Source organism: Triticum aestivum, chromosome 1A (assembly GCF_018294505.1).
Source record: "Triticum aestivum cultivar Chinese Spring chromosome 1A, IWGSC CS RefSeq v2.1, whole genome shotgun sequence".
NCBI classification, from domain to species: Eukaryota; Viridiplantae; Streptophyta; class Magnoliopsida; order Poales; family Poaceae; genus Triticum; species Triticum aestivum.
In genome coordinates this window covers 449,605,549-449,677,637 of record NC_057794.1, presented here as the reverse complement: position 1 = coordinate 449,677,637, position 72,089 = coordinate 449,605,549, and positions in this window count along the sequence as shown.

The following is a 72,089-nucleotide window of genomic DNA, read 5'->3' as shown; positions in this document are numbered from 1 at the left end:
AAGATGGCCAAGATGGGCAAAGAATTAAAAGCCGCCGCCGATCGTTGCCGGGTTCTTGAAAAGGAAAACCAGGCGAAGGCATTGTACCTTGAGAAGGCTGCTGCGACGAGAAAAGACCACCGCTCTGCTATGAGGGCAAAGAAGGAGGAGCTGTGGGAAGCCGGGGATATTGAAGCTGGGAAATCTTTTATGTTGCAGAGGAGGTTCGTAGATCCACGGTATGCCCCTCTGGATCGGCTGTGGAGTTTGGAGGATGTGTATATGGATTTGGCGGCGAGCGCTGCCGATGCGGCCAAGTACTTCCAGGGTCAGACGGACCGTGAGGTAGATCAGCTGTTTTGGAGACAATTCCATTCTCCCGAGCGTCCGCTGTCATTGACTGGCCAATTAGCCGAATGGGCCGAACTAAATAGGTTGTCCGGACTCTCCATGAGGTCTGTTGTGGATCAGTTATGGCCGGAAGGGTCAAAACCGAACAACTATTTCAGCTTGGCGCAGCAGTTACTTGATGTGGTGCCGCGCATTGATGCGATGAAGAGGTCGGCGTGCATAGAGGCCGCACGGATGGACTTTGCCCGTGTCAAGGCATACTGGGCGGAGATGGATGCTACCAATGTTGGAGCGCGGGATTTGGCCATAGGCCGAAAGGCTGCTGAGCACTACTTTGAAGAAGTTCTTGAGGATGCCCGTTTGGTAGAGGCCCAGTGCTCAAAAAATATTATGTTTGAGTGATATGTAATCTCACTGTAAGCGAAATGCTTTTATAGAGTTTGATAAGGCTATTTTTATACTTTTGCCTGAAAGTAATATGATGCCTCCTGGGTGGCCATTTTTGTATACGTGTGTATAACCTGAAAGATTGCAGTCGTCGGCTTCAACCCCCACACATATAATGCAGAGGTGCTAGCAAAAACATGCATTCACACTTAACCCAACGTCTTGGTCCTATTAAGGAGGTGATAGCGGAGCGAGCGAGGCAACCGGACTATAATGCTTTAACACTTTCACTTAGCCATAGGAGTTTGATAGTGGGGCTACTAGATAGCCCCTGGTGGCTCCGTACTCTCCCGATCTCGGTGTGCGCACATGCCTGGCCGGAAAAACGGCCCTTCGTTTAGGCGGAGGAATTCTAGCATTCCCATAGGTCATCGAGTGGTTGACCAGTCTCACGCTATATCATGACAGTCGGTCTTCGGCTTTCTCTACTGAGGTGCTCGTCCGGATGAACCAGGGCACAATCACAGTAGTTCTCCTGGTGCTACCTTAGCCGGTAAAGCGGAACATAAGGCACCAAAACACAGGAGCCAGGCAAACCCAACATTTGACCAAAGACAATGATTCGAAGCTGATGCATATAGGGCCAAACTCGCGACGCCGAACACTCCCTAGGGTATTCGGTCTTTGTGGTATAAACCGGGCCTAAATAATGGCCTTTGTAAGAAGCCCCTTGTGTCCAGGTACGTGCATTGTTCTGGCGTGGCCACATGCCAAGACATCAGCATCCTTCACAACGGTGGATATGTATCAACAAGAGACAGTAAAAAAGGTTTACGCAGGGTCTTAATCTAAAAAGAATCCTTTGAGCGGGTCCCTGCTGCACGTCTGCGCCTATGTCTCCGTTGTGTCGTATCCTGGACGGGTGTAGCACGATGATCGTCTGTAAAAGAGAGGAAGTTAAGTGAGAAAGTTGTCGTGCAAAAAGGTGGTTTTTAAAGAAACCATGTATAATTGAAGATGATAAGAAATTGCCACTTGTCTGTGCGCGTTGAGCCCCTTGTATTGACAAATAGGGGTCTGGTCACTTATTCGGTGTAAATAGCGGCGCCGGACTCGATCGCTGGTCTGGACGCCTTTAATGTTCGGCTGCCAAGGCAGCCTCACTCTCTTCGGCGCGCAGAGAGCGCTTGATATCTCCGTCAACTGTAATGATGTCACGTGGACCGGGCATCTTGAGTGTGAGGGAGGCATAGTGTGGTATTGCATTAAAGCGAGCAAAAGCTTCGCGTCCGAGCAGTGCTTGATAGCCATTTTGAAATGGAGCAATGTGGAAAGTTAAATGCTCGCGACGGAAGTTACCGGAGGAGCCAAATGTAACTTGTAATGAGAGGGAGCCCGTACAATGGGCCCCTGGGCCTGGCGTTACTCCTTTAAAGGTAGTATTGCTATGGCGAATTTGTGTTGGGTCTAACCCCATCCCGCGGATTGTATCCTGTTATATTAGGTTTAGGCTACTGCCGCCGTCCATCAAGACTCGTGTGAAGCGATATCCGGCAATTACTGGGTCTAATACCAAGGCAGCCCATCCTGCATGTCGGATACTTGCTGAGTAATCGCGATGGTCGAAAGTGATCGTTTGAGACGACCAGTGGCAGGACTTCGCGGTGACAGGCACTTGGGTATATGTTCCTTTGAGTGCCGCATTGTTTTCTTCCCTTGATCACGTCTAACACATTTACTGTTTTGACTTCTGGTGGAAATTTCTTTTGCTCCGCCGCGTCTTGTTTGGGAGGCTCGTCCTCGTCTTCACTTGGTGTATCCTCCCCCTTGTGTACGGCGTTGAGTTTGCCGGACTGCTTGAAGACCCAACATTCTCTGTGGGTATGATTAGCGGGTTTACCAGGGGTACTATGGATCTGACATACTTGGTCCAGAATTTTGTTGAGGCTGGACAGTTCATCCCTGGTGCCTTTAGGGGGCGGCTTTTGACCTGGCCGAGAGCCTTTGAATCCGGCATTTACTGCCGTGCCCTTCATGCTGTCTTCTTTAATCCGGTGCTTGTTATTGCTGTTGCACCGTGATTTCCCGTTTCCATCTCTAACTTCAGATGTACTGGGGTCACTGGTGCTGCATCTGGCTAGCTAGTTGTCCTCACCCGCGCAAAAGAGGGTCATGAGGTTTGTTAATGCGGCCATCGTTCTCGGGTTATTTTGGCCGAGGTGTCTGGCGAGCCATTCGTCACGGACGCTATGCTTGAAAGCTGCCAAGGCTTCAACGTCCGGACAGTCGACGATCTGGTTCTTTTTAGTAAGAAACCTATTCCAAAGCTTTCGGGCTGACTCTCCGGGCTGTTGAGTTATATGACTCAAATCATCCGCGTCCGGAGGTCGGACATAAGTCCCTTGAAAATTTGCTCGAAAGGCGTCTTCTAGCTCTTCCCAATTTCCAATGGAGCTTTCGGGGAGGCCTTTGAGCCAATGACAAGCTGGCCCTTTGAGCTTGAGGGGTAGGTACTTAATGGCGTGGAGATCATCTCCTCGAGCCATATGGATATGAAGGATGTAGTCCTCAATCCAGACCCCAGGGTCTATTGTTCCGTCGTATGCCTCTATGTTTACGGGCTTGAATCCCTCTGGAAATTCATGGTCCATCACCTCATCGGTGAAACATAGGGGGTGTGCGGCACCCCTGTAGCTGGGTGTACCACGTTGTTCGAGTGTTTGTTGTGTTGCATTGTATGCTGGGGCGCGCTTGCGTGGTCCATAGATGGATCTTGTTGCGCCGTCCTTTGGGTGCGAGCCCTCGCATGGGTCGCGTATTGTATTGTGAGCGGCGTTGTATGCCGCTCTGTGTTGGTAGAGGGATTGTCTATCCGACCAGGTGGCTGCTTTGATATTTGGTTGTGGGGGGTCTGAGGCCACCTCATCGAATTCGGGTAGCAGCTTCCGCTTTGGGTAGTTCTTGGAGGGGCGATTGTCGCCATACCTCGCTGCTGTGTTGCGTATTTTGCTCCATCTAATGTGGAGTGTGTCTTGCGCGGCCTTGAGCCTTTGCTTCTGCTTTTTCAGACTCCTCGCGGTGGCAACAAGCCTTTTACGAGCAGTCTGCTGCTCCGGGTGTCTGTCCGGCGTTATGTCGTCCGGACCATTATCCTTGATCGGATTTGTTTGTTCGGTTTGATTATCCGGATTACCGTTGTCCGGCAGCGGTTCGCCCTGCTCCAACGCTGGGTCTGTGTGATCGCTATTTCTGTCGAGGCAGGATTTGGGGCGGCGTTTGCGTCGCCGCTTTGACTGCTTTTCAAGGGAACAAGCCTTCGGTGCGTCCTTCCGCTCCTTTTCGTCATCTTTTGGCGCGTCCACCATGTATACGTCATATGACGAGATGGCGTTCCAGGGCCCAATAGGCGCTGGTTCTTCCTTGTCTCCTTCATCGGCGTCCATACCGTCGATGTCTTCGGAGTCGAAGTCGAGCATGTCGGTTAAATCATCGACAGTGGCAACAAAGTAGGTGGTGGGTGGGCTTTGAATTTCTTCATCGTCCGCATCCCAATCTTGCTGACCGTAGTCCGGCCAGGGCTCTCCTGATAAAGAGGGAGACTTCAGTGTCTTCAGAATATCGCCAAAAGGCGAGTGCTAAAAGATGTCCGCGGCAGCAAACTCCATGATCGGTGCCCAATTGGATTCGATTGGTTGGGGCGCGGAGGGTTCGGAGTCCAGAGAGGAGTCCGGCTCCTTGGAGTCACGAGTCTCACGGAGTGCAGGGCCGGTGTTCGGCTAAATCACCGTGGGGATCGCAGCCCCCGACGCGGTGTCCAACCGCCCATCCTTGATCGGCGCAGTTGGCTCCGAATTAAGGATCGGAGCCAATGCGGGTGCAGCCTCCAGGGCACTGTTCGGCGGCAGAGCTAGATCATGCTCGTCGGGACAGTGCGGCGCACTCGGCAGTGGCTCGAATCCGTCGAAGATCAAGTCCCCGCGGATGTCAGTTGTGTAGTTTAAACTTCCAAATCTGACCTGACGGCCAGGGGCATAGCTTTCGATCTGCTCTAGATGGCCAAGTGATTCGGCCCGCAGTGCGAAGCCGCCGAAGACGAAGATCTGTCCGGGGAGGAAGGTCCCACCCTGGACTGCATCGCCATTGATGATCGTTGGAGCCATCGAGCCTGACGGCGATGACATAGAGGAACTCTCAATGAAAGCACCAATGTCGGTGTCAAAACCGGCGGATCTCGGGTAGGGGATCCCGAACTGTGCGTCTAGGCCGGATGGTAACAGGAGGCAGGGGACACGAAGTTTTACCCAGGTTCGGGCCCTCCGATGGAGGTAAAACTGTAACGCCCTCGATGCGGCTATACCTCCCACGTGTCGAAGCACGACTTAGAGGCATAACCGCATTGAAAGCAATGTCGCAAGTGAGGTAATCTTCACACAACCCATGTAATACATAAGGGAAAAAATATACATAGTTGGCTTACAATCGCCACTTCACACAATTACATGAATAAAGCATTACAACATCCAAATGCAATCAAGGTCCGACTACAGAGCCAAAATAAAAGAAGACTACCCCAAAAGCGACAAGGTCCCTCGATCGACCCCAACAGGGCTCCACTAGTGATCAACTAGAACGAAACAACACAAAGGACAAGAACTTCATCGAGCTCCTCCTTGAGCTTGGTTGCGTCATCTGCACGGACTCATCGGCACCTGCAAGCTGGTTTTGGAAGTATCTGTGAGTCACACGGACTCAGCAATCTCGCACCCTCACGATCAAGACTATTTAAGCTTATGGGTAAGGCAAAAGGTATGAGATGGAGCTGCAGCAAGCGACTAGCATATATGGTGGCTAACTTACGCAAATGAGAGCGAGAAGAGAAGGCAAAGCACAGTCGGTAAAAGTATGATCAAGAAGTGATCCTAAAACAACCTACGTCAAGCATAACTCCAACACCGTGTTCACTTCCCGGACTCCTCTGGAAAGAGACCATCACGGTTACACACGCGGTTGATGCATTTTTAATTAAGGTCAACTTCAGGTTTTCTACAACCGGACATTAACAAATTCCCATCTGCCCATAACCGCGGGCACGGCTTTCGAAAGTTCAAATCCCTGTAGGGGTGTCCCAACTTAGCCCATGACAAGCTCTCACGGTCAACGAAGGAATAGACCTCCTCCCGAGACATTCCGATCAGACTCGGTATCCCGGTTCTACAAGACATCCTCGACAATGGTAAAACAAGTCCAGCAAGACGGCCCGATGCGCCGACATCCTGATAGGAGCTGCACATATCTCGTTCTCAGGGAAACACCGGATGAACACTACGTACAGCTAAAACCAGCCCTCAAGTTTCCCCGAGGTGGCGCCGCAAGTGGCTCTAGTTTGGACCAACACTTAGACAAGCACTGGCCCGGGGGGTTAAAATAAAGATGACCCTCGGGATGCGCGACTCCCAAGGGAAAAAGGCTAGGTGGCAAATGGTAAAACCAAGGTTAGGCCTTGCTGGAGGAGTTTTATTCAAAGCGAACTATCAAGGGGTTCCCATTATAACCCAACCGCGTAAGGAACGCAAAATCCGGGAACATAACACCGATATGACGGAAACTAGGGCGGCAAGACTGGAACAAAACACCAAGCATAAGGCCGAGCCTTCCACCCTTTACCAAGTATATAGATGCATTAATTAAATAAGATATATTGTGATATCCCAACAAGTAAACATGTTCCAACAAGGAACAACAACTCCATGTTCCAACAAGGAACAAACTTCAATCTTCACCTGCAACTAACAATGCTATAAGAGGGGCTGAGCAAAGCAGTAACATAGCCAATCAAGGGTTTGCTAGGACAAGGTGGGTTAGAGGCTTGGTTCAACAATATGGGAGGCATGATAAGCAAGTGGTAGGTATCGCAACATAGGCATAGCAAAAGAGCGAGCAACTAGCGAGCAAAGATAGAAGTGATTTCGAGGGTATGATCATCTTGCCTGAAATCCCGCAAGGAAGAATAACGAGTCCATGAAGAAGATACACGGACGTAGTCGAATGGATCCTCACACACACGACGTTATCGGAACCAACCCGAAGAAGCAACACCGGAAAGAAGCAAACAACATAGTAAATAACCAACACATCAACATGGCATGATGCACAATCGAGTATGATGCATGTCCGGTTTAATGAAGCATGGTATGGCAAGAGATGAAGCATAAAGAAACTATCTATCTAGGCAAGTTTAAATGAGGCCGGAAATAACAAACAACAATTCCGGAAAAACCTCATGTGCATATTTTACGGTTATGGTACTGTTCTGCCCTAAACACAATTTTAGAGTTGTTAAACATGCAAAGTGATGCCACCATGTTAAACTAGGCATTTTTCTACCCCATTTACATATAAAGTTTATTAAATTCCGAGTTACGATTATTTAGTTATGAAATAAATCATTTTAGCAAGTTATTTAAGCAAATTTAAACAAACATCATTTTAAACATTTATAACATAGATGAAAGTGGCATAATATGAAACTAGATGAAAATCTAAGCAAGTTTTATATATAATTTATTTAGATCCGATGCACGGTTGTGGAGTTATTATATGCATGATCTAGGTGGACTTTTCTGCAAAACAGGCAGCATCTGGAGAATTAGGAAAATCGCTGGACACAAAAAAAACATGTAACAGGCTGGATCTGGAACAGAGCTGGGGAGCTGCTCACATTGGGCCTCGGCCCGTTCGGAGAGAAGACCGGCTGGTGGAGAGGCGGGGCCTCAACGTCTTGCTGGGCCGCGAAGAAGCACAAGTCGAGGCCGGCCCAGGCACTCGATCGGGACGCAGTGGCGGCTGGCGCACTGCTGTAGCTGCTCTTCGCGTGAAGGAGGGAGCTGGGCCTCGGGGATTGCGGCTGGGCCGGTCGCTGTCAGGCTAAGGAGGCTCGCTAGGCCTTGGAGGCGCGGGAGGGGTGGCCCAGGCGATCGACGGGGAGGGCGCGGTCGATCTAGAATCGGTCAACGAAGGGCAGGGACGCTGCACTCTGCTTGTTTCTGAAGGAAAACGGCAGCGACAGGTAAACAGTGGCGCGAGCGTTGCCTCCCGGTGATGGTGGTGGAGCAAGGACGAGGCAGCACTGGGAGCTCGCATGGGCTTCCATGGCGCGGACGCGGGGCGGCGAAGGAGCAGGAGGCTGACGAGGTCCTGTACGGGCGGCTTCGCGGATCCATCGGAGGCGAACGGGTGATGGCGCGCACGGCTGGACGACGGCAAGGCACGCTCGGGGAAGGAGCACGGCTGCGACGACGCGGGTCTCAGGGAAGCAGGGGCGCGGGACTTGGCGACGGGGAGCTCCGAGTCGGCGGCCGGGGTCCATGGAGGTTCGCTGCTGCGGCTGTCGATGGCGATCCCCTACTCACAGAAAGAGAGAAAAGAAGGCTGATGAGAGAAGGAAACAGAAGGAGCCTGGGAAGATGAAGAAGAAGCAGGCATCGGCACTCATCTTGCTAGCTGATTCGGTCCCTGGCGGTGGCGCCGGACGACGAGGCGAGGAGGAGGAGCACGGGAAGGCTCGGGGCAGGGGCTTGAGGACGGGCGTGCTGCGGGAGGAGGTTGCGGGATTGGGTGGATCCAGCGGAAGAGGAGGTTGGCCCGATGCTGAAAACAAGGGAGTTGGTCGGGATCGGCTGGGAATGGGTGGATGGATCTGGGAGGATCCCGATGGGGATGGTGAGTGGGTGGCGGCGGAGAGGAGAGGGATCTGGTGGATGGGACAATGTCCCTAGATTTTAGGGTTTGCCCTGTATATATATATATATAGCAAGCCGTTTAGGTTTAGGGGTAAAAGGTCCCTCCGATCTTAATTGGACGGTCGCGAATAAATAGGTTAGGGAGTCCAAAAGAAAAACGGAGATGTTTTGTAGATGTTTGGGGATGATCCGGACACAACGGTGACGACTGCTCGGGTCGGGTCCGGGAGAACTTTCGGACGCGCGCGAGGGGGACCGCGGGCTGATGAGATAGGTTAGGTTGGACCTGGCGGTAGGTAGTGGACTGTGCGGAAGCCTCAGGCTGAGAGAAGAGAGAGAGAGAGGCCCGACAACCGTTTTCGGAGACCGAAAACGTCCCACGTTTGCCCAGCTATAATGCCGCTATAGTTAACGGTTGGGCTATCAAACAGACTCAGAATGCGATGAAACTTGACAGGAGGTCTATCTACACTAAAATAAGACCGCACGCCAACTTTCAACCCATTTCGAGAACATTTTCCAGCCACTTATAAAATACTATTTCGGACGTGCCACGGGCGCGTGCAAATGTGTTTGGGCTCAGAACGGACAACGGAAAGAACGAGGAGACCGGGACGCATGCAAGTTTCGAAAACATGATGATGCAATGCACATGATGACATGATGAAATGCAACACACAAGCAAATGACATTGCAATGACGGTGAATAACTGGAAGACACCTGGCTCAACGGTCTCGGGGCGTCACAACACTCCACCACTACAAGAGGATCTCGTCCCGAGATCTAGAATGGCACCGAAGGGGAAAGGAAGCGGAAGAGGTGAGGTGAAACTATGTTGCTTCTCTAACAAACGAGTGAAACCAAAGAACCTTGCGAGGTTGAACAAATTCGAGAAAAGAATACAACGAAGGTGAACAAAGTCGAAAACACTCCGTTAGAAAAGAGGGACAAAGAACATTGCAAAAAAAAACCTTGAGGTTGAAGGGCAAGATATATATTGAAACCACTCCGGTTGAAACAAGATAGAAAAGGATTAAGAATGATATAATTTGGGCAGCACTCCGACTGTAAATGGAAAGAATTGAACATGAACTTGAAAAGATGAGAGGATACTTGATGAAATCACAATACACTGCCTCCGTAACTATTGAATGAATGGAACAAGGGGTAAGAAATATCTCGTACAGCACTCCGGTTGAAAAGAGATGAAAAACTTGATAAAATGAAAGAACTTGAGAAAAGGAACACAATACTCCAGTTAAAAGGATAAGCACGATCAAAACATGGTTCTGACAATCCGAGAAGATGGGTTGAGGAGAGCAACATCACAATGCCTCCGGAACGGAAGAATAGAAGATAGATAATTGTCATAGGAGAATTGAGAAGAAAATGCCAACTTCTGCCACAAAAGAGCTTGAAGAGGCATCTTCAGGGGAAGGGTCAAACAGAATTGTTGGAAAACCAACAATGAGGAGAATAAGCTTGATATGGTCTTATGGAATACATCCCAAATTATGAGGTGACAACCTGCCACTCACGGGAAAAGAATTGGATTGATAAGAACAAGGAGACGAGAAAGCTATTTCGCCGGGAGGATAAAATAAGAACTTGGGTCACTTATGAGCACCATAGATAGCAACAATCCTTAGGGAAGGCTTTAGGTGAAACATGACACAAGATGACTCCAACGAAGAGGTTGATGGATTTAAAATATCTCATCCTTGACAACATGTGAATCATGAAACATAAACTCAAATTATCAAGAATGACATAATACCACCTCCAATAATATGGTAGAAAGAATAGCACTCCGGATAGCAAGAAGAAGAAAAAACTTGAACTCCTCTGAAAATAATCTTGCTGAATGTTTCGAGAGCGGATTAAGTCCTATATGGACCATCATGTAGAAACTTCATGAGAACTCCGGTAAACAAAAGAATGATCAAACGAAAAGAAAGATGAGAAGAGTAAGGTTGAAGCCTTGCAATGATTAGATGAAGCTTTGCGACGAGATAAAAAGAAAACTTGGAACTCCGGAAAAGAAAGATGGACAACTTGAATCGAGAATTAGATGAACCTCCGGAATAAGGAATTAAATCACTTGGATGAAACAAGAATAAGAATTACATTATGCTTATCCTTCCCCAATTTAGATTGATGAGAAGCAATGGATTTGGCGTACTACTTATTCTCGTAGAAAGGATTAATATAGATATAGCGCAAACTTGAGAAAAGACTTCAACTAACCACCGTTAGCATATGGAAAGCACGAATGAATTGATATGAAAACCCAGAAAGAGAACTCTTGTATGAACCACCGTAAGAATTGAAAATGATCGAAGTAAAAGGATGAATCACCGGTAAGAATTAGCAAATGAACGAAGATACATGAGAGAGTTTAGGTGCAAGTGAACGAAGAAAACACGAGCTGATAAGAGAATGTTTGCACGATGCACCGGTTAGATTTGGAGAATGAGAGCTGAAAACTGGAATGAATAATCCTGAATTGATGGCCTTCAGATAAACAAACTGAAAAGACTCCTGAATTACTCCGGATGGGTGAAAAGAATTCTCATAATCAAAACAATTATGAGGGGATGGCAACAAGCTAGAATCACGAATCTTGAAGAGAATGGAGCAGGATTGAGAGAAAATCTTCTTTAGTCTTCAAAATCTGAGAATGATGATGAGAAACACCACCATGAATTGTTTAGACGCTCCGGAAGAATCAAAAGCAAAGAGATTTAGCCAACGATGAAAAGAATTGTGAAAGATCTAGGAGAAGACATTTGACTGATGATAAATCATTCTTATGTCAAACTTTGAAAAGAAATATGAGGATAGCTCCGAGAAGATTGGAAGAGTCAGGTAAGATCCTGGGAAAAGACCTGTGGGTTAGGGCCCACTCAAAATAAACACCATTGGAATGATTACTTGAAAGATATTGCACCGGTTGAATTAAATGACTTGAAAGAGATAACAACCTCGAAATAGATTGAACTGATCTTGAATGAAAAAACGAGCCTTCTGAGATATCTTGAGCACTCCGGAACAATAGAATAACAAGCGTAGAATGACTGAGTATTAGGTGCACCGACATGAGAAGGCATTGAAACGAGGAACAAGGGATATGAGATCAACACCGAAGGCTTGATTTGAATCCACCGGAGAAGAAAATGAGTGAAGGGTGACGAACTTGAAGCTTCGTTGGCATCTTCCTGAGAAACAACGGATAAGAACATTGACGTAAAAGAATGGAGAGACTTCACCTGAATAAAATGGATATTTGATTAAGAATTCCGAGTCCTCGAAGGAAACAAGGGAGGGAGGGCGGGAAAAACAAAGGCAACTTGGGATGGATGAAACGAACACCATTGAGAAAGCTGAGATTGAATCCTGCGGATATTGAAAAGGTCGGATCCACTTGAAAAGAAACAACACCAGTTGAAAAGGATTGACATGACAATCTCGATTATCATGAAGGATTGGTATTTACATCGGAGTATGAGAACACCAATTAGGAAAGGTATGGAATCGACATTTGACTTTGAAGCAACTCGAATACCACAACTCAAAACAAAACAAAGGGTTGGCTTGCAAAACAAGCCAGAACAAACATATGATAGAGATTTCGTCCGAAGTTTTCGTGGTGGGGCCTACACGGGCTTGATCGTACATCACCATCATGTACAAGGCAGTGCACATGACATATGAAGCATCCCCGAGTCGGCATAGCCAAGGACTCTTTAAGACACAACGAGACCACTGTAAAACCGATCGTGGATAGGCGGACCACTAGACGTCGAACCCCAATTTCAAATCATACATCCGTCAGAAAGATATCCTACGAACTACTTGAATTCCCACATATAAACTCCCGAAATTTTCTGGTTATGCAATCAGGTGTTGGGGATACAGGGGAAGAATAATATCTCACCCAAATCTAGCAAATCCTACATCCAGCTGTATCCATCCTTCAACACATAACCAAGAAACCTTCGGAAATCGTCTACCTCAACCTTCGAAAAGCATCCGTTATACAAGTTATGGCAATACTCCCGAACTCCCGCCCCAGTACTGGGTGGCGTCGAGGTTATCTCACCACAAACTGCATAAAAGAGATTTTTGATGTCGGCGTACTAAACTCAGGTATTCCAGAACTGCAACGATAAAATTATGACGACAACACCTCAGAGCTCAACTCCCCGGGACACTTCCACAAAACCCCTGACAGGAGGCACCAAGACAATGTTCTCGTCACAAAACCATCGGAACGATTCCAAGATACCCGCGTGATCCTAAATTTTTTTAGTGAAATTTGAGAAGAGAATAGTCAAAACTCTACGTCAGGATGCCTTACCAGAGCGATGAAGAGACTGGGAAGTAAAAGAATTCCTAAACTCTCCGATATATAATTCCTAAATGACTCAAAACATTTTTCTAGACACAACTCGGCTGGTAAAAACGATCAAGCAATGGGGCTCCTAAGGTCGGGGAAGGCTCTGATTACCAACTTATAACGCCCTCGATGCGGCTATATCTCCCACGTGTCGAAGCACGACTTAGAGGCATAACCACATTGAAAGCAATGTCGCAAGTGAGGTAATCTTCACACAACCCATGTAATACATAAGGGGAAAAAATATACATAGTTGGCTTACAATCGCCACTTCACACAATTACATGAATAAAGCATTACAACATCCAAATGCAATCAAGGTCCGACTACGGAGCCAAAATAAAAGAAGACTACCCCAAAAGCGACAAGGTCCCTCGATCGACCCCAACTGGGCTCCACTACTGATCAACTAGAACGAAACAACACAAAGGACAAGAACTTCATCGAGCTCCTCCTTGAGCTTGGTTGCGTCATCTGCATGGACTCATCGGCACCTCCAAGCTGGTTTTGGAAGTATCTGTGAGTCACGGGGACTCAGCAATCTCGCACCCTCGCGATCAAGACTATTTAAGCTTATGGGTAAGGCAAAAGGTATGAGATGGAGCTGCAGCAAGCGACTAGCATATATGGTGGCTAACTTACGCAAATGAGAGCGAGAAGAGAAGGCAAAGCACAGTCGGTAAAAGTATGATCAAGAAGTGATCCTAAAACAACCTATGTCAAGCTTAACTCCAACACCGTGTTCACTTCCCGGACTCCACCGAAAAGAGACCATCACGGTTACACACGCGGTTGATGCATTTTTAATTAAGGTCAACTTCAGGTTTTCTACAACCGGACATTAACAAATTCCCATCTGCCCATAACCAGCGGGCACGGCTTTCGAAAGTTCAAATCCCTGCAGGGGTGTCCCAACTTAGCCCATGACAAGCTCTCATGGTCAACGAAGGAATAGACCTCCTCCCGAGACATTCCGATCAGACTCGGTATCCCGGTTCTACAAGACATCCTCGACACTGGTAAAACAAGTCCAGCAAGACCGCCCGATGCGCCGACATCCTGATAGGAGCTGCACATATCTCGTTCTCAGGGCAACACCGGATGAACACTACGTACAGCTAAAACCAGCCCTCAAGTTTCCCCGAGGTGGCACCGCAAGTGGCTCTAGTTTGGACCAACACTTAGACAAGCACTGGCCCGGGGGGGGGTTAAAATAAAGATGACCCTCGGGATACGCGACTCCTAAGGGAAAAGGCTAGGTGGCGAATGGTAAAACCAAGGTTGGGCCTTGCTAGAGGAGTTTTATTCAAAGCGAACTGTCAAGGGGTTCCCATTATAACCCAACCGCGTAAGGAACGCAAAATCCGGGAACATAACACCGATATGACGGAAACTAGGGCGGCAAGAGTGGAACAAAACACCAGGCATAAGGCCGAGCCTTCCACCCTTTACCAAGTATATAGATGCATTAATTAAATAAGATATATTGTGATATCCCAACAAGTAAACATGTTCCAACAAGGAACAACAACTCCATGTTCCAACAAGGAACAAACTTCAATCTTCACCTGCAACTAACAACGCTATAAGAGGGGCTGAGCAAAGCGGTAACATAGCCAATCAAGGGTTTGCTAGGACAAGGTGGGTTAGAGGCTTGGTTCAACAATATGGGAGGCATGATAAGCAAGTGGTAGGTATCGCACATAGGCATAGCAAAAGAGCGAGCAACTAGCGAGCAAAGATAGAAGTGATTTCGAGGGTATGATCATCTTGCCTGAAATCCCGACAAGGAAGAATAACGAGTCCATGAAGAAGATACACGGACGTAGTCGAACGGATCCTCACACACACGACGTTATCGAAACCAACCCGAAGAAGCAACACCGGAAAGAAGCAAACAACATAGTAAACAACCAACACATCAACATGGCATGATGCACAATCGAGTATGATGCATGTCCGGTTTAATGAAGCATGGCATGGAAAGAGATGAATCATAAAGAAACTATCTATCTAGGCAAGTTTAAATGAGGCCGGAAATAACAAACAACAATTCCGGAAAAACCTCATGTGCATATTTTACGGTTATGGTACTGTTCTGCCCTAAACACAATTTTAGAGTTGTTAAACATGCAAAGTGATGCCACCATGTTAAACTAGGCATTTTTCTACCCCATTTATATATAAAGTTTATTAAATTCCGAGTTACGGTTATTTAGTTATGAAATAAATCATTTTAGCGAGTTATTTAAGCAAATTTAAACAAACAGCATTTTAAACATTTATAACATAGATGAAAGTGGCATAATATGAAACTAGATGAAAATCTAAGCAAGTTTTATATATAATTTATTTAGATCCGATGCACGGTTGTGGAGTTATTATATGCATGATCTAGGGGGACTTTTCTGCAAAACAGGCAGCATCTGGAAAATTAGGAAAATCGCTGGACACAAAAAAACATGTAACAGGCTGGATCTAGGGGGAGCTGCTCACATTGGGCCTTGGCCCATTCGGGGAGGAGACCGGCTCGTGGAGAGGCGGGGCCTCAACGTCTTGCTGGGCTGCGAAGAAGCACAAGTCGAGGCCGGCCCAGGCACTCGATCGGGAGGCAGTGGCGGCTGGCGCACTGCTGTAGCTGGGCTTCGCATGAAGGAGGGAGCTGGGCCTCGGGGCTTGCGGCTGGGCTGGTCGCTGTCAGGCTAAGGAGGCTCGTTGGGCCTTGGAGGCGCGGGAGGGGTGGCCCAGGCGATCGATGGGGAGGGCGCGGTCGATCTGGAATCGGTCAACGAAGGGCAGGGACGCTGCGCTCTGCTTGTTTCTAAAGGAAAATGGCAGCGACAGGTAAACAGCGGCGCGAGCGTTGCCTCCCGGTGATGGTGGTGGAGCAACGACGAGGCGGCACTGGGAGCTCGCACGAGCTTCCATGGCGCGGGACGCGGGGCGGCGAAGGAGCAGGAGGCTGACGAGGTCCCGTACGGGCGGCTTCGCGGATCCATCGGAGACGAACGGGTGATGGCGCGCACGGCTGGATGACGGCAATGCACACTCGGGGAAGGAGCACGGCTGCGACGACGTGGGTCTCAGGGAAGCAGGGGCGCGGGACTTGGCGACGGGGAGCTCCGAGTCGGCGGCCGGGGTCCACGGAGGTTCGCTGTTGCGGCTGTCGATGGCGATCCCCTACTCACAGAAAGAGAGAAAAGAAGGGTGATGAGAGAAGGAAACAGAAGGAGCCTGGGAAGATGAAGAAGAAGCAGGCATCGGCGCTCATCTTGCTAGCTGATTCGGTCCCTGGCGGTGGCGCCGGACAATGAGGTGAGGAGGAGGAGCACGGGAAGGCTCGGGGCAGGGGCTTGAGGGCGGGTGTGGTGCGGGAGGAGGTTGCGGGATTGGGTGGATCCAGCGGAGGAGGTTGGCCCGATGCTGAAAACAAGGGAGTTGGTCGGGATCGGCTGGGAATGGGTGGATGGATCTGGGAGGATCCCGACGGGGATGGTGAGTGGGTGGCGGCGGAGAGGAGAGGGATCTGGTGGATGGGACAATGTATATATATATATATATATATATGTATATGTATATGTATAGCAAGCTGTTTAGGTTTAGGGGTAAAAGGTCCCTCCGATCTTAATCGGACTGTCGCGAATGAATAGGTTAGGGAGTCCAAAAGAAAAACGGAGATGTTTTGTAGATGTTTGGGGATGATCCGGACACAACGGTGATGACTGCTCGGGTCGGGTCCGGGAGAACTTTCGGACGCGCGCGAGGGGGACCGCGGGCTGATGAGATAGGTTAGGTTGGAACTGGCGGTAGGTAGTGGACTGTGTGGAAGGCCTCAGGCTGAGAGAAGAGAGAGAGAGGCCCGACAACCGTTTTCGGAGACCGAAAATGTCCGACGTGTGCCCGGCTATAATGCCGCTATAGTTAACGGTTGGGCTATCAAACAGACTCCGAATGCGATGAAACTTGATAGGCAGTCTATCTACACTAAAATAAGACCGCACGCCAACTTTCAACCCATTTCGAGAACATTTTCCGTCCACTTATAAAATACTATTTCGGACATGCCGCGGGCGCGTGCAAATGTGTGTGGGCTCAGAACGGACAACGGAAAGAACGAGGAAACCGGGATGCATGCAAGTTTCGAAAACATGATGATGCAATGCACATGATGACATGATGAAATGCAACATGCAAGCAAATGACATTGCAACGATGGTGAATAACTGGAAGACACCTGGTTCAACGGTCTCGGGGCGTCTCAAAAACCCTACGTCCTGCTTGATTAATATTGATGATATGGGTAGTACAAGAGTAGATCTACCACGAGATCGAAGAGGCTAAACCCTAGAAGCTAGCCTATGGTATTATTGTTGATGTGTATTGTTGGAAATATGCCCTAGAGGCAATAATAAAAGCATTATTATTATATTTCCTTGTTCATGATAATTGTCTTTATTCATGCTATAATTGTGTTATCCGGAAATCGTAATGCATGTGTGAATAACAGACACCAACATGTCCCTAGTGAGCCTCTAGTTGACTAGCTCGTTGATCAACAGATAGTCATGGTTTCCTGACTATGGACACTGGATGTCATTGATAACGAGATCACATCATTGGGAGAATGATGTGATGGACGAGACCCAATCCTAAACATAGCACAAGATCGTATAGTTCGTTTGCTAGAGTTTTGCAATGTCAAAGTATCTTTTCCTTAGACCATGAGATCGTGTAACTCCCGGATACCGTAGGAGTGCTTTGGGTATGCCAAACGTCACAACGTAACTGGGTGACTATAAAGGTAGACTACGGGTATCTCCGAAAGTGTCTGTTGGGTGACATGGATCAAGACTGGGATTTGTCACTCCGTATGACGGAGAGGTATCACTGGGCCCACTCGGTAATGCATCATCATAATGAGCTCAGAGTGACCAAGTGTCTGGTCACGGGATCATGCATTACGGTACGAGTAAAGTGACTTGCCGGTAACGAGATTGAACGAGGTATTGGGATACCGACGATCGAATCTCGGGCAAGTAACATATCGATAGACAAAGGGAATAGCGTACGGGGTTGATTGAATCCTCGACATCGTGGTTCATCCGATGAGATCATCGTGGAGCATGTGGGAGCCAACATGGGTATCCAGATCCCGCTGTTGGTTATTGACCGGAGAGTCGTCTCGGTCATGTCTGCTTGTCTCTCGAACCCGTAGGGTCTACACACTTAAGGTTCAGTTACGCTAGGGTTGTAGGGATATGTATATGCAGTAACCCGAATGTTGTTCGGAGTCCCGGATGAGATCCCGGACGTCACGAGGAGTTCCGGAATGGTCCGGAGGTAAAGATTTATATATGGGAAGTCCTGTTTCGGGCATCGGGACAAGTTTCGGGGTTATCGGTATTGTACCGGGACCACCGGAAGGGTCCCGGGGGTCCACCGGGTGGGTCCACCTGTCCCGGGGGGCCACATGGGCTGTAAGGGGGTGCGCCTTGGCCTAATGGGCCAAGGGCACCAGCCCCACATAGGCCCATGCGCCTAGGGTTTAGAAGGGGAAGAGTCCTAGGAGGGTAAGGCACCTCCTAGGTGCCTTGGGGGGGAGGGAAACCCCCCTAGGCCGCCGCACCCCCTAGGAGATTGGATCTCCTAGGGCCGGCCACCCCCCCTTGGCACCCCTATATATAGTGGGGGAGAGGAGGGACTTCATACCTGAACGCCTCGGCCTTTGGTTGCCTCCTTCTCCCTCCCCAACACCTCCTCAACCTCCATAGTGCTTAGCGAAGCTCTGCCGGAGTACTGCAGCTCCATCAACACCACGCCGTCGTGCTGCTGCTGGTGCCATCTCCCTCAACCTCTCCTCCCTCCCTTGCTGGATCAAGAAGGAGGAGACGTGGCTGTTCCGTACGTGTGTTGAACGCGGAGGTGCCGTCCGTTCGGCGCTGGTCATCGGTGATTTGGATCACGTCGAGTACGACTACATCATCACCGTTCTTTTGAACGCTTCCGCTCGCGATCTACAAAGGTATGTAGATGCATCTAATCACTCGTTGCTAGATGAACTCCTAGATGATCTTGGTGAAACGAGTAGGAAAATTTTTGTTTTCTGCAACGTTCCCCAACAGTGGCATCATGAGCTAGGTCTATGCGTAGTTCTTCTTGCGCGAGTAGAACACAATTTGTTGTGGGCGTAGATTTGTCAACTTTCTTGCCGTTACTAGTCCTTTCTTGCTTCAGCGGTATTGTGGGATGAAGCGGCCCGGACCAACCTTACACGTACGCTTACGTGAGACCGGTTCCACCGACTAACATGCACTAGTTGCATAAGGTGGCTGGCGGGTGTCTGTCTCTCCTACTTTAGTTGGAGCGGAATCGATGAACAGGGTCCTTATGAAGGGTAAATAGAAGTTGACAAATCACGTTGTGGCTTTAACGTAGGTAAGAAAACGTTCTTGCTAGAACCCTAATTCAGCCACGTAAAACTTGCAACAACAATTAGAGGACGTCTAACTTGTTTTTGCAGCAAGTGGTTTGTGATATGATATGGCCAAAGTTGTGATGAATGATGAATGATCTATATGTGATGTATGAGATGTTCATGCTATTGTAATAGGATTCACGACTTGCATGTCGATGAGTATGACAACCGGCAGGAGCCATAGGAGTTGTCTTTATTCTTTTATATGACCTGCGTGTCATCAAGAAACGCCATGTAAATTACTTTACTTTATTGCTAAACGCGTTAGCCATAGTAGTAGAAGTAATAGTTGGCGAGCAACTTCATGGAGACACGATGATGGAGATCATGATGATGGAGATCATGGTGTCAAGCCGGTGACAAGATGATCATGGAGCCCCAAGATGGAGATCAAAGGAGCTATGTGATATTGGCCATATCATGTCACGTTTATTATTTGATTGCATGTGATGTTTATCATGTTTTGCATCTTGTTTACTTAGAACGACGGTAGTAAATAAGATGATCCCTCACAATAATTTCAAGAAGTGTTCCCCCTAACTGTGCACCGTTGCGACAGTTCGCTGTTTCAAAACACCACGTGATGATCGGGTGTTTTATTCAGACGTTCACATACAACGGGTGTAAGACAGATTTACACATGCAAACACTTAGGTTGACTTGACGAGCCTAGCATGTACAGACATGGCCTCGGAACACAGAAGACCGAAAGGTCGAGCATGAGTCGTATAGAAGATACGATCAACATGAAGATGTTCACCGATGTTGACTAGTCCGTCTCACGTGATGATCGGACACGGTCTAGTTTAACTCGGATCATGTAATACTTAGATGACCAGAGGGATGTCTAATCTAAGTGGGAGTTCACTAATAATTTGATTAGTTGAACTTAATTATCATGAACTTAGTCTAAAATCTTTGCAATATGTCTTGTAGATCAAATGGCCAACGTAGTCCTCAACTTCAACGCGTTCCTAGAGAAAACTAAGCTGAAAGACGATGGCAGCAACTATACGGACTGGGTCCGGAACCTGAGGATCATCCTCATAGCTGCCAAGAAAGATTATGTCCTACAAGCACCGCTTGGTGACGCACCCGTTCTCCCTGCAGAACAAGATGTTATGAACGCTTGGCAGGCACGTTTCGATGACTACTCCCTCGTTCAGTGCGGCATGCTTTACAGCCTAGAGCCGGGGCTCCAAAAGCGTTTTGAGAGACATGGAGCATATGAGATGTTCGAAGAGCTGAAAATGGTTTTCCAAGCTCATGCCCGGGTCGAGAGATATGAAGTCTCCGACAAATTCTTTAGCTGTAAGATGGAGGAAAACAGTTCTGTCAGTGAGCACATACTCACTATGTCTGGGTTGCATAACCGCTTGACTCAGCTGGGAGTTAATCTCCCGGATGATGCGGTCATTGACAGAATCCTCCAGTCGCTTCCACCAAGCTACAAGAGCTTTGTGATGAACTTCAATATGCAGGGGATGGAAAAGACCATTCCTGAAGTATTTGCTATGCTGAAATCAGCAGAGGTAGAAGTCAGAAAGGAACATCAAGTGTTGATGGTCAATAAAACCACTAAGTTCAAGAAAGGCAAGGGTAAAAAGAACTTCAAGAAGGACGGCAAGGAGGTTGCCGCGCCCGGCAAGCAAGCTGCTGGGAAGAAGCCAAAGAATGGACCCAAGCCCGAGACTGAGTGCTTTTATTGCAAGGGAAGCGGTCACTGGAAGCGGAACTGCCCTAAGTACTTAGCGGATAAGAAGGCCGGCAAAACAAAAGGTATATGTGATATACATGTAATTGATGTGTACCTTACTAGTGCCCGTAGTAGCTCCTGGGTATTTGATACCGGTGCAGTTGCTCACATTTGTAACTCAAAGCAGGGGCTGCGGAATAAGCGGAAACTGGCAAAGGACGAGGTGACGATGCGCGTCGGGAATGGTTCCAAGGTCAATGTGATCGCCGTCGGCACGCTACCTCTGCATCTCCCTTCGGGATTAGTTTTAAACCTTAATAATTGTTATTTAGTGCCAGCTTTGAGCATGAACATTGTATCGGGATCTCGTTTAATTCGAGATGGCTACTCTTTTAAATCTGAGAATAATGGTTGTTCCATTTTTATGAGAGATATGTTTTATGGTCATGCTCCTATGGTGAATGGTTTATTCCTTATGAATCTCGAACGTGATGCTACACATATTCATAATGTGAGTACCAAAAGAAGTAAGGTTGATAATGATAGTCCCACATACTTGTGGCACTGCCGCCTTGGTCACATAGGTGTTAAACGCATGAAGAAGCTCCATGCTGATGGACTTTTAGAGTCTCTTGATTATGAATCATTTGACACGTGCGAACCATGCCTTATGGGTAAAATGACCAAGACTCCGTTCTCAGGAACAATGGAGCGAGCAACCGACTTATTGGAAATCATACATACTGATGTGTGCGGTCCGATGAGTGTTGAGGCTCGCGGTGGCTATCGTTATGTTCTCACCCTCACTGATGATTTAAGTAGGTATGGGTATATCTACTTAATGAAACACAAGTCTGAAACCTTTGAAAAGTTCAAGGAATTTCAGAGTGAGGTTGAAAATCAACGTGACAGGAAAATCAAGTTTCTACGATCAGATCGTGGAGGAGAATACTTGAGTCACGAGTTTGGGGCACACTTAAGAAAATGTGGAATAGTTTCACAACTCACGCCGCCTGGAACACCTCAGCGTAATGGTGTGTCCGAACGTCGTAATCGCACTCTGTTAGATATGGTGCGATCTATGATGTCTCTTACCGATTTACCGCTTTCTTTTTGGGGCTATGCTTTAGAGACTGCCGCATTCACTTTAAATAGGGCTCCGTCGAAATCCGTTGAGACGACACCGTATGAATTATGGTTTGGGAAGAAACCTAAGCTGTCGTTTCTAAAAGTTTGGGGATGCGATGCTTATGTCAAGAAACTTCAACCTGAAAAGCTCGAACCCAAATCGGAAAAATGCGTCTTCATAGGGTACCCAAAAGAAACTATTGGGTACACCTTCTACCTCAGATCCGAAGGCAAGATCTTTGTTGCCAAGAATGGGTCCTTTCTGGAGAAAGAGTTTCTCTCGAAAGAAGTAAGTGGGAGGAAAGTAGAGCTTGATGAAGTATTGCCTCTTGAACCGGAAAATGGCGCAACTCAAGAAAATGTTCCTGAGGTGCCTGCACCGACTAGAGAGGAAGTTAATGAAAATGATCAAGATACTTCTGATCAAGCCCCTACTGAAATCCGAAGGTCCACAAGGACACGTTCCGCACCAGAGTGGTACGGCAACCCTGTCTTGGAAATCATGTTGTTAGACAACGGTGAACCTTCGAACTATGAAGAAGCGATGGCGGGACCGGATTCCGACAAATGGCTGGAAGCCATGAAATCCGAGATAGGATCCATGTATGAAAACAAAGTATGGACTTTGACTGACTTGCCCGTTGAGCGGCGAGCCATAGAAAATAAATGGATCTTTAAGAGGAAGACAGACGCGGATGGTAATGTGACCATCTATAAAGCTCGGCTTGTCGCTAAGGGTTATCGACAAGTTCAAGGGGTTGACTACGATGAGACTTTCTCACCGGTAGCGAAGCTGAAGTCCGTCCGAATCATGTTAGCAATTGCCGCATTCTATGATTACGAAATATGGCAAATGGACGTCAAAACGGCATTCCTTAATGGTTTCCTTAAGGAAGAATTGTATATGATGCAGCCGGAAGGTTTTGTCGATCCTAAGAATGCTGACAAAGTGTGCAAGCTCCAACGCTCGATTTATGGGCTGGTGCAAGCATCTCGGAGTTGGAACATTCGCTTTGATGAGATGATCAAAGCGTTTGGGTTTACACAGACTTATGGAGAAGCCTGCGTTTACAAGAAAGTGAGTGGGAGCTCTGTAGCATTTCTCATATTATATGTAGATGACATACTTTTGATGGGAAATGATATAGAACTCTTGGACAGCATCAAGGCCTACTTGAATAAAAGTTTTTCAATGAAGGACCTTGGAGAAGCTGCTTATATATTAGGCATCAAAATCTATAGAGATAGATCAAGACGCCTCATAGGTCTTTCACAAAGCACATACCTTGATAAGATATTGAAGAAGTTCAATATGGATCAATCCAAGAAGGGGTTCTTGCCTGTGTTGCAAGGTATGAAATTGAGCTCAGCTCAATGTCCGACCACGGCAGAAGATATAGAAGAGATGAGCGTCATCCCCTATGCCTCAGCCATAGGTTCTATTATGTATGCCATGCTGTGTACCAGACCTGATGTAAACCTTGCCGTAAGTTTGGTAGGAAGGTACCAAAGTAATCCCGGCAAGGAACACTGGACAGCGGTCAAGAATATCCTGAAGTACCTGAAAAGGACTAAGGAAATGTTTCTCGTTTATGGAGGTGACGAAGAGCTCGTCGTAAAGGGTTACGTCGACGCTAGCTTCGACACAGATCTGGATGACTCTAAGTCACAAACCGGATACGTGTATATTTTGAATGGTGGGGCAGTGAGCTGGTGCAGTTGCAAGCAAAGCGTCGTGGCGGGATCTACATGTGAAGCGGAGTACATGGCAGCCTCGGAGGCAGCACATGAAGCAATATGGGTGAAGGAGTTCATCACCGACCTAGGAGTCATACCCAATGCGTCGGGGCCGATCAAGCTCTTCTGTGACAACTCTGGAGCTATTGCACTTGCCAAGGAGCCCAGGTTTCACAAGAAGACAAGGCACATCAAGCGTCGCTTCAACTCCATTCGTGAAAATGTTCAAGATGGAGACATAGAGATTTGTAAAGTACATACGGACCTGAATGTAGCAGATCCGTTGACTAAACCTCTCCCTAGAGCAAAACATGATCAACACCAGAATTCCATGGGTGTTCGATTCATCACAATGTAACTAGATTATTGACTCTAGTGCAAGTGGGAGACTGTTGGAAATATGCCCTAGAGGCAATAATAAAAGCATTATTATTATATTTCCTTGTTCATGATAATTGTCTTTATTCATGCTATAATTGTGTTATCCGGAAATCGTAATGCATGTGTGAATAACAGACACCAACATGTCCCTAGTGAGCCTCTAGTTGACTAGCTCGTTGATCAACAGATAGTCATGGTTTCCTGACTATGGACACTGGATGTCATTGATAACGAGATCACATCATTGGGAGAATGATGTGATGGACGAGACCCAATCCTAAACATAGCACAAGATCGTATAGTTCGTTTGCTAGAGTTTTGCAATGTCAAAGTATCTTTTCCTTAGACCATGAGATCGTGTAACTCCCGGATACCGTAGGAGTGCTTTGGGTATGCCAAACGTCACAACGTAACTGGGTGACTATAAAGGTAGACTACGGGTATCTCCGAAAGTGTCTGTTGGGTGACATGGATCAAGACTGGGATTTGTCACTCCGTATGACGGAGAGGTATCACTGGGCCCACTCGGTAATGCATCATCATAATGAGCTCAGAGTGACCAAGTGTCTGGTCACGGGATCATGCATTACGGTACGAGTAAAGTGACTTGCCGGTAACGAGATTGAACGAGGTATTGGGATACCGACGATCGAATCTCGGGCAAGTAACATATCGATAGACAAAGGGAATAGCGTACGGGGTTGATTGAATCCTCGACATCGTGGTTCATCCGATGAGATCATCGTGGAGCATGTGGGAGCCAACATGGGTATCCAGATCCCGCTGTTGGTTATTGACCGGAGAGTCGTCTCGGTCATGTCTGCTTGTCTCCCGAACCCGTAGGGTCTACACACTTAAGGTTCAGTTACGCTAGGGTTGTAGGGATATGTATATGCAGTAACCCGAATGTTGTTCGGAGTCCCGGATGAGATCCCGGACGTCACGAGGAGTTCCGGAATGGTCCGGAGGTAAAGATTTATATATGGGAAGTCCTGTTTCGGGCATCGGGACAAGTTTCGGGGTTATCGGTATTGTACCGGGACCACCGGAAGGGTCCCGGGGGTCCACCGGGTGGGTCCACCTGTCCCGGGGGGCCACATGGGCTGTAAGGGGGTGCGCCTTGGCCTAATGGGCCAAGGGCACCAGCCCCACATAGGCCCATGCGCCTAGGGTTTAGAAGGGGAAGAGTCCTAGGAGGGTAAGGCACCTCCTAGGTGCCTTGGGGGGGAGGGAAACCCCCCTAGGCCGCCGCACCCCCTAGGAGATTGGATCTCCTAGGGCCGGCCACCCCCCCTTGGCACCCCTATATATAGTGGGGGAGAGGAGGGACTTCATACCTGAACGCCTCGGCCTTTGGTTGCCTCCTTCTCCCTCCCCAACACCTCCTCAACCTCCATAGTGCTTAGCGAAGCTCTGCCGGAGTACTGCAGCTCCATCAACACCACGCCGTCGTGCTGCTACTGGTGCCATCTCCCTCAACCTCTCCTCCCTCCCTTGCTGGATCAAGAAGGAGGAGACGTGGCTGTTCCGTACGTGTGTTGAACGCGGAGGTGCCGTCCGTTCGGCGCTGGTCATCGGTGATTTGGATCACGTCGAGTACGACTACATCATCACCGCTCTTTTGAACGCTTCCGCTCGCGATCTACAAAGGTATGTAGATGCATCTAATCACTCGTTGCTAGATGAACTCCTAGATGATCTTGGTGAAACGAGTAGGAAAATTTTTGTTTTCTGCAACGTTCCCCAACATGTATGTTATCCTACGGACTAAAACCCTCCGGTTTCTATAGACACCGGATAGGGTTAGGGTTACATAGAGTCGGTTACAATGGTAGGAGATCTGAATATCCGTATCGCCAAGCTTGCCTTCCACGCCAAGGGAAGTCCCTTCCGGACACGGGACGAAGTCTTCAATCTTGTATCTACATAGTCCTGGAGTCCGGCTGAATGTATAGTCCGGCCATCCGGACACCCCCTAATCCAGGACTCCCTCATGAACCATGGCGCCTGCCAGGGTCAGCATTCAAGGCTGACGAGAGGACACCAGCCGATTCTTCTGGAGGTCGAAGGGGTTGCCTACAACAAGACCTATCTGACGTAGGACATCCCTGTCGTTCTTAAAGTCTACAGTAACGAATTTCACTGCTTTGTCCTTGAGGAAGTTCTTAAAATCCTGGCACTCAACGTCGGCATGGCATATGTGGTAGACCATGCAAACGTTATGTACGCAAACCTGGATCACGACAGGCTTCTTCCTCTCTTCGTCCTTTAGATCCTTCTCTGGTCCCAGGACCGTGGTGTACTCAACATCTAGCACAGCGACCCACTCATCATCTGAGTTTTCAAACATGCGTCTGAAGCGAGAAAGGCATCATTTCACCGTTGCAGAAGAACGGGTGTAGATGACGTCGAACTCATTGCCGGTGATGGTTCTAACCTTGTACTCACTGCCGATCGTGGAGATTTGGGACGCCATGGATTTGGGAGGAGGGTTAGGATTAGTGGAACTGCCATAATGTGAATGGACGGGACGACTAGGAGCGAACCGCCATAGTATTGAAGGACGTGTGGGGGCGAGTAGGAGTGAACTGCCAGCGTGCGAACGGCAGGGTAGTGGCTTTCCATTCTCCCATCATACGGGCTTCCGAGAGCCCTTGGATCTGAGATTGAACGGTTGCATGGCGTGATTCTAGACCTATGGGTGAATATCCGATCCTGGAGGGTTATTCTGTAAATTTTCAGCAACTTAGCATGCGACCGTTTGATCTCAGATCCAAGGGCTGCCAGCAACCCGTATCGTGGTCGCGCCTACCACGACCGTCGCGTCGCTCGCGCGGTCGCGCCCTTGGAGATTTAACACAGTGCGTTAGGCTATCTGATGTTGGCATGTCATACATAGTCATCACTTAGTCACTCATACTACAACAAGGTTGGAAAATAAGGTTGGCTATAAGTGTATTTTTTTACTCCTCTCTATCTATTTCTTCGTAATGGAGGAGGTCAGGAATCGGGAGAGTCACGCCGGTCGTAGCGCTGCAGTTAAAATGATAATGGCAAGTCAAATCACGGGGCCCCACCTGTCCAGCAGTAACTCGCTGTCAAATCACACAGCCCTACGTTTGCAGCAGCCTACTCCCTCATCTTCTCGCGTCTCTGTCGAACCGACTAGGCGAAACTGCCCTGCCGCCTACCGCGCAGGAAAAGCCCCGCCCTCGACTTTTAAATAGTATACAGTATACTAATTTTGTATCCATGGATTGCGCCCGCGCCATGGAGCAAAGTTTCTAGAAAATGGCGGTACACATGTACGGAGTATACAGCACGCCCGTCGCGTTCGCGTCGCACCCCATACGGTTGGTCGGTCTGGCATGCTGCTCTCCGAATGGAAGGCGCGTCATATTGTGTTTGCACACACATGTGGGACGGCAATTGAGAACCGACCATAGGCACACTCCCCGGCCCCGCAAGTCGGGTGACTTAATAGAAGAGGGAGACGAGCGATAGTACTAGAGAAGTGTTGTACTACGTTGGTGCATGGACGATCCCTGCAAGACACGGAAGATCAGTTCGTCCATGCATGTGACCAGACTCTAGCAAACACGCCTGGATTGGCTATCGTCTACATATCATGCAGGTTGTGTTGTACATGGCTGTAGTTGTGGTGGGAAATCTAAAAAAAGGTTTCTTGTCATCTCGCAAAATTAGGTGTCATGTGCTTCGGATCACTGCGAGGGTTAAACAGCGACAACTGAGTTGGGCTAGTCATTGGGGGCACATGCACGAACAGTGACTACTCGGCTGCCATCTAGGTTAACTCGGCTATGTTAATTAGGACATCTATCGACGAACCCCTTTTCTACGAGTTTATCTTTAATTTGAGCTTTGTACCTCGTCTAGTTTGTCCGTCGGGACTCATGTTGTCTCCTTTGGGCAGTGAGGTTATGATTTCTTGTCATGTGGCATTTTTCGTGTTATATGTTATAATCCGGCGCTTCAGATCAAAATGACGACAACTGCGCCTCCGGGCCACATGCATGAGGAGGTGGTTTTGCAATGGAGAAGATCAGAAGAGGGAGAGGCGAGACAGTGGTTTTGGAATGGAGATAATGGAGAGGAGAGGAGGTGGTTTTGCGATGGAGAAGATCAGAAGAGGGAGAGGCGAGACGGTGGTTTTGGAATGGAGATGATGGAGAGGAGAGGAGGTGGTTTTGCAATCTAGAAGAGGGAGAGGAGCGTGCGGCAGCGATTTAGGATTGAACGAGAGGGACGGCGCGCTATGACTGGATCAAAATCAAAATCAATTTACCCTTCAATTAAGAAAGCGACCCCACATTAACTAGTATCCCTTTTATTCTGGGTCATAATTGACCATGATTTTCGCACATAAAATATATGTTATACGTTGCAAAAATAATATAATTTGAAAGTACATTCAGATACGAACCAAACAATACAATTTTTGGTGACATGCATTCACATTTTGCTTGTCAAATACAGTATGTGGTCAAACTTTGACCCAAAATACGCAAAACAACAAAAAAAATACTTCCAAGACCAGCGCCGCTCTTCCGCTCTTCTCCTCTTAAACCACCACCGCTCCTCTCTTGTTCCAATCTAAATGCAGCGCTGCTCCTCTCCTCTTCCATTTCAAAACCACCGCCCCTCCTCTCCTGTTCCAGTCCAAATCGAGCGTCGCTCCTCTCCCGTTCTAATCCAAAACCAGCGCTACTCCTCTCCTCTTCCATTCAAAAACCACCGCCGGCAAGTGAAGGTGTTGTGGAGAAGTAGATCGATGGAGGAGTACAACCGATACGTGAGGATCGCAGACGGCGACCCTGTGAAGCTAGCTAGGATGTTGGAGATACAGTCTTGGTTTGACAACAAGGACCAACTAGCGGCGATGGCGACATCCATGGCCAAATATCTGCAACAGAGCGAAAAGGCGGCGATACTCCCGGAGGGAGTCGCGCCGGAGTACATAGAGCTGCTCCTCTGGGCCATGGAGCTAACAGATTCACCGAATCCGATCGTGAGGGAGCGGTGGTGGGAGTATCGATCCCAGATGGAGCATCCACCAGAGATTGAAGGATCGAGCATCTACAGGGTGCCGTTTGTGAGGGTGTCCTGCCAGAGCGAGCCGGTGGAGTCTTCGTCGACCGAACCCAACTGCAAGAGGAGAAAAGCAGTTGGCCCGACGATGCTTCCCCGCCATCGTCTCCCTCGCCGTTCACATCGTCTCACGGGGCGGCTGTCTACCGCCGAGGAATAGGAGGAGGCTGCCCCCCCCCCCCAGCCCAATAGTCAGGCAGGTTGTGAATTGTCAGGAGGAGCTTAGGGTTGTCAGTACTTGCAAGTTGTGAATTGTGTTTTGTGTTGTGTATTTTGGGAGTACTTTCAGATATGAATGTCTTTTGAATTTCAGATTTGCAGTATTGAGCATATGAAGTATTTTATGAATTCTAGAGATCTATTTTTAGCACTTACAAAAATGTAGTTTCATAGGAGTATAAAAGTGCAGACAATGTGATTCTCAGAGAAGAAACTGCAAGTTTCAGTTTCAGATAAGAAACTGCAAGTTCAGTTTTAGATAAGAAACTGCAACTTTTAGAGGCAGAGCATTTATATTAACACGGCCTTTTCAAACAGGGTTAACATCATGTTGGAAGTTTTATTCATGGTCGAAAATGGAACTACCAGCCAGTTAACATCATGCTTATCAACATTCATGCATAGCACATCTTCATATGATGCACAGTCAAAATGCCCACACAATGTCGAGTGTGCAAAACACAGAGAAAATGAGGGACGAAGTTTTGGCAAGTGTTGCAAGTGGTTTTGGGTTGCCCCGTCTAGGCTTTCATTTTTAACATGCGCAGCCCACGACCTCGGATGGGAGGTCCATAGGCTTGTTTGTATTTTCTTAGGGCCGTCATGTATCGACCGGCCTATGGACCTCCCATCTGAGGTTTTATTTTTGGCAGCCCAATTTATGTATTTTTTTGAAGAAAACGCAGAGGTCTGTTCTATTTTTCTATATAAGAATAGGAATGCCAGGTCCAACTTACGTTTCCCTTCTAACTATATTATATATATTTAAATTATTTTATATGTTATTACATATTATTTTTATTGTCATCATATATTTAACAGATACTTACATATGTAAGAAAACAATATCCCACATCTTATTAACTTATAAAATAATTTCTTAACAAATAAAATACTGGATTGTTTTGGCATGAAAATCCTAGTGATTGTGTACAAAAGCTTGGTAAGATTTAAGGACGAATGTAATAATATCACTTATTATTAAATATATTTATAACAAAATGCTCAGGCCCTTTTTGTTTTTTGATAACATTGCTGGCCCAACCCAACATTATAATTAGAATCAGCCCAGCAAAATCGTGTATTTCGAGAAATTGCAAATGGCCTATAATTTTTTAGGAAATAAAATAAATGGGCCGCATGGACGCTACATTATTTGTTCACCTAGCCCAGCTAATGGCTGTAATTCAAAAAAAAGATCAAATTGAATGTAAATTCTACCGCGCAAAAAAAGACTGTAAATTCTGGAAAAATGGGTTGAATACGTGCCACATTTTTGGAGGCTGAAATGTGGGCCAATGGGTCGAAGCCAACGCAAGTCGTTGTCAATTTAGTCAACAAATGATTCTGACATGTTAGCCATTGGATTTACAACCAACGACCGGCATCCATCTTCAATCTCTCATCTTCTTCCTCCAGCGCCGCCGGGACCACCTCCCGCCTCCTGCTGCTAGCAGCTCTGCTTAGCACGCTTCACTATAAAGTGCTACTTCACCTTTGGCCAGGCCATCCCTCCACCCCTCAACACCTCCTGTTCTTCTCCACCGACTGCCGAACCACACCGCACTAGAACCAGTTAACCCTCGTACACCTCTCCGTCTGCGACTCTACTCCCGCGTCTTCCCATCTCCGGCTCGTTTCTGTCCGGGGCCTCGCCATCGTCCACCACCTTGGATGCGCTCGGCGCGGCGTGGTCAACGTGGTCAATGAACGACACCATCGGAAGTAGATTGTGCGTGGAGAGGATGACAACTGGGTCCATGGCCGCACACAAGGAAATGCCTCCTTATTACGCGCAAAATACTGATTCCTCCACCTGACATCTGGGACCCACCGGAAGGGCCTCTGTATTTCGCGAAAATAACGTGCCCCCGCTGACATGTCGGACCCACCAGCTATCTTCGCACACAAGGAAGTGCCTCCTTATTACGCACAAAAAATGAATATTCCCCCTGCCAGCTGGAACCCAGCATAGTGGGAGGCTAACTTGTGGGCCTATCAAGTTGACGGGGACGGAGGGCTTAGTCAACTTAGTCAATATGAATGATTCTAGCTCCTGTTACTGTATGATGTTCATCCAACGGCCGTAGTGCTTCTTCAACCTCTGGTCTTCTTGCTCCAGCCGGTCGTGCTGCGTGCTCCTGCCTCCCATGGCCGGCTGTGATGCCACGGAGGCCTCACCGCCCCCTACTACTCCCACCGCCGGCTAGGTCCCTCTACTCACCCACACCCCCTGTTATTCTATGGCGACAGCAGCCGAACCAGTGAACCCTTGTACTCCTCTTCGCGTGGGCATCCACTACCGCGTCTTCCCCGGCTCCGAGTCGTCCCCTTCCTAGTCCTCGTCGTCATCCACCGGCGTGGTGCTCTCGGCGAGGCGTGGTCAACATGGTCAAGGAACGACTTCCATCAGACGTGGACTGTACGTGGAGAGGCTGACAGCTGGGTCCACGGCCGCAGCAAGGAAGTGCCTCCTTATTACGCGCAAAATAATGATTTCTCCACCTGACAGGGGGACCCACCGGATGGGCCACCGTATTTCATGAAAAAATGTTCCCCCCTGACTGCTGGGACCCACCAGCTACATCTTCACACGCAAGGAAGTGCGTCCGGGCAAAAAATGATTCGCCCCCCTGACTGTTGGGACCCACCAGCTACATCTTCGCATGCAAGGAAGTGCGTCCGGGCAAAAAACGATTCGCCCCCCTGACTGCTGGGACCCACCAGCTACATCTTCGCACACAAGGAAGTGCTTGACAGTCGGGACCCACCTGGTCGAAGCATACGTAGCGTTGTCATTCTGGTCGTGAACGTGTACATACATATATACTGGTGGATGTAGAGGCGCGCACGTGTCGTAGTAGAGGCGTGTACGTGTCGTAGTAGAGGTGCGCATGTAGCATGTGCACATACGTACAGCGGCCAGGGTGCAAGAAAGAAAATACGGCCACGTATGTGTACATACGGGCGGGGTCTCGAACGCCTACTCACACATACGTACGGCCAGGGCTCGTGTACATGGCTAGGTCGGAACGGAGAAACAGCGTCGCCGTCGTGTTCATGGGGAGGCAACGGAATGCGTCGTGTTCATGGGGAGGCAACGGAATGTGTCGTGTTCATCGGGAGGCAACAGAACACGTGGGAGCCAACCGGCTGGGTCGGAACGGAATGCGTGGTCGTGTTCATTGGGAGGGCTTGGACGGAACAGGCGATGGAAACGAGGCCTGGCATACCGCATAACGGAGGAAACGGACCTCCTACATTCGGAATGGGGTCCTGTTGATCGGGAGGGGTCTGGCGTACCGCAAAATGGAGGAAACAGACCTCCTACGGTCGAAATGGGGGTCCTGTTGATCGGGAGGGGTGTGGCGTACCGCAAAACGGACGAAACAGACCTCCTACGATCTAAACGGGGGTCCTGTTGATCGGGAGGGGCGTGGCGTACCGCAAAACGGACGAAACGGACTTGTGTTGGAGCGCTACGGTCGAAACAGGGGTCCTGTTCATCGGTACGGGTGTCGCGTACCGCAAAACGGGACTCCACGGGATACTGTTCATCTCCACCGTCGACCTCCTCCAGCCTCCACGGGCTACCGCCGACCTCCTCTAGCCTCCACGGGCTCCTGTTCATCCAGCCTCCACTACGCGCTACTCCATGGACTACTGTTCAACCACCCCTCCACGGGCACCCCTCCACCGTCTACTGTTCATTCAGCCCTCCACACCATGGGGTCCTGTTCAACCACCCCTCCACAGGCACCCCTCCACCATCTACTGTTCATCCAGACCTCCACCACACCACGGGGTCCTGTTCATCCAGAGGCAACGCCATCGCTCACTGTTCATCCAAACCCCCCCGCAACACTCACTGTTCATCCCATAGGCAACATCGATCAGCTTCAGTTAGCAGCAGTAGCGAAGAAATCGCTCGATCGGGTTCACTTAACAGCCATCGATCGATCGCTTGGGTTCAATAACACGTAGCCTGCAGTGCAATCGCTCGGGTTCAGTTAGAGCCCAACGCCTCGGTCGGGTTCAGTTAGAGCCAATGCCTCGCACACACGCGCGTACATGTACGAGAGAAACGCGCATCGCTCGGCCCCCGACCTCCCACCGTAACCAGGAACTCCCCGAAATTTTCCTCCCCCTCGCTTCTACCATGTTTTTTTCGTCATGGACGGCCCAAAGAATGTCATTTAGCTGCGTCTCCAGCCCTCCCAGGACGAAAAGCCCATTTTTTGTCATGATTTTTTGACAAATGGTTATATTATGAGTTTATGTGATTTGATGTACCGAAGGTAGTTCGGAGTCCCGAATGTGATCATCGACATGACGAGGAGTCTCGAAATGGTCGAGACATAAAGATTGATATATTGGACGACTATATTCGGATGCCGGAAGTGTTCCGGGTGATTTCGGAGAAAACCGGAGTGCCAGAGGGTTACCGGAACCCCCCCAGGAGAAGTAATGGGTCACATGGGCCTTAGTGGAGAGAGAGAGGGCCTGCCAGGGCAGGCCGCGCGCCCCCTCCCCCTGGTACGAATTGGACTAGGAAAGGGGAGGTGCGGCGCCCCCCTTTCCTTCTCCCTCTCCTCCTTCCTTTCCTCCTCCTAGTAAGAGTAGGAAAAGGGAGTCCTACTCCTACTAGGAGGAGGACTCCTCCTCCTGGCGTGGCCTGCAAGGGCCGGCCGGCCTCCCCCTTTCTCCTTTATATACGGGGGCAGGGGCAACATAGAACACACAAGTTGATTGTTTCAAGCCGTGTGCGGTGCCCCCCTCCACCATAATCCACCTCGATCATATCGTAGTGGTGCTTAGGCTAAGCCCTGCGTCGGTAGCAACATCATCACTGTCATCACGCCGTCGTGCTGATGGAACTCTACTGTGAAGCTCTGCTGGATCGGAGTTCGTGGGACATCATCGAGCTGAACATGTGCTGAACTCGGAGGTGCCGTACATTCGGTACTTGGATCGTGAAGACGTATAATGCTTTCGCTTACGGTCTACGAGGGTACGTTGACGATACTCTCCTCTCTTGTTGCTATGCATCACCATGATCTTGCGTGTGTGTAGGATTTTTTTTGAAATTACTGCGTTCCCCAACAGTGGCATCCGAGCCAGGTTTATGCGTAGATGTTATATGCACGAGTAGAACACAAGTGAGTTGTGGGCGATACAAGTCATACTGCTTACCAGCATGTCATACTTTCGTTCGGCGGTATTGTTGGATGAAGCGGCGGGGACCAACATTACGCGTACGCTTACGCGAGACTGGTTCTACCGACGTGCTTTGCACGCAGGTGGCTGGCGGGTGTCAGTTTATCCAACTTTAGTTGAACCGAGTGTGACTACGCCCGGTCCTTGTTGAAGGTTAAAACAACACTAACTTGACGAAATATCATTGTGGTTTTGATGCGTAGGTAAGAACGGTTCTTGCTCAGCCCGTAGCAGCCACGTAAAACTTGCAACAACAAAGTAGAGGACGTCTAACTTGTTTTCGAGGGGCATGTTGTGATGTGATATGGTCAAGGCATGATGCTATATTTTATTTTATGAGATGATCATGTTTTTTAACGGAGTTATCGGCAACTGGCAGGAGCCATATGGTTGTCGCTTTATTGTATACAATGCAATCGCCCTGTGATTGCTTTACTTTATCACTATCACTAAGCAATAGTGATAGTCGTGGAAGCATAAGATTGGCAAGACGACAACGATGCTGCGATGGAGATCAAGGTGTCGCGTCGTTGACGATGGTGATCATGATGGTGCTTTGGAGATGGAGATCAAAGTCACAAGATGATGATGACCATATCATATCACTTATATTGATTGCATGTGATGTTTATCCTTTATGCATCTTATTCTGCTTGATTGACGGTAGCATTATAAGATGATCTCTCACTAAATTTCAAGGTACAAGTGTTCTCCCTGAGTATGCATCGTTGCCAAAGTTCATCGTGCCGAGACACCACGTGATGATCGGGTGTGATAAGCTCTACATTCACATACAATGGGTGCAAGCCAATTTTGCACACGCAGAAATACTCGGGTTAGACTTGACGAGCCTAGCATATGCAGATATGGCCTCGGAACACTGAGACCGAAAGGTCGAGCGTGAATCATATAGTAGATATGATCAACATAGTGATGTTCACCATTGAAAACTACTCCATTTCACGTGATGATCGGTCATGGTTTAGTTGATTTGGATCACGTGATCACTTAGATGATTAGAGGGATGTATATCTAAGTGGGAGTTCTTAAATATTATTAATTGAACTTTAATTTATCATGAACTTAGTACATGCTAGAATTTTGCTTTTCTATGTTGTTGTAGATAGATGGCCCGTGCTGTTGTTCCGTTGAATTTTAATGCGTTCCTTGAGAAAACAAAGTTGAAAGATGATGATAGCAATTACACGGACTGGGTCCGTAACTTGAGGATTATCCTCATTGCTGCACATAAGAATTACGTCTTGGAAGCACCGCTAGGTGCCAACCCGCTGCAGGAGCAACGCTAGATGTTATGAACGTATGGCAGAGCAAAGCTGATGACTAGTCGATAGTTTAGTGTGCCATGCTTTACGGCTTAGAACCGGGACTTCAACGATGTTTTGAACGTCATGGAGCATATGAGATGTTCCAGGAGTTGAAGTTAATATTTCAAGCAAATGCCCAGATTGAGAGATATGAAGTCTCCAATAAGTTCTACAGCTGCAAGATGGAGGAGAACAGTTCTGTCAGTGAACATATACTCAGAATGGCTGGGTACCAAAATCAATTGACTCAACTGGGAGTTAATCTTCCTGTTGATAGTGTCATTGACAGAGTTCTTCAATCACTGCCACCAAGCTACAAGAGCTTCATGATGAACTATAACATGCAAGGGGTGGATAAGACGATTCCCGAGCTCTTCGCAATGCTAAAAGCTGCGGAGGTAGAAATCAAAAAGGAGCATCAAGTTTTGATGGTCAACAAGACCACCAGTTTCAAGAAAAATGGCAAAGGGAAGAAGAAAGGGAACATCAAGAAGAACGGCAAACAAGTAGCTTCTCAAGAGAAGAAACCCAAGTCTGGACCTAAGCCTGAGACTGAGTGCTTCTACTGCAAAGGGACTGGTCACTGGAAGCGGAACTGCCCCAAGTATTTGGCGGATAAGAAGGATGGCAAGGTGAAGAAAGGTATATGTGATATACATGTTATTGATGTGTACCTTACTAAAGCTCATAGTAGCACCTGGGTATTTGATACTGGTTCTGTTGCTAATATTTGCAACTCGATACAGAGACTACGGATTAAGTGAAGATTGGCTAAGGACGAGGTGACGATGCGGGTGGGAAATGGTTAAAAAGTCGATGTGATCGCCGTCGGCACGCTACCTCTACATCTACCTTCGGGATTAGTTTTAGACCTGAATAATTGTTATTTGGTGCCAGCGTTGAGAATGAACATTATATCTGGATCTTGTCTGATGCGAGACGGTTATTCATTTAAATCAGAGAATAATGGTTGTTTTATTTATATGAGTAATATCTTTTATAGTCATGCACCCTTGAAGAGTGGTCTATTAATGAATCTCGATAGTAGTGATACACATATTCATAAAGTTGAAGCCAAAATATGCAGAGTTGATAATGATAGTGCAACTTATTTGTGGCACTACCGTTTAGGTCATATTGGTGTAAAGCGCATGAAGAAACTCCATTCTGATGGACTTTTGGAATCACTTGATTATGAATCACTTGGTACTTGCGAACCATGCCTCATGGGCAAGATGACTAAAACGCCGTTCTCTGGAACTATGGAGCGAGCAACAAATTTGTTGGAAATCATATATACTGATGTATGTGGTCCGATGAATATTGAGGCTCGCGGCGAGTGTCGTTATTTTCTCACATTCACAGATGATTTGAGAAGATATAGGTATATCTACTTGATGAAACATAAGTCTGAAACATTTGAAAAGTTCAAAGAATTTCAGAGAGAAGTGGAAAATCATCGTAACAAGAAAAAATCTACGATCTGGTCGTGGAGGAGAATATTTGAGTTACGAGTTAGGTCTTCATTTGAAACAATGTGGAATAGTTTCGCAACTCACGCCACCCGGAACACCACAGCGTAATGGTGTGTCCGAACCTCGTAATCGTACTTTACTAGATATGGTGCGATCTATGATGTCTCTTACTAATTTACCGCTATCGTTTTGGGGTTATGCTTTAGAGACAGTTGCATTCACGTTAAATAGGGCACCATCTAAATCCGTTGAGACGATGCCTTATGAACTATGGTTTGGCAAGAAACCAAAGTTGTCGTTTCTTAAAGTTTGGGGCTGCAATGCTTATGTGAAAAAGCTTCAACCTGATAAGCTCGAACCTAAATTGGAGAACTGTGTCTTCATAGGATACCGAAAGGAGACTGTTGGGTACACCTTCTATCACAGATCCGAAGGCAAGACATTTGTTGCTAAGAATGGATCCTTTCTAGAGAGGGAGTTTCTCTCGAAAGAAGTGAGTGGGAGGAAAGTAGAACTTGATAAGGTAACTGTAGCTGCTCCCTTATTGGAAAGCAGTCCATCAAAGAAACTAGTTCCTGTGACACCTACACCAGTGAGGAAGCCAATGATGATGATCATGAAACTTCAGATCAAGTTACTACTGAACCTCGTAGGTCAACCAGAGTAAGATCCGCACTAGAGTGGTACGGTAATCCTGTTCTGGAGGTCATGTTACTTGACCATGACGAACCTACAAACTATGAGGAAGCGATGATGAGCCCAGATTCCGTAAAATGGCTTGAGGCCATGAAATCTGAGGTGGGATCTGTTGGGGAACGTAGCAGAAATTCAAAAAATTTCCTACGTAACACCAAGATCTATCTATGGAGAGACCAGCAACGAGTAGAAGGAGAGTGCATCTACATACCCTTGTAGATCGCTAAGCGGAAGCGTTCAAGTGAACGGGGTTGATGGAGTCGTACTCGTCGTGATTCAGATCACCGATGATCCTAGTGCCGAACGGACGGCACCTCCGCGTTCAACACACGTACAGCCCGGTGACGTCTCCCACGCCTTGATCCAGCAAGGAGGGAGGGAGAGGTTGAGGAAGACTCCATCCAGCAGCAGCACAACGGCGTGGTGTTGGTGAAGGAGCGTGGCAATCCTGCAGGGCTTCGCCAAGCACCACGGGAGAGGAGAAGAACTTGGGAGAGAGGGAGGGGCTGCACCAAAGGCATAAGGTGTGTTTGGGAGGCCCTCCTACCCCACTATATATAGGGATCCCAAGGGGGGGGGGTGCGCCAGCCCCTAGGAGATCCAATCTCCAAGGGGGCGGCGGCCAGGGGAGGAGTCCTCCCCCCCAAGGCACCTAGGAGGTGCCTTCCCCTGCTGGGACTCTTCCTTTAGGGTTTCCCCAGGCGCATGGGCCTCTTGGGGCTGGTGCCCTTGGCCCATGTAGGCCAAGGCGCACCCCCTACAGCCCATGTGGCCCCCCGGGGCAGGTGGCCCCACCCGGTGGGCCCCCGGGACCCTTCCGGTGGTCCCGGTACAATACCGATGACCCCGAAACTTGTCCCGATGGCCGAAACAGGACTTCCTATATATAAATCTTTACCTCCGGACCATTCCGGAACTCCTCGTGACGTCCGGGATCTCATCCGGGACTCCGAACAACATTCGGTAACCACATACAAGCTTCCTTTATAACCCTAGCGTCATCGAACCTTAAGTGTGTAGACCCTACGGGTTCGGGAGACATGCAGACATGACCGAGACGTTCTCCGGTCAATAACCAACAGCGGGATCTGGATACCCATGTTGGCTCCCACATGTTCCACGATGATCTCATCGAATGAACCACGATGTCAAGGACTCAATCGATCCCGTATACAATTCCCTTTTGTCTATCGGTATGTTACTTGCCCGAGATTCGATCGTCGGTATACCGATACCTTGTTCAATCTCGTTACCGGCAAGTCACTTTACTCGTTCCGTAACACATCATCCCGTGATCAACTCCTTGGTCACATTGCGCATATGATGATGTCCTACCGAGTGGGCCCAGAGATACCTCTCCGTTTACACGGAGTGACAAATCCCAGTCTCGATCCGCATAAAACAATAGATACTTTCAGAGATACCTGTAGTGCACCTTTATAGTCACCCAGTTACGTTGTGACGTTTGATACACCCAAAGCACTCCTACGGTATCCAGGAGTTACACGATCTCATGGTCAAAGGAAGAGATACTTGACATTGGCAAAGCTCTAGCAAACGAACTACACGATCTTTGTGCTATGCTTAGGATTGGGTCTTGTCCATCACATCATTCTCCTAATGATGTGATCCCGTTATCAACGACATCCAATGTCCATAGCCAGGAAACCATGACTATCTGTTGATCACAACGAGCTAGTCAACTAGAGGCTCACTAGGGACATATTGTGGTCTATGTATTCACACGTGTATTACGATTTCCGGCTAATACAGTTATAGCATGAATAAAAGACAATTATCATGAACAAGGAAATATAATAATAATACTTTTATTATTGCCTCTAGGGCATATTTCCAACAGGATCCATGTATGAGAACAAAGTGTTGACTTTGGTTCACTTGCCTGGTGATCGGCAAGCCATCGAGAATAAATGTATCTTCAAGAAGAAGACTGACCCTGTCGGCGTTTTGGGAACGGGGGTCCCCAGACTTGCCTGCCTGCGGCCTGCGGCGTGGCTCAAGGGGGGCCCAGCACGGCCCGTCTTCACCAACACAAACCCAAGACCCTCGCGAGGGGCCAAGCCTCGCGGGGCGGACGACGAGGAGCTTCCTCAGGCACGGCCTCGTCAGGCTGGCTCACAAGGAGGCGGAGAGATCAAAGCGGGGTACCTCACGAGGTGCCCGTGACGCAAGCCATAACGACTCAGGGCGCCAGGCGGGTGCCAGCCTGCGCAGCGTCCTCCTTTCCTCTTTGGTGCAAAGGGGGCAAGCACAGCCGCGGAGTACCGAGGCATCAGGCAAAGGTTGCCATTTCGGTGCAACGAGACCAAGACCAGGAGGACTACGAGACGGAGGTCACCGTGGAGCCCAAGACTGCGTCATCACCAGAGCTTTGCACAGGCGAAGACTACTTTTGTCAGGATAGCTGATACTTGCTGTCCCCCTTCAAATTAGCCCGCCATTGTTGGCTCCCTTCCCGCTCGATATTTGGGAAGAGGACCAGGGCCTCTATAAATAGGACCAGCCACCCACATAGCAAGGGGGAGGTCGAGAGAGAGAGAGAGAGGAAGAGATAGAGAGGAAAAGGTGATTGAACTCTTCTCAGTGGTTCATCCCCCCAGCCAAGAACAGACCCTCGCGAGGCTGTTCTTCCTTGTATTGTTCATCATCATCAGCCCAAGAGGCAATCCACCACACCACACACTGGAGTAGGGTATTACACCACAACGGTGGCCCGAACCAGTATAAACCCTGTCTCTCTTGTGTTGTTCTCTCCTTAGTTTTAGATCCTAGCATGGCGGAGGGGTGCAGGTAGGTAGGAGGCAAAATCTCCGCGCGCACCCTAGTGTTCGAACCTCAAGGGTCTGCCGGAACCCGAAATCTGACATTTGGCGCGCCAGGTAGGGGTGCACTAGGATTTGTCTTCCACCACCCCGTTCTCCTCCGTCCATCACGCCCATGTCTGACGCTCGTCGGGCCCGCGCCGAGTGCCGGGCCGCACTCGCTTCCCGCGTCGCCCAGACGGCCCTTGTCGGCGGGCATCCATGCCGTTCCCCGTCACCTGCCGTCAACGCCGCCACCGGCCCGGCGGGGGACGAGCGGCAAGCATCATCCTAGCATCCGTCCGTGCGGCAAGACGGCCGCACCGCAACTCCCTCGCTCACCCCAGCTGGTTCTTCGTCCCGCGCGCTCCGCGCGCCCATGGAGGCTCGGGCTGCACTCATCACGGCAAACGAGCTCCTGCGCTACCGTCCCGTCGACGACGTCTATGAAGAATGGCTCGACCGCGTCGCCGAGCTCGTCCGCGCCGTGGGGGCCTCTCCTGCACCGTCCGTTCCACTGCACCGCACCCCGCCCCGCGCGGGTGACGAGGCTCCGGCGGCGCCCCGGCCGCCTCCTCCTCAAGAAGATGCCATGGCTCCAAGGCGCGTGGCCCCTGGGCGGAACCCGCTCCGTCAGGCGCCAGCGCGGCAAGAGCAGAGCTGCCAGGAAGTCCCTCGCCCGCAAGAAGCTGCCCGGGCGCTCCCTGCTCCAGCACGTCGCGACCATGCTCCTGCTCCCGCGTGTCAAGACCCCGCGCTGCTCCCAGCTGCAGCGCGTGGGGACATGCAAGACCAAGCTCCCCGTCACCCAAGGCCTCCCGTGGCCACAGCAGGCTGCCGCGCCTTCACCACCGAGCTACGCAGCATCGCCTGGCCCAGCAAGTTCAAGCCAGACTTGCCTCCTCGCTATGACGGCACGGCTGACCCTGCAGAGTTCCTCCATGTAACACCCCGGATGTAACTTTCCCTATTAGTACTCCAACTCTTGCCGTTTCCGGCGTTAAGTTATATTTATTTCCTCGGGTTTGGGTTTTGTCTCCGTGTGTTGTTGTCGTTGTCATGCATCTCATATCATGTCATCATGTGCATTGCTTTTGCATACGTGTTCGTCTCATGCATTCGAGCATTTTCCCCGTTGTCCGTTTTGCATTCCGGCGCTCCGTTCTCCTCCGGTGGCCATTTCTAGCTTTCTTTCGTGTGTGGGGATTAAACGTTTCCGGATTGGACCAAGACTTGCCAAGCGGCCTTGGTTTACTACCGGTAGACCATCTGTCAAGTTTCGTACCATTTGGACTTCGTTTGATACTCCAACGGTTAACCGGGGGACCGAAAAGCCTCGTGTGTGTTGCAGCCCAACACCCCTCCAATTTGGCCCAAAACCCACCAAACTCTGCTCCATGTTCTAGAGCGTTCGATCACGATCGCGTGGCCGAAAACCGCACCTCATTTGGACTCTCCTAGCTCCCTCTATGCCTATATATAGATCCTCCCCAAAAATTCCGGATCAAACCCTAGCCCCTCTTCTCCTCCGACCGCCGGACAAAAATCCGGACGGCCGGACGTGTCCGCCGGTCCGCCCGGGCCAATCCCGCAAGGCCACGTGGCGCCGTGCCCACTTTACCGCGTCCCGCCGCCGCCGGCCCGCAGGGCCCGCGTCTGGCCCGCGGGGCCCGTTTCCCCGCCGCTCCTCTGCGCCAAGCTCCAGGGAGAGGAGCTCCGGAGCCGCGCGCGACCTCGTCGCCGGCGCCCTCCGTCGCCGCTAGCCCGCGGGCGCCGCCCCTCGCCGCGGCTGCCGCCTCGCCGTCCGCCCCTCGCCGCAGCTGCCCTCGTCGCCGGTGAGTCCTCCGGCGGCCGGATCCGCCCGATCTGGTCTCCGGCGAGCTTCCCCGGCGCCGCCCCGCGCCTCCTCCGGCGAAACTCCGGCCGGCCATCCTCGGGTTGCGCGCGCCGCCATCTACAGTACAGCTACAGTGCGTGGCGCTAGATCTGTTTTCAGGGACTTAGTGATTTCACTAAGTCCTGGGGTTGTTTATCTCATGATGCCATATGTTCTTGTTGTTTTCTAGTGATCCGTGCCTCTTTTGAGGATGATCAGTAAGGGAGTTTTGTTAATATTGTAGTGATCTATCCATCCATGTCTTTGTTTGCAATTATGGAGTACCCTAGCTTGAGACAATCGAGCTCTACTTTTGCTTCGTTGCGAATCTGGGCAGATCGTCAACTTGTTTGCGATTTTGCCGATGTTATTGTAGTTGATCCGTGCATGCTATGCCATTGTTCTTGCCATGTCTAGCTTGCATTTTGTGCCATCTTTAGGGATGTATGCTTGTCTTGCCATGACTTGCACCGTGGTGAGTGCATCGAGCTCGTAAACATGCCTTCGTGAGTTATGTTTCAGCATGTCCCAGTTTTCACCAAGTCTGAAAACTGATTATGTTTTTGCTATGTTCGTGTGCTTGTTAGTATATTTTGTGATCCCTTTTGGCTCAAGGTCACTAAGGGACTTTTGTTAAGCTTGTTGAGTAGCTCATGCCATGTCTTTCTTTGTCATGTTCAGGTCCTATAGCATGTTGTTTTGTTGCTCTGAAGAGGGCTATATGATCTGAAATTCCAGTCAAGTGTTAATTTCACTAAGTCTGAGATCTGTTTGCCATTTGTGTTTTTGCCATGCTTGTTTGAACCTGTTAGTGGAAGATTTGGCCGTAGCTCAGTGCTAGACTTTTGTTAAGCATCTTGAATGCTTCCCTGCCATGTATTTTGTTGTCATGTTTGGGTGCTGTAGCATGTTCATCTCATTGCATTTAGATGCCTACTTGCTGTAAATGCAGACCGGTGTCATTTTTGAATCGCTTGCCATTTCCAAACCGTAACTCCGATTCCGGCGTTCTTTTTATCGTTTTCAAGCGATTTCATCTCATCTTTCAAGTGGCACCCTTGGAATTCCAAGTTGAGGCCAGGTTCATGCATTTCCTGTCATATCTTGCATTTTGCATCCCGCATCGCATCCCGCATAGCATATCATCTTTGCATCGTGTTGTTTGAGTTTGCACGTGGTTGATTGTATCCTTGTTGCTTGTTTGTCTTGTTTGGGTAGAGCCGGGAGATGAGTTCGCTAATGAGGAGCCCGTTGAGTTTGCTTTCGAGGATCCAGTCAACTCTGACAACTGTGCAGGCAAGATGATCGTACCCTCGAAATCACTACTATCTTTGCTATGCTAGTTTGCTCGCTCTTTTGCTATGCCATTGCTACGATGCCTACCACTTGCTTGCAAGCCTCCCAAATTGCCATGTCAAACCTCTAACCCACCTTTATCCTAGCAAACCATTGATTGGCTATGTTACCGCTTTGCTCAGCCCCTCTTATAGCGTTGCTAGTTGCAGGTGAAGTTTGGAGGCCGTTCCTTGTTGGAACATATTTTATTTACTTGTTGGGATATCATTATATTGCCATGTTATCTTAATGCATCTATATACTTGGTAAAGGGTGGAAGGCTCGGCCTCTCGCCTAGTGTTTTGTTCCACTCTTGCTGCCCTAGTTTCCGTCATATCGGTGTTATGTTCCCGGATTTTTGCGTTCCTTACGCGGTTGGGTTATAATGGGAACCCCTTGATAGTTCGCCTTGATTAAAGCTTTTGCAGCAATGCCCAACCTTGGTTTTACCATTTGCCACCTAGCCTTTTCTTTCCCTTGGGTTCTGCAGACTCAAGGGTCATCTTTATTTTAACCCCCCCGGGCCAGTGCTCCTCTGAGTGTTGGTTCACCTGTCAGCTACCGGTGGCCACCAGGAGAAACTCTGGGCTGGCCTACCCGTACCTAGGACAATCTGAGTGTGCCTTGAGAAAGAGATATGTGCAGCTCCTATCGGGATTTGTCGGCACATTCGGGCGGTGTTGCTGGTCTTGTTTTAACCTGTCGAAGTGTCTTGAGTTACCGAGATACCGAGTCTGATCGGAACGTCTTGGGAGGAGGTCTATTCCTTCGTTGACCATGAGAGCTTGTCATGGGCTAAGTTGGGACTCCCCTGCAGGGTTTGAACTTTCGAAAGCCATGCCCGCGGTTATGGGCAGATGGGAATTTGTTGATGTTCGGTTGTAGATAACTTGAACCTTAACTCAATTAAAATGAATCAACTGAGTGTGTTACCGTGATGGCCTCTTTTCGGCGGAGTCCGCAAAGTGGACACGGTGTTGGAGTAATGTTTGTGCAGGTTGTTCTCTAGTTTCTCGCTCGTGCCTTGCCTTCTCTTCTCGCTCTCTTTTGCGAATAAGTTAGCCACCATACTTGCTAGTCGCTTGCTGCAGCTCCACTCATATTTACCTTGCCACACCTATAAGCTTAAATAGTCTTGATCGCGAGGGTGCGAGATTGCTGAGTCCCTGTGGCTCACAGATTACTATTACACCAGATGCAGGGCCTGATGATTCCACTCCAGGAGACGCGTATGAGCTCAAGTGGGAGTTCGACGAAGACTCTCAACGATACTATGTTTCCTTTCCCGATGATCAGTAGTGGTGCCCAGTTGGGGGTGAATGGGACCGTTGTCGCATGTTGGGTTCTCTTTTATTTTGGCGCTGTAGACGGGCCATGAGTGTTTGGATGATGTAATGTTATTTATGTACTTGATTGACGTGGCGAGTGTAAGCCAACTATGTTATCTCCCCTTTTATTATCATATTACATGGGATGTTGTGAAGATTGCCTAACTTGCGACATATGCCTTCAATGCGATTATGTCTCTAAGTTGTGCCTCGACACGTGGGAGCTATAGTCGCATCGACGGTGTGACACTCCAGCTCTACGAGCTGGGCATCGAAGCTGCCAACGGAGACGAGAAGGTCATGGCAAACTGTTTCCCCATGGCACTCAAGGACGGGGCCCGCACCTCGCTCCTGAACCTGGGGCCACGCACAGTCTCCTCCTGGGACGAGATGCGCACCCGCTTCATCGCCAACTTCCAAGGCACTCGCGACCGGCCACCCGCCGTGAGCGACATGCGCCGCATCAAGCAACAGCCTAGGGAAACCCTGCAGAAGTACATCCAGCGCTTCAACAATGCACGCCTCAAGATTCCCAAGGTGACTGAGGAGGCCATCATCTCGGCCTTCTCCGATGGCATGCGCGACGTCAAGATGAAGGAGGAGCTGGCGATGCATGAAGACCTGTGCACTTCCTTGGAGTTGTTCAACTTGGCAAACAAGTGCGCCAGGGTTGAGGAAGGGTGTCTCTCCCTCCTCGAGCTGCCTGCCGCAGACCTAGAAGAGAATAAGCTCAAGGCCAAGGATGTGAAGCGCAAGGGGGCTGCCGTGTTCGCGGCGGAACCAGACACCAAGCGGGGCAGAGATCAGCCCGAACCTTCCAAGGGCAGCCGGTGATGTGTGTACCATGACCTCCACACCCAAAACACCAATGAATGTCAAGAACTCCGAGCCGTGCGAGAAGGGAGGATCGGCCGTCGCCCCGACCGCGGTGACCGGGGCTACGGTCGAGGAGGAGGAAGGAACGCAGGACGTTGGGAAGACCGTGGCTCGCGCCAAGGGTGGCACGACCAACCTCGCGAGGATCGCTGGCAAGACCCGCCTCGCGAGAGAGGATGGAGGGATCAGCCTCGCGAGGGAGACTGGAGGGATCAGCCTGGCGAGGATCGCCCGCAAGGCAACGCATGCCTCCCACCGCTCCCGCCGCAGCCAAGGAGAAACGAGGACCGCCACCAGGACGAGGAGGCTGGGGGCTTCCAGGAGCCGCGCGCGATCGCCTAAATCTTGGGCAGAGCACAAGCCCCCGCCTCTCAGCACATCTTCAAGCAGTTCGCCCGCGAAGTGAACGCAGTCCTCCCCAGGCTCGAAGCCACGCGCCCTCTCAGGTGGTCGGCGTGCGCCATCACGTTCAGCTCAGCAGATCAGCTCAAGTGTGCGGCTACAGCCGGAGTTCTCCCGATGCTTTGCTCCCCCATCGTCAGCAACGTGGTGGTCACCAAGACCCTCATCGATGGCGGGGCAGGGCTCAACGTCCTGTCCGTGGAGACATTCAACAACCTCCAAGTGCCCTACAGCCAGCTTCAGCCAACCAAGCCTTTCCCCGGTATCACCCATGGCTCCACGGTCCCAATTGGGCAGGTCCTCCTCCGTGTCACCTTCGGGGCACGCGACAACTACCACACCGAGCTCATCGACTTCGACGTCGCCCACATTCGCCTACCATACAACGCCATCCTTGGGTACCCAGCGCTGGCCAAGTTCATGGCCGTAACTCACCACGGCTACAACGTCCTCAAGATGCTAGGAAGCGGCGGAGTCATCACGGTGCCCTGTGAAGAGAAGGACGCGGTGTGTTCCCTGGAACGAGCCTTTCAGGCCGCGTCACTGGAAGACCCGGATCGTGGAAGCAGGAGGCCTCCCGAGACCGCCCCTAAGAAGAAGAAGACATCGTCCGGCCCGACCACTCAGGAGGCAGGCCCCTTTGGGCCCGCGCCTGCCCAGGAGGAACCTCCCTCCATCGCATAGGAAAGCGTGCCCGGTGCCCTCCTCAGGCAGGGCTCGGGGGCTCTCCCCTAGAGGGCCACCGACCTAGCTAGGGTCACAAGGGAGGCGCTTGGGCACCACATGGAGGCGTGTTTTAAAGCACGTTTCCCTCAAGAAGGAGCAAGACAAGGAGATCCAGACCCTCAGGAGTTCGTCAGCAAGGCCATTCAGGAGCTACAGGAGTCAAGAGTCATGAAAGGCGGTCGCCGCCTGCTAGAAGTGGCTCCCCATCTAGGCCACGATGGTGGGCTGCGCGTCTGCATTGACATACCAGGGCTCAACCAAGTTGTCTCTCTGGAGCGCCTCTGGCCCTCGCGAGTGGGGCGCTGCGGAGGCCCACCCCACAGCTACGTTCGCATGCCTTACGGCCTGCCGAACGCGGCTGACGCGTACCAGCGCCTCATGAGGGGCATCACGGAGGCACGAGAGTCCAGGCATTCTGCTGCCCTGGCAGAGATGGAGATGGCCCGCGAGAAGCCGCCAGTGCCTCCGGAGCCTCCCGAGGCCCCTGGGCCTGGGGGCTCATGAGGATCGGCTTCCGCAGCCCACCAAGTCTGCTACATTAACGCTCCTTCGTCCTCAACATCATCAGGTGACATCTTTCTAGTTTCACTTCCAACTGGGAGCGCCCCCAGGGCTGCATTATTCCCAGGCCACGTGGGTTCGTCCCTGCGCCGTGTACCCCTTTTATTCCATGTTGTTAGCTTACCTTGTTGGGGGCGCCACTCGGGCTGCATCATCCCCAAGCCGCTCGGGCCAGGCCCAGCGGCACGTATCCCATCTGCGTTTTTTCCGGTTATGCACTAGAATCACCATGCTCGATTATTTGATGCCGGTCCACGGCACCTCTTCTCCTCCATGCCGACCACTTGCACGTTAAAGGGGGGGTACCTGAGCATCACGACTCAGGGCTCTTACTGGCTCTCCAGCCCTCACCCTCTGGCCTTGTCCAGGCATCGCGACCTGGCATACCAGCGACGGCTGAGACCAGCTCGAGGGCCGGGACCCGAGGATGTAGAGTGCCGACATCTAACCAAATTTGCAGGGACACATCACAAGATAAGGCCCAGTGCCAGGCGCAAGCCGCCTAGAGGTAGGGCCCCGTGAGTCCCGCGCTGGCTCACGGGTGCCCAGATACACCTTGCCAGGCCCTACCATGCCATCCACGTGTCAGGGCGGGGCTGTACACGCCCCGGGGGCTCCTCCCGGAGGGGGGCCCCCTCCCATGTACCAGTGGAAGCACCATGCTCCGCGCTGGCTGATGACACTGCCGAGGAGCGGCTATGCCCGTACACATACGGCAGCACTATGCTCCGCGCTGGTGATAAACAACTGAGGGTGGCCCCCGGGCCGCATCAACCTCAGGGAGCCCAGAGCTCAGTGTCTAGCCTCATCGTAACGCCTCCCCTCGGGAGTGCCACACGAGGGGGCTGGGCACGGGGGCTGCGCCTGGGTCACACCCAGACGCACGCCGCCCAGCCAGGTCCCCCCGGGCCTGGTTCGTCGTGCGTCTCTCCCCGAGCGGAGCCAAGGTACGAAGGCCGTTTGAGCGTCAAGGGGGACTCCTGAGCATCGCGACTCAGGAGCCTAACTTGTCACGTAGCCCCTCACTCCTTGGTCCCGTCCTGGTTTCCGGTCGGGACTATTGCTGGGTGAGGTACGCGCGGGGCCGGGCTCTGCAGACGTAGAACAGTGGATCCACCCACATCATACCTCCCTACTTGCTATTTGTGCGCCAAGGGGGACTCCTGAGCATCGCGACTCAGGAGCCTAACTTGTCACGTAGCCCCTCACTCCTTGGTCCCGTCCTGGTTTTTGGTCGGGACTATTGCTGGGTGAGGTACGCGCAGGGCCAGGCTCTGCCGGCGTAGAACATAAGCAAGTAGGAAGGAAAAGCGCAAATTTCAAGAAATTCAAAAGCAAATATTACAATCCACACTGTTATCTCGATGCCCAACGCAAGTTTAAACGCCTCCCCGAGGCATGATACATGTGCAGGAATTGAAAGCAGGATAGGAGCCACGACAGAGTCACTTGTCGGCGGGGGAGCAGCGCGGAGTGGGTTCGCCTCATGGAGCAGCAGGGTCGGCAGCGCCTTGCTCCGGCTTGGTGCTGAAGGCCCGGAACTTCCCCAGTAGAGCCTCCGCGCGACCCTTCACGGCCTCGGCAGCGGCAGCGGCACGCTCACCACTCACTGGCTCCAGCAGGCTGTCGAGGTCAACACCGGGATCGCAAAGGTAGATGTGGGTGAGGACCCGCGTCAGTGCTGCAGAAGACAGGACACACGCCTCGGCCTCGGCCGTGGGGCCAAGGCCAAGGGTGACATCTTCAAGAGCGTGAACCAGGAAGGGAAGCAGTTTGGCGGGGCCGTCCTCGGCACCAGCCAGCGGGCTCTCCAGGCCGCTGTCATAAAGCGTCCTCAGTGAGGAGCGAGCCTTCGCCTCCAACTCCGTGAAGGTCGCGTGGTCCTCGACAAGAACCAGGGCCTTGTCGTCCAGCTCGGCCTTCCTCGCCCCCAACTCCTGCTCCAGCGCGCCTAGGCGGTCGTGGCGCTTCCTGAGCTTGGCCTCCCGGCCCTTGACAGCCGCCTCGCGAGCCTTCACGCCTTCCTCCTGCTCTTGAAGAAGGCGGACCTCTTTCGCGAGCTGATCCCGCAGGCCTTGCAGCTCGTCCTCCAGCGCCTTGCAGCGACCATGGACGTCGACCACCTTCCCCAGGGCTGCATCACGAGCAGCCTTCGCCTCTAGGACGACCTGCTTCTCCTTGTCGCATGCCGTCGAGGCCTGGACCAGTGCCGCCCGAATCGAGGCATCGGAGCGAACCCATCCTGAAGCCAGCTCCAAGCGCCCAGCCACCAAGCGGGGGTCGGCGCCAAGAAGATCCTGACGCAGTCGGTCCAGTTCAGCAACAGCACGATCCAGAATGGCAGAAGGAGTCGGAGAGACAGCGGCCGATGGAGTAGGAGGAGAAGGCGGCAGCGCAGCCGCAGCATCCTGAGGTGGAGTCTGCCGCGCCCCGACAGCTGTAGTGGCGGCGGCAGGCAAGAGCACCTCGGGAGCCACTTGGGTCATGGGGGCTGAGCTCGCCCTAGCCGGCTCAGCCAGGCCTCGCGAGGACGACCGGGCAGGAGAAGCTTGTGTGTCGCGGTCACCCTCCTTCGCGAGCAGAAGCGCCGCCACGGATGGAACCTCGGGAGCCCCCTTCGGCTTCTTTGCTGCGGGCGCCAGCCTATCCAAAAGATGCGGACGTCAAGCCTTAGAAGCAGAGCAAGAGATAAAGACAAGAATCGAATGCTTACGGGTCATCGCCAGTGAGCTCAAGCGGCCTCCGGCCAAATTTGAAGCCTGAAAGCCGGCTGGAAGGGTCAACCTCGGGAAGCTTGGAGGCGGAAGGTGCGTCTGCGGTTCACCCCGGGGCCGGGGGAGACCCGCGGGAGATCAGCCCGGTCCTGTCCTTCTTCAGGATCGGGGGCGAGCTCCCGCCGTCCTGCTCGTCATTGTCCTCATTGTCGTCTTCGTCGTCATCCTCATCGTCATCGCTCGGAGAGAGGCGGAGAACGCGGGACCTGCGCCGGGGGAGGGGAGCCCTCGACTCTCCGTCAGTCGCCTCGAAGTCAGGCCCTTTTCCCCGCTCCCCTCCTTCCTCTCTTCACTAGAGTCGCCAGAGGGCACATCCACCGGTTCCTCGGGAGTTTCCATGGGCACGGGCCCATCCCCGTTGAAGACGGGCATGGACTTCACCACCCGCTCCCAGTCGTTGCGGAGGAACAAGGGCGTAGGAGCGCCCTCTAGCCTCACCACGTTGCCCCCAACCAGAGACTGGAGAACTGCAGCCAGGTCTCCATCGGCCAAGGCCGCGGGGCTCGAACGGGGTCTCCACATTGGAAGTGAGTACTGCTGAAGCGGAGCCAGCTCCAGGAACTCCCTCAGCAGCGACGCGCCGGTCAGCTTCGCCGCCGCCATGTCGGTCGGCCTCAGATCCGCGTCCATCTTCTCCAACACCATCTTCGTGCGGGGATCCGCGAGCTCCGCTTGACCCCACTCGTTGGAGCTCGTGGGCTGCTCCGTGGGCAGGATCAGCCGAGGGTGGATGCGCCCAGCATCCACCAAGATCCACTTGCTCCTGAAGCCCTCAATCCTCTTCCCAGGGTTCAAGATGGCAATGACGCCACCGTACGCGACCAAGCTCGTGCACACGGAAGCAGTACCACAAGAGGTCCGGAGGTAGAAGTAGTGGCGCAGTAAGGCCACTGAGGGCTGCACCCCAACGTGGGTCTTGCAATAATAAGCAAAGATTGCCAGGAGAAGGACGGAGTTGGGATGGAGATGCAGAGCCTGTAGCTTGTAATGGCGGAGGATAGAGAAGAAAAACTCGGAGAAGGGAGGCACCAGGCCAGCAACAATGGCACTTACGAAGAGCGGATAGAAGGTGCTCCTTTGACCCTCAGGGGTGGTGGAGTTGGCCTTGAACACCTTCGCCCCATCGATGCCCCACGCCGTTGCCATCCGGCGCAACCGGGCAAGGCTCGCCTCCGACACGTTCGGCGAGTCCAGGGCAGACGAGTACCAAGCTGCGGCCGGGAGCTGGCGAGGCGCCATGGCTCCCTAGGTCGCACAGTCAGAGCAGATCTAGAAATTTCAGAGGAAGGAAGGAGAGGCGCAAGAAAGGGGATTTGAGCCGCAATCGGGGAAAGCAAGAAGCAGGGCCTAGGCGGATGCCACTCCTTTATCAACTCGCGCGGTTGCTAAGGCGCCCACGTCCAGTCAACCGCCACGCGGCGCCCAAGGCTGCAGGTTGTTAGGGCCCACGGCGCTTCGTTCTTGCCCTTCCGCCTCTCTGCACGGCCAAGTCCGGGCGCGCCTTGGGCCCAGGGGCTACTGTCGGCGTTCTGGGAATGGGGGCCCCCAGACTTGCCTGCCTGCGGCCTGCGGCGTGGCTCAAGGGGGGGCCCAGCATGGCCCGTCTTCACCAACACAAACCCAAGACCCTCGCGAGGGGCTAAGCCACGCGAGGCGGACGACGCGGAGCTTCCTCAGGCACGGCCTCGTCAGGCTGGCTCACGAGGAGGTGGAGAGATCAAGGCGGGGTACCTCACGAGGTGCCCGTGACGCAAGCCATGACGACTCAGGGCGCCAGGCGGGTGCCAGCCCGCGCAGCGTCCTCCTTTCCTCTTTGGTGCAAAGGGGGCAAGCGCAGCCGCGGAGTACCGAGGCATTAGGCAAAGGTTGCCATTTCGGTGCAACGAGACCAAGACCAGGAGGACTACGAGACGGAGGTCACCGTGGAGCCCAAGATGGTGTCATCACTAGAGCTTTGCGCAGACGAAGACTACTTTTGTCAGGATAGCTGATACTTGCTGCCCCCCTTCAAATTAGCCCGCCATTGTTGGCTCCCTTCCTGCTCGATATTTGGGAAGAGGACCAGGGCCTCTATAAATAGGACCAGCCACCCACATAGCAAGGGGGGAGGTCGGGAGAGAGAGAGGAAGAGATAGAGAGGAAAAGGTGACTAAACTCTTCTCAGTAGTTCATCCCCCCAGCCAAGAACAGACCCTTGCGAGGCTGTTCTTCCTTGTATTGTTCATCATCATCAGCCCAAGAGGCAATCCACCACACCACACACTGGAGTAGGGTATTACACCACAACGGTGGCCCAAACCAGTATAAACCCTGTCTCTCTTGTGTTGTTCTCTCCTTAGTTTTAGATCCTAGCATGGCGGAGGGGTGCAGGTAGGTAGGAGGCGAAATCTCCGCGCGCACCCCAGTGTTCGAACCTCAAGGGTCTACCGGAACCCGAAATCCGACAGACCCTGACAGTAATGTTACTGTCTACAAAGCTTGACTTGTTGTGAAACGTTTTCGACAAGTTCAAGGAGTTGACTATGATGAGACCTTCTCACCCATAGCGAAGCTTAAGTCCGTCCGAATCATGTTAGCAATTGCCACATTTTCTGATTATGAAATTTGGCAAATGGATGTGAAGACTGCATTCCTGAATGGATTTCTGGAAGAAGAGTTGTATATGATGCAACCTGAAGGTTTTATCGATCCAAAGGGTGCTAAGAAAGTGTGCAAACTCCAGCGATCCATTTATGGACTGGTGCAAGCCTCTTGGAGTTGGAATAAATGCTTTGGTAGCGTGATCAAAGCATATGGTTTTATATAGACTTTTGGAGAAGCCTGTATTTATAAGAAAGTGAGTGGTAGCTTTGTAGCGTTTCTAATATTATATGTGGATGACATATTGTTGATTGGAAATGATATAGAATTTCTGGATAGCATAAAAGGATACGTGAATAAGAGTTTTTCAATGAAAGACCTCGGTGAAGCTGCTTATATATTGGGCATCAAGATCTATAGAGATAGATCAAGACGCTTAATTGGACTTTCATAAAGCACATACCTTGATAAAGTTTTGAAGAAGTTCAAAATGGATCAAGCTAAGAAAGGGTTCTTGCATGTGTTACAAGGTGTGAAGTTGAGTAAGACTCAATGCCCGACCACTTCAGAAGACAGAGAGAAAATGAAAAGTGTTCCCTATGCTTCAGCCATAGGCTCTATCATGTATGCAATGTTGTGTACCAGACAGGATGTGTGCCTTGCTATTAGTTTAGCAGGGAAGTACCAAAGTAATCCAGGAGTGGATCACTGGACAACGGTCAAGAACATCCTGAAATACCTGTAAAGGACTAAGGATATGTTTCTCGTTTATGGAGGTGAAAAAGAGCTCACCGTAAACGGTTACGTCGATGCAAGCTTTGACACTGATCCGGACAATTCTAAATCGCAAACAGGATACGTGTTTATATGAACGGTGGAGCTTTCAGTTGGAGCGGTTCTAAACAAAGCGTCGTGGCGGGATCTACGTGTGAAGCGGAGTACATAGCTGCTTCGGAACCAGCAAATGAAGGAGTTTGGATGAAGGAGTTCATATCCGATCTTGGTGTCATACCTAGTGCATCGGGTCCAATGAAAATCTTTTGTGACAATACTCGTGCAATTGCCTTGGCAAAAGGAATCCAGATTTCACAAGAGAACCAAACACATCAAGAGACACTACAATTCCATCCGCGATCAATTCCATGTGGGAGACATAGAGATTTGCAAGATACATATGGATCTGAATGTTGCAGACCCGTTCACTAAGCCTCTCTCACGAGCAAAACATGATCAACACCGAGGCTCCATTGGTGTTAGAATCATTACTGTGTAATCTAGATTATTGACTCTAGTGCAAGTGGGAGACTGAAGGAAATATGCCCTAGAGGCAACAATAAAGTTATTATTTATTTCCTTATTTCATGATAAATGTTTATTATTCATGCTAGAATTCTATTAACAGGAAACATAATACATGTGTGAATACATAGACAAACAGAGTGTCACTAGTATGCCTCTACTTGACTAGCTCGTTAGTCAAAGATGTTATGTTTCCTAACCATAGACATGAGTTGTCATTTGATAAACGGGATCACATCATTAGGAGAATGATGTGATTCACTTGACCCATTCCGTTAGCTTAGCACTTGATTGTTTTAGTTTACCGCTATTGCTTTCTTCATGACTTATACATGTTCCTATGACTATGAGATTATGCAACTCCCGATTACCGGAGGAACACTTTGTGTGCTACCAAACATCACAATGTAACTGGGTGATTATAAAGGTGCTCTACAGGTGTCTCTGATGGTACTTGTTGAGTTGGCATAGATCGAGATTAGGATTTGTCACTCCGATTGTCGGAGAGGTATCTCTGGGCCCTCTCGGTAATGCACATCATTATAAGCCTTGCAAGCAATGCAACTAATGAGTTTGTTGCGGGATGATGCATTATGGAATGAGTAAAGAGACTTGCCGGTAACGAGATTGACCTATGTATTGAGATACCGACGATCGAATCTCGGGCAAGTAACATACCGATGACAAAGGGAACAACGTATGTTGTTATGCGGTTTGACCGATAAAGATCTTCGTAGAATATGTAGGAGCCAATATGACATCCAGGTTCCGCTATTGGTTATTGACCAGAGATGTGTCTCGGTCATGTCTACATAGTTCTCAAACCCGTAGGGTCCGCACACTTAACATTCGGTGACGATCGGTATTATGAGTTTATGTGATTTGACGTACCGAAGGTACTTCGGAGTCCCGGATGTGATCGCGAACATGACGAGGAGTCTCAAAATGGTCGAGACATAAAGATTGATATATTGGATGACTATATTCGGATACCGTAAGTGTTCCGGGTGATTTCGAAGAAAACCGAAGTGCCGGAGGGTTACCGGAACCACCCCCCGGAGAAGTAATGGGCCACATGGGCCTTAGTGGAGAGAGAGAGGGCCGGCCAGGGCCGGCCGCGCGCCCCCTCCACCTCTGGTCCGAATTGGACTGGGAAAGGAGGGGCGCCCCCTTTCCTTCTCCCTCTCCTCCTTCCTTTCCCCCTCCTAGTAGGAGTAGGAAAGGGGAGTCCTACTCCTACTAGGAGGAGGACTCCTTCTCCTGGCGCGCCCTGCTAGGGCCGGCCGGCCTCCCCCTTGCTCCTTTATATACGGGGGCAGGGGCACCCTAGAACACACAAGTTGATTGTTCCAAGCCGTGTGCGGTGCCCCCCTCCACCATAATCCACCTTGAAAGTGTGTTATATCGACTAGAGGGGGCTGAATAGGCGATTTTTATGAATTCTTCACTGAAGAATTTCAGGGTGAGGAAATTCCTGAGTGAAGAACTACTTGCAGCGGAATAAGTACTCAGAAGTAAACATAACAGAGCATGAGCATGGTCTTCATGAAGAAATGAAAACAAGCACAGAGTACGGGAAGCGTATACACAAGATAACACATGATAAGACAAACAGGCTAAAGAAATTGAACCGAGGAAATAGAGAAAGTCTTCAGTCAAAGTCTTCAAACAGATATGAACAAGCACACAACATAGAAATGAGGAAATTGAAGGGTTGAGGAAATGGAACCGGGTAGCTTGGTGAAGACAATGATTTGGTAGACCAGTTCCAACTGTTGTGACAGTTGTACGTCTGGTTAGGGCGGTTAGGTATTTAAACTTGAGGACACACAGTCCCGGACACCCTGTCCTGAACACGCAACTCAGGACACTTATTCCTCACCGTATTCCCCTTGATCTAAGGTCACACAGACCTCGCCCAATCACTCGTGGTAAGTCTTCAGGTGACTTCCAAACCTTCATAGACTCGGTCACTCGGCGATCCACAATTTCCTCTTGTATGCTCTAGACCATGACGCCTAACCGTCTGGAAGATGCACAGTCTTCAAAGGAAACAAGCGTCGGATCCACGCAGGATCAATCTCTTCAGTGATGCTCAATAACTTGGGGTTTGTAGGTGTTTGGATTTGGGTTTTCCTCACTTGATGATTTTCACTCAAAGTCCTCGGAGGATGGAATGCTCTCAAATGACAAGTGTCAGTTTCTCTTGGAGCAGCCAACCAGCTAGTGGTTGTAGGGGGCGGCTATTTATAGCCTAGGGAGCAGCCCGACATGATAAGACATAAATGCCCTTCAATGATATGACTGTTAGGTGGGTAGATATTTTGGGACAGCTGGCGCATAGCACAGCAATGGTCGGAATTTTGAGTATCAAATTCCTCAGGGCTATCATGTTCCTCACTGTGTAGGCAATCCGCACTGGCGAATTCCTAAATCCTCGGTCAGATCAAATTCCTCGGAGACCAGAAGAACTTCGTCTCTGTCACTGAAGAAATTGATTGAATTGTATGAGATTTCCAGTGGCTTCACTCGAAGGGATTGGTAGGTGTAGGATTTTGAGTTGAGTATCACTTGGAAATTTTTCCTTAGTATTTCCTCGACCCCCTTTAACAGTATGGTGTTTCCTATGACTCAAGAAAGAGAAAATGAAACTACGAAAAAAAAAGTCTTCATGCTTCATGTTCCTCGAATGAATACCAAATCTTTAGGATTACACCAATTTCTTCACTTTCAAAGTCTTTAGAAAGTCTTCAGAAGTCCAAAGTCTTCAGTCGAAGAACTTCATTTTTAGGGGTCGACTTTCTCTGTAAATATCAAACTCCTCATATACTTATAGACCTGTGTACACTCGCAAACGCATCAGTCCCTTAACCTATAAGTCTTCAATACACCAAAATCACTAAGGGGCACTAGATGCACTTACAATCTCCCCCTTTTTGGTGATTGATGACAATATAGGTTAAGTTTTCAACGGGGATAAACATATGAACTGTAAATACTGATATTAAGGAATTTGATTGCAAGATATAGATGAACTCCCCCTGAAGATGTGCATAGTGAGGATTTTGCTTTAGAAGCAGTGCACACTCGAAGAGTAGAATCATGGAGATCTCCCCCTATATCTTGTAATTCATACACACATTTAACATATAATATGAAGAATTTGAAATTCATGATGAAATATGGTGACTGATGTAATCCAGCATGCATGCATTAACATTAATGAGGAATAAGCATGCAGAAGAAATCAGCACAAGTATCAGACCACCATAGAGTTTAAGATTACAACTAGATCCAGCAAAGTCTTCAAAAGAACGAGAGTTGTAACTTAGAAAAAACGCCCATATAGGTAGACCCGCTTGAAGACTAACTCAAATTTCTCCCCCTTTGTTATCGAATGACCAAAAGGATAGAAAATGAGGACTAACGGCCCTGAAGAATATCAAGTTGATGGAGGACCGCCAGCGTTGTTGGGATCGTTTGTCGTTGTAGGGCCTGCTGCAGTGTCGTCCAAGTCTTCATACTCGTCAGTGTCGCGAGATGAAGAATATGAGCTGGCCACCAAGGAAGGAACTTTTACCTTCTTGAATTTCTTTGGTGGAGGTGCAGACCAGTCAAAGTTCTCCTTGAGACCCATTTGCTTCAGATCTTCTTCACCATACAGATGTGATAAGACAGCCCAGGTGCGACCGAAAACTTCATGGAGGTAGTAATGGTTTTTCTTCACTGCATTATGTGTAGCAGTCATGTTGTGAAGAATAGAACCAAACTAACGCTTAACCCATTTATGGTTGTGATCCACCTTCCGGTGAAGACTAAGAAGCAGCTCACGATCAGTCATCACCCTGGGAGCTGTGGCTTGAGGATTTGACTTGGATGCATTTGCAGCAGAGTCATGAGTGGCAGAGTCATCATTGGTGGAATAAGATGCAGCTTTTGCGAAACTGACCATCCAATGGACAAATGCCTTCATCAATGACAACAGGTGCCTTCCCCTTTTCATCAGTTGAGGTATAAGTATGCTTGAGGACTTCAATCGGGGGCAGTTGCTGAGGTGATTCTGGAAATCAGCCTTGTAGTTGAGTGAAGACCTTGTTCTGAGGAATCTCATAATCTAAGGAGCATAAGGCTTCAACTCAAACGGGGAGAGTGCAACATTTGCCAGAGTCCTCATGAAGAAATCATAGTAATTGACGGGAATGCTATGAATGATGTGGAATAGCAGATTCTTCATGATGCCAACTATTTCCTCATTAGATGAGTCGTGGCCTTTGATAGGACTCATTGTCCTCGTCAGAATGTGACAGACTGTTCTGGGCACATAGAGTAAGTCCTTCACAAGGAATTTGGTCCTTGGGGCTTGGCCGGGCTTCAGAGGCTTCATTAGAACTTGGATGTAATGAGCAGTGAGTTCAGGTTCTTGCTATGGGCAGCGACCTCCTTCACTGGGTGGACTGATGGGCAGGGCGTGAAGTAATTCAGAGGTCGGTGCCTTATAATGAGTGTTATCGGTCATCCCGTCCAAGACCCAGGTGTTGATATCTTCAGGATCACCTAGAACTGAAGAATAAGCTCTTCATTCCAATCAATAATGTCAGAGCAAAAATTGAGGAGGCCTGCGTCATGAAGCACACTGAGGACAGGAGAGAAACAAGGCAATTATTCCATATCCACGTAAGCAATATGCTCATGGTAGAAGATTTTGTCCTTGTTGAAAAGCAGTGAAGAATAGAAGTTGGTCTGGCTGGCAGTCCAGAAATGCTTCCTCCTTAGACGAGCAGAGTCATAAGGATTGTAGTCAGTGAAGAATACATGCTCGCCAAAGAAGTCATCGGCCTTGAATTTTTGCTTCTTCGAGAATGGATCCTTTGGCTTGGGGTGAGGAGTGTCAGTCAATTGCATCACAACCTTAGGGATCTCGATCTCAGGTTCCGCAGGGGGAGGAATTTTAGGTTCTTCTTTAGTGGCAGCCCGGGCCTTCAATTCTTCATTTACATATGCTTCAGCACTAGTGGCTGGAATCTCTTCATGGATAGATGGTGTGGCACGAGTTTCTTCAGATCCCAGTTGTACTTCAGTAGGGACAGGGGATTGAGGAATTCGTTGTAGTGGTGTGAACAGAGGAGAATTGGGATGCTGACTTTCCCAAAAGTCGTCGTTCAACACTAGGGTGGTGCATCCAATGTCCACATCTTCTTCTTCATTCATTTCTTCAACGCCGGCCTCTTTAGCAGTGAATTGAGGCATGGACGATGAGATTATTGGGGTTGAAGGGATTTCATCCACTTCAATTTCTTCATCCAACTGCTCTGACGAAGCAGCAGAAGGAATGTCATCATCTGATCCGTTTGGGATCACGTATTCTTCATCAAAAGGAACAAGGTCCTTTGATGGCATGGATGAGACGGGAACAACATCAATTGGATTGTCATAGGAACTTGTCAGTGGCTTCATTTTCTTTGGAGCTGAAGAATCTGATGCAGTTGATGCCTTCCTTTTCTTCACAGATGCACGCTCTGCAGCCTTGGTCTCCTTCACATCTGATGCAGATGGAAGGATAGGAGTTGGTGTAGGCGCAGGAGGAGCAGAGGAATTTGGTCCAAGATCTTCAGGCACAATTGATGCAGTTTCCCTGACTTCTTCATTTTCTTCAGGCACAACACTAGTGGTTCCCCTGGCAATTTCTTCAGCGGCTTGAATGCAGTCATCAGCCCTGGAATTAGCATTTTCTTCAGCAGCCTGAGTGTCATCAGCGGTGCTGGCATTTTCTTCAGTAGGCTGAGCAGATGTTGCAGCCTGAGGAATTTCTTGTTGCGTTTGTGCTGCAACAGTGGAGGTGAAGTTGTCTGCAAGTCTCACAAAACGAACCTTGGCTCCTAGCCAATCAGCACGGTATGCGTCAAATTCATCACTGAGTTTCTTGATCTTAGATTGAATAGTGACAAGTTCTTCAGTTGTCATAGAGATAACGTTTTTCTTCAAGAAGTGCTCCTTTTGTACTGCACTTTCTTGATCTGCCTGGCCTTTTCAAATTTCCATTTCTCTTCTTGAATGAAGTGAGTCAACATATGACTTTGGCCAGGAGTCAACTTGAAATCAGGCATGGGAGTGTTGGGGTCCTTGTGCCAGAGATCAATATAATCAAGGATCAACTTTGGATCCAAAAGTAGAGGCACACTTGTGCATTTGGCTCTAGCGGCCCAGACTTGCCTGTCCCTGATGATTTCAGCAAGTTCTTCATCATCAACTTCGTCTTCATCATACGGCACTTGAAAATCGACCTACTTCTTTTGAGGACTTGGTCGAGAGCCTCGTCTAGCAGTTGCCTTGGTCTTCAGTAGAGTGTGGCCAGTTGAAGAATGCAGTGGAGCTGAAGAACTTGCAGAGGCGCCTGAGGCAATAGAGATGCATGTTTTCCTTTGGCACGAGGCAAGATGTGCAGGTGCGAAGGACTTTGACGAAGGAGCTGAGGACTTTGGAGGAGCTGGTGTGGGTTGAGGAATTGGTCGTGAGGGCTTTGAAGAAACTCGCCGTGCGGGCATTGCTGAGGAACTTGGCCGTGAGGGCATTTGGGTAGAAGCACTTGGCTTATGAGCCGGCTTCTTTGGCATTGCCTTCTTGGGCTTACTTGCAGAGGCCTCAGCAGTGGCAGCAGCAGCAGCAGAGTCTTCATTGAATTTCCTCACTGCTTCCTTAGCTACTCTGGCAAGCTTGGCCTGGTGCTTGGCCCATTCATCAGGATAATCCTCACCATGCTTGAGGCTGGTGGGATCAGCTTCTTGACCAGGTGCCAAAGAAGGTCTTGGGCATGGAGGATGAAGAGCAAATTTCTTCATATACTTGGGAGTGACATATATGTATTCCCTCAACTCCCGTGCCCATCTCCTCTCTATCCTTTGGATGCGCACTTTGTGCTCATTCTTAGTTCCTTCCCATGGGAGGCCTCATCAAGAGTGCAATAATCCTTGTATATGTCCTCAGGGATTTCAAACACAGTGTTGACTTCTAGCTTCTTTCCTCCCTTCTGAGGTTTCTTGCCATCTGCCATTTTCTTCATCTGAGGGTTTTTAACAATTGAGTTCTCTAAAGAGGTATGCAACTTTTCTTCGAGGAACGCTACAAATGAGTTAAGTTGATGAGAACCCAATGATTCAGCAGCGTACATGTGTACCTGTGAACATAGTATAGGTGCGAAGAATTTGGAGAGGTCATATGCATTCTCAGAAGTTTTTGCAAAAACAACAAGTTTGAGGAAATTAAACAGATGAGTCTTGAAGAATTTCACTAAGCGTTCTTTGACTTAGGTTCCAGAGTTGTACAGATTTGAAAATCCACACAATTGAGGAACCTTGAAGAAAAATGTTGCTTAGAGAAACAGATCAAGAACAGATGATATGTGAGGTGTTTAGTGTGTGAAGAGTTGAGGAATAAACACCTTTTGAAGATTTGAAGAAAACATCATAATCAACAAGGGCAGTAAAAGTAACTTTTAATTACCCTTGACAAGATTTGAAGCTCGTCGGTTCAGATCTTCCACGCCCTAACTTGGCTAAGGAAGACAGCTACGGCGGCGGTGGAGTGAACAAATCCGCGTCCTACGTGAGTACGGCGGCGATGAGGTCAAGGAAGTGAAGCTCTTCCTCACCGGCGATGATGGAAGTAGCAGCCGTGCTAAGGTTGGGGAGCTCGAGCGAGGGAGTGAGGTCGAGTGGAGTAAAAGTGAAGTGAGGAAGGGAGAGGGGTATTTATAGCCGAAGTGAAAAACCGCTCGCCCAAGGAAATAGGACAAACGTTCCCCTGACCTTTCTCATTTGCTTGACATGTGTCACTCACGTATAGAGAGGTGGCGATCGTGCGAGATCGTCGGTGAATAGATAAACATCGCATAGAATGCGGAACGGTTTGAGCGGCAAAGCCGAAAATTTAGATAAGATAGGTTTTAAAGTTCTGTTCGCAATTTCTTCAACTGACAAGGACATAGTGAAGATTTTGAACAAGTTTCAAATAGAACGCACATGAAGAATTTGTGAATAGACTGGGTTGAGTTTAGCATAGAGGGGGAAGGGTCCGATCACATTCACTTAGCAGAACAAGCAACTTGAAGAAATAGCAATAAGTGAATGTTGTAGAGGACATAAACTCATATATATATATATATATATATATATATATATATATATATATATATATATATTTATATATGTAGCCAATGAAGAAAAACGACGGAAAGAGTGAATACAATGCAAGTTGAAAAACAACTGAGGAATTTCAAAGCTGAGGAAAAACTCAAATTGAAGATTTTCAACTTTTGGTGGTGGCGTGACCCACCGTATAAGAATGATGATTTCAGAGACCGCGTACAATTGTCGTAGGGTTCTGAGAATCAAATTCTTCGTTAATTTCTTCACACTTAGAGTGTTATTCTTCATTGATTGAATAAAAACGTTTCTTCATGTGTTGCACATCTAAGTCATCAATTTTGCATAAGTGTTAGGATGAGTGTCCTTTTCAAAGAACATTCGAAGATTCTAGGATATTTAGCTCACACCGCAACTTGCTAAATCTCTTCTCATCCAAGGGCTTAGTGAAGATATCGGCTAGCTGTTCTTCAGTCTTCACATGCTCAATAGAGATGTCGCCCTTCAACACATGATCACGAAGAAAATGATGAAGAATCTAAATGTGCTTTGTCTTCGAGTGCTGAACTGGGTTATGAGAAATCTTGATGGCACTCTCATTGTCACAGTAGAGTGGCACATTCTTCACGTTGACGACGTAGTCCTTGAGTGTTTGCTTCATCCATAGTAGTTGAGCACAGCAAGAACTAGCAACAATATACTCAGCTTCAGCAGTAGACAGTTATACGTAGTTATGTTTCTTCGAGGACCAACAGACCAAAGATCGTCCGAGGAAATGGCATATGCCAGATGTCGACTTGCGGTCCACATGATCACCGGCATAGTCAGAGTCTGAATATCCAATCAGATCAAAATCCGAGCTCTTGGGGTACCATAATCCAAGTGTTGGTGTGTGAGCTAGATATCGAAGAATGTGCTTCACAGCCTTATGGTGTGATTCCTTCGGTGTAGCTTGAAATCGGGCACACATGCAAACACTAAGCATAATATCTGGCCTAGATGCACATAAGTACAATAAAGAACCAATCATGGAGCGGTATACCTTTTGATCAAAGTCAATACCATTTTTATTAGTGCATAGATGACCATTTGTGGGCATAGGGATTTTGACTCCTTTGCAATCTTGCATGCCGAATTTCCTCAGTACATCCTTGAGGTATTTCTCTTGAGATATGAATATGCCATTGCGCTGTTGACGCATCTGAAGACCTAAGAAGAATTTCAATTCTCCCATCATAGACATTTGATATTATTCACTCATCATATAGGCAAATTCATCACTGTAACATTGGTCAGTACAGCCGAAAATGATATCATCAACATAAATTTGGCACACAAACACTTCACCATCATAAGATTTAGTGAAAAGAGTTGGGTCAAATGAACCGGGTTTGAAGCCTTTCTTCATGAGGAATTCCTTCAAAGTATCATACCATGCCCGTGGGGCCTGCTTTAGGCCATAGAGGGCCTTATTGAGTCTGAAGACTTTGTCTGGATGCTTTGGATCTTCAAAATCTGGGGGTTGAGCAACATATACTTCTTCCTCAAGCTTACCATTGAGGAATGCACTTTTCACATCCATTTGATATAAGATGATATCATGATGGTTAGCATAAGCAAGTAATATGTAAATAGCTTCAAGTCTAGCAACAAGTGCAAAAGTTTCATCGAAATCAATTCCTTCAACCTGTGTGTAGCCTTGAGCTACAAGCCGTGCCTTATTCCTCACCACAAGGCCATTTTCATCTTGCTTGTTGCGGTAGATCCACTTTGTGCCGATGATATTGTGTTTGCGAGGATCAGGACGTTTGACCAGTTCCCAGACATTGTTGAGCTCGAATTGAAGTAATTCCTCTTGCATAGCTTGAATCCACTTAGGCTCCAGAAATGCTTCATCTACCTTAGTGGGCTCTGTGATAGAGACGAAAGCAAAGTGCCAACAAAAGTTAGATAAATGTGAAGCTCTTGAGCGTGTGAGAGGACCTAGAATGTTGATGTCGCTGATGATTTTCTCAATTTGCACTTCATTTACAACACGACAATGAGCGAGTTGTCGTTGAGGAATTTGATCAGCATTTTCTTCAGCACCATTTTCCTCAGGTGCATCAGCATGACGTTCTTCATGTTCTGGAATGACTTCTTCAGCAAATTATTCAGTAGGAATGACATCCTTGATACGTCTCCGTCGTATCTACTTTTCCAAACACTTTTGCCCTTGTTTTGGACTCGAACTTGCATGGTTTGAATGGAACTAACTCGGACTGACGCTGTTTTCAGCAGAATTATCATGGTGTTATTTATGTGCAGAAACAAACGTTCTCGGAATGACCTGAAACTTCATGGAGCAACTTTTCAGAAAATATGAAAAATACCTGCAAAAGATGAAGGCAAGGGGGCCCACCACCTGCCCACGAGGGTGGGGGCGCGCCTGCCCCCCTAAGGCGTGCCCCCTACCTCGTGGGCCCCTGTTGCCGCTCTGACTCCAACTCCAACTCCAACTCCATATATTGTGTTTCGGGGAGAAAAATCAGAGAGAAGAATTCATCGCATTTTACGATACGGAGCCGCCGCCAAGCCCTAAAACCTCTCGGGAGGGCTGATCTGGAGTCCGTTCGGGGCTCCGGAGAGTGCAATCCGTCGCCATCGTCATCATCAACCATCGCCCATCACCAATTTCATGATGCTCACCGCCGTGCGTGAGTAATTCCATCGTAGGCTTGCTGGACGGTGATTGGTTGGATGAGATCTATCATGTAATCGAGTTAGTTTTGTTAGGGTTTGATCCATAGTATCCACTATGTTCTGAGATTGATGTTGCTATGACTTTGCTATGCTTAATGCTTGTCACTAGGGCCCGAGTGCCATGATTTCAGATCTGAACCTATTATGTTTTCATCAATATATGAGTGTTCTTGATCCTATCTTGCAAGTCTATAGTCACCTATTATGTGTTATGATCCGTTAACCCCGAAGTGACAATAATCGGGATACTTACCGGTGATGACCGTAGTTTGAGGAGTTCATGTATTCACTATGTGTTAATGCTTTGTTCCGGTACTCTATTAAAAGGAGGCCTTAATATCCCTTAGTTTCCGTAAGAACCCCACTGCCACGGGAGGGTAGGACAAAAGATGGCATGCAAGTTCTTTTCCATAAGCACGTATGACTATATTCGGAATAAATGCCTACATTATATCAATGAACTGGAGCTAGTTCTGTGTCACCCTAGGTTATGACTGTTACATGATGAACCGCATCCGGCATAATTCTCCATCACCGATCCATTGCCTACGAGCTTTCCATATATTATTCTTCGCTTATTTACTTTTCCGTTGCTATTGCTATCATCACTGCAAAATACCAAAAACATTACTTTTACTACTGTTACCTTTTGCTACCATTATCACTACTATCATATTACCCTCCTACTAAACACTTTGCTGCATATATTAAGTTTCCAGGTGTGGTTCAATTGACAACTCAGCTGCTAATACTTGAGAATATTCTTTGGCTCCCCTTGTGTCGAATCAATAAATTTGGGTTGAATACTCTACCCTCGAAAATTGTTGCGATCCCCTATACTTGTGGGTTATCAAGACTATTTTCTGGCGCCGTTGCCGGGGAGCATAGCTCTATTCTTTGAGTCACTTGGGATATATATCTGCTTATCATTATGAAGAACTTGAGAGATCCAAAAACCAAGATATATCCCTCAACTACGAGGGGAGGTAAGGAACTGCCATCTAGCTCTACACTTGATACACCTTCTGTTTTGAGTAAGCTTGCGACACCTACACCTGCTTCTGCTATTCGTTCTGATATGTTGCATGTTATTGATGATGCCACTTCTGTTATGCATGATACTTATGATGAAACTACTTCTATGCTTGATACTACTGTGCCACTTGGTAAATTTCTTGATGAACAACTTGCTAGAGCAAGAGAAATTGAAAATATTGAATATGATGATACTGATGAAAGTGATGATGAAGAATCACTTGTTATTCCTAAGGGTTATGTTTTTGATCAAGAAGCTTCTTTAGCTATTTTAGCTTGCAAAAATAGAAATGAACTCAAAAGGTTATTAGCTAAATGGAGTAAGCAATCTCTAAATGCTAGAATGAAACCTGACCCTGCTTTTGCTACTTCACCTATCTTTGTTACTGATAAGGATTATGAATTCTCTGTTGATCCTGATATAATTACTTTGGTTGAATCTGATCCTTCTCAAGGTTATGAATCTGAAACTGTTGTGGCACATCTTACTAAATTGAATGATATAGCCACCCAATTCACTAAAGATGAGAGAACTCGTTACTTTTACATCCTTGAAATATTTCCGTTCTCATTAAAAGGTGATGCTAAGATATGGTTTAATTCTCTTGATCCTGGTTGTGTGCGATGTCCCCAGGATATGATTTATTACTTCTCTGCTAAATATTTCCCTGCTCATAAGAAACAAGCTGCTTTAAGGGATATATATAATTTTATGCAAATTGAAGAAGAGAGTCTCCCACAAGCTTGGGGGAGGCTTCTCCAATTACTTAATGCTTTGCCTGATCATCCTCTTTAGAAAAATGAAATACTTGATATCTTCTATAATGGACTAACCGATGCCTCCAGAGATTACCTGGATAGTTGTGCTGGTTCTGTTTTCAGGGAAAGAACACCGGATGAAGCTGAAATTCTATTGAATAATATGTTGACAAATCAAAATAATTGGACACCTCCGGAGCCAATTCTTGAGCCTATTCCTAAACCAACTCCGAAGAAGAGGGGTATTCTATTTCTCAGTCCTGAAGATATGCAAGAGGAAAAGAAATCTATGAAAGAAAAAGGTATTAAAGTTGAAGATGTTAAGAATTTACTTCCTATAGAAGAAATACATGGTCTTAATTTACCTCCTATTGAAGAAACATATAATCTTAATCCATTACCTATTGAAGAAACTCATGGTCTTGATAACCCAACACAGGTAGTAAAGGTAAATTCTCTCTATAGATATGATAAAGCTGAAATCCCATTTACTAAATTTGCTAGCCCATGCTTAGATGAGTTTGGTAAATTTATGGCTAAGCAAGAAGATTTTAACGCTTATTTTGGTAGACAAATGAAATACAATTCAAATATGATTGAACACTTGGGTGATTATATAGCTAATGTCAAAGGTGAACTTAAACTTATTAGTAAGCATGCTTCTATGGTTACCACTCAAGTAGAACAAGTACTTAAACCTCAAAATGATTTGCTCAATAAATTGAATAGTAAGGATAATGATAATGCTGTAAGAGTTATGACTAGAGGTGGTAAAATGACTCAGGAACCTTTGTATCCTGAAGGCCATCCTAAGAGAATTGAGCAAGATTCTCAGAGAAATAATATAGATGTACCTAGTTCTTCTAAAAGGAAGAAAAAGAAAAATGATAGGACTTTGCATGCTTCTAGTGAACCTATCACTGAAACACCTGAGAATCGAAATGATATTTCTATTTCTGATGCTGAAACACAATCTGGTAATGAACCTGAAACTGGTGATGATGTTAATAATAATGTTCATGATGATGCTCAACCTAGTAATGATAATGACATAGAAATTGAACTTGATGTTGATCTTGATAACCCACAATCAAAGAATCAACATTATGATAAGAAAGACTTTGTTGCTAGGAAACATGGTAAAGAAAGAGAACCTTGGGTTCAGAAACCCATGCCTTTTCCTCCCAAACCATCTAATAAAAAGGATGATGAGGATTTTGAGCGCTTTGCTAAAATGATTAGACCTATCTTTTTGCGTATGTGATTGACTGATATGCTTAAAACCAATCCTTATGCTAAGTACATGAAAGATATTATTACAAATAAAAGAAAGATATCGGAAGCTGAAATTTCCACCATGCTTGCTAATTATACTTTTAAGGGTGGAATACCAAAGAAACTTGGAGATCCCGGTGTACCAACTATACCATGTTCCATTAAAAGAAATTATGTTAAAACTGCTTTATGTGATCTTGGAGCTGGTGTTAGTGTTATGCCTCTCTCTTTATATCGTAGACTTGATTTGAATAAGTGCACACCTACTGAAATATCTTTGCAAATGGCTGATAAATCAACTGCTATACCTGTCGGTATTTGTGAGGATGTGCCAGTTGTAGTTGCAAACGTTACTATTTTAACAGACTTTGTTATTCTTGATATTCCCGAGGACGATAGTATGTCTATTATTCTTGGAAGTCCCTTTTTGAATACTCCAGGGGCTGTTATTGATTGCACTAAAGGCAATGTCACTTTTCACGTTAATGGTAATGAGCATACGGTACACTTTCCGAGGAAACAACCTCAAGTTCATAGTATCAACTCTATTGGAAAATGCCATCGATTATATTTGGAGGTTTTGAATTTCCTCTTCCTACTGTCAAGAAGAAATATGATATTCTTATTATTGGGGATGTGCATATCCTGTTGAGGTAACATAGTGTTATTCGAAATTTCTCCGGTTCCATGTTATTCGGAATGAGTTCGTTAACAAGACTTGATCAACCTTGTTAATGGGTTATCTTTGATGATCATGAGATGGATGAAACTAGAAGGCACAACCTTCTGTACCCCACTTTTACTTTCTGTTATTTATATTAAATAAAATAAAATAAATATTTTTCTGTCTGTTATCTGATTATCCGTGCAATATAAAAATACCTCGAAAATAAAAGTTCCCCAAATGCACTGAAATTTAAATATGATTTTTTCTAGAATATTTGAGAATATTTGGCACTGAGAACACAACAGGGGGGGTCAACCACCTGCCCACGAGGGTGGAGGGCGCGCCCTACCCCCTTGGGCGCGCCCCCTGCCTCGTGGGCCCATGGTGGCCCTCCTCCACTTATCCTTTCACCCATACACTCCTTCTTCCTCCCCAAAACACGAATATCCAGCTCAAGCATGAGTTCTAGCTCACTTTGCTGGCATTTTCGATCTCCTTGCTCAAAGCACCTCTCAGAAAACTGCTTGGGGAGACTGTTCCTTGGTATGTGACTCCTCCATTGGTCCAATTAGTTTTTGTTCTAGTGCTTTATTCATTGCAATTTTTTGCTGCTTAGGTGACCCTGTTCTTGAGCTTGCATGTCAAATTTATATGGTCAAAAGTAGTTTTGATGCATCATATAGGCTCTAGGCACTTGTAGGAGTAGTTTCTATCAATATTATTGAGTTTGGTTTACTTTTATTTTGAAGTTACTAAAAAATTTCAGAATTTTTCAGAGGAAGAAATATGCTTAGGAAAATGTTCCAAGGTGGTTCTTCAAGGAAGCAAGGACCCATGCTTGCAATGTGTGATGCTGATGACGAGCCACCAAGAGACGCTCCAGTGCGTCCTTGTGAATGGCCTTCTGAGAACTTTATGGATCGAGCGGGAATTAAGGAAGAATTCAACGCATATTTGCGTAACGCTGATCTTGTGATCTTCGAGGAAGAGAAGTGCAGCCAGTATCACAACCTCACCAGTACCTTTGTGAGGAGGTTTGAATTTTTAACTTCACGAAATTCTCCAACTGTCCTGTTTGATCTTTATGATAATTCTTACACTATGGACTTAGAGGATTTTACCACTGCTTGCAAACTTCCACAATGGGGTAGTATAAGGGATTCTCACAAATCTGAATTTAGAGATTTTCTTGCTAGTATAACTGTGGGAGAATCTAGAGATATAACACAAGCCACCATAGGGAGTATTCACTTTCCTGCTATACATTATTTTGCTCTCTTCATAGGTAGATGCATTGATGGTAAAGATGAGGCATGTCACATGTGTGTCACTGACCTCAGTATTCTTCAGAGTGCTGTGTTAGGAGATAAATCTTATAATTTGGGAGCCATTATTGCACGTAGGTTGCATCTTAATAGATTTAATGGAGATTTCTTTGGTGGAATTTATGCAACCCGCATAGCTAATTTTCTTGGTATAGCCATACATGAAGATGATATTGAATTACCTCCTACTTACCTAGACTTTAATGCTATGGTTCACCTCCAGTTTGTCGAGAGGAATGAATCACCTCTCTAGTATCGACTAATCTTTAACAGACGCCGTGCTGTCCATATTACTCTCCCTGCTCCTGCCTTCTTTGATCATCAGGCAAAAGGAAGATATACTATTACCTGATAGGAGGCAGATGAGTACAAGAGGAGAGCAGAGGCCGCTCGTTGCCACGCTGCAACTCAGCACGCGATAGCCGCTGCATCACAGTACAACCCCAGCTACTATTATGGATATCCGCCAGGCCAGCCATGGCCATAGACCAACTTAGGCCAAAAGCCTAAGCTTGGGGGAGTACGTATTTCCCACCGACATTACATTTATGTTCACACACTCATTGCTAGATGTCGGTGCTCATACTTTTTGATTGTATCATCCATGCTAGTTTATTTTCCTTTTTATGCTTTCTTCTTGTGTGTTTAATAAACCTTAAGAAAAAAACCAAAAAATTAGTTGTAACTTTTAGTTAGTTTAATTTCCATGCTTGTAGTAGTAATTAAAAAGAAAACCCAAAAAGATTTCATGTTCTTGTTTTGCTTGTTGGGAGCTTTCCCGTGTAAATAGTTTTATTTCTTTTCTTTCCTTTGGGGGTCGATAGGAGAAGACCATAATTAAATTGTTGAAGTGGCTCTTATATGCATTATTGTTGATCTGACAAAAGAGCCCATATTGCCTTGTCTTCTCCTATTTATTGAATGACTGCAGATTCCAGCTTAGTCCAATGCACGTGCACTATTATTATTATTATTCACATCATTCGATCGTGCAAGTGAAAGGCAATTATGATGATATATGATGGACTGGCTGAGATGAGAAAAGCTGGTATGAACTCGACCTCTTTTGTTTTTGTAAATATGATTAGTTCATCGTTCCTGATTTAGCCTATTATGAATAAACATGTTTGCAATGACAACTAGAGATCATAGTTTCTTGTGACATGCTTGATTAGCTATGAGTTATAATGGTTTACCTTGTGTGCCAACATGCTATTGAGATAGTTATGATTTGGTATGATAGAGTGGTATCCTC